Genomic DNA, 72,089 nt, shown 5'->3' on the forward strand with positions numbered 1-72,089 from the left:
CCTGATCAGTCTCCTGTATACAAAAACCTGGGCCAAAGTTCGTATCGGGAACGGCAGATCATTAACTGAGGAAATACCAACTCTTGGTGGCGTGAAGCAAGGCTGCGTATTGGCACCTTTATTGTTGTTTAATCTGTTTTTAACTGATCTATCTGAAACACTGAACAAGATAAATGCCCATCCACCGAAACTTGCAGATAAGCACATATCACATTTGCTATATGCAGATGATGTTATTCTTTTAAGTAGAACAAAGGTAGGCTTGCAAAGGTTAATTACAAATATACAGGAGTGCGCAATAAAAAATAAAATGGTAATAAATGAATCCAAATCTAAAGTTATGGTTGTCTCAAAAAAATTTAAGAAGGAAATACAATATGCAATGGTTCTTAGGTAAGGAAAAACTGGAGCAAACAAAAACCTATAGATACCTAGGACTGGTTTTTGATGACAATGGTAGCTTTAAACCCCAGATATTGGACATCGCCCGAAAGGCGAACTCCCTAACAGGTGCATTTGGTATGATAAAAAAATCCACCAGTAACTTAACCTACCAGCCGTTACTGAAGGTCATATCTGCAAAATTGTTACCTTCCCTAACCTATGGCAGTGAAGCATTGAACGGAAAGGACGCAATAACAATAAACAAAGAAATCTCGAAAACCTTTCGATCCCTTTTCTGTTTACTAAAAAATGCCTCACAGTCCCAAATTAGACTAGAATTTGGCTTGAACAACCAACTACATGCTCGGATGGGTAACACAATTAAAGTATGGTATAGGGTAAAAAATGACAAGGACAATTTAATCTCAGAGCTTTTATGGAAAGAAGTAGAGGGCAATAATAAACTATCTGTCTGGAAGTATCTCGAGAAGGCTTTGGATGAATGTGGGCTGAAGGAGATTTGGATGACCACTATTCCTCAGGAATCTTTTTAAAAAATTGTAAATAAGAAAATTGATATCCTATCTATAATAAGTGACAAAGAGTCACTGGTCAAAAGGAAACATGCTTGGTCTATAATAAATAGTTATAAAAAAAGAGTCCGCAACAATATTGGATTACAGCTTGGACCTGGAAATATAAAAATATATTCATGAAAGCCCGGTTCGGAATCCTGCCCAGAGAATCTCATGCACTGCCATGGAAAAAGCTTGAAAACAATATATCATGTCGGCTGTGTAATACAGGAGAAGAAAATATCATACATCTATTGTGCCTCTGCCCAGAACTAAAAAATGAAAGATTAACACTTTTAAAAAGACACTTTAACAAAAGATCAGTAAGGATATGTAGACAAGCACTAATCCAGTGTCTTTGCTTGGAAGATATACATATTAACTCTGTCCTCTCAGCATTCTTAACAAGTGCATGGAGAAAACTGGAATTTTTAAAACATTAATTATTATACTGTTTATATTTTTGAATTTTTAACATTATGAAATTATTGCTTATTTTTAAAATTATCACCCTTTTACTGTATTCTATAATTGAAATGTTATATTGTGCATTCTCTTTTGGTAAAGATTTTAAATAATCAATCAATAGACATTTATCATTATCATTATCAGGGGCAAAGTGAGCAAGGGATCCACATCTGGGCATACCCTGCCAACGTAGGGGGAACAAAGCAAACACAGGGAGATGATGGACGGAGTGCTGAAATTTTCAAACACTCACCTCCAGTCACAGATTTGGGTTGAATCAATCATCATTCTTTAGCTCACTTTCCCACATCAATTTAGTCACAGCTATACGCAAATCAGTCTTGACCCTGTGTCTTATGGGAAGAGTCCAGCCCGAACTGCCAAGCCATGTCTTCCCTGGACCGGAAACAAGCATCCTGGGAGCGTTTCGGGCTAACAGCCCTGATCAGCCAGGCTAGCTTGAATCCACTGGCGAAGGGATCAAAGGACCCAGGCCTAGCTTGAATCCAGTGGCAAAGTAAGCAAGGGACCCAGGTCTGGAGATGATGGACGGAGTGCTGAAACTTTTCAAACACTCACCTCCAGTCACAGATCTGGGTTGAATCATCATCATTCTTTAGCTCACTGTGCCACCACAGTTCAGACACAGCTATATGCAAATCAGTCTTGACCCTGTGCCTCATGGGAACAGGCTAGCCTGAACTGCCAAGCCATGTTTTCCTTGGACCGGAAACAAGCATTCACAAACTGTTTCAGACTAAGAGCCCTCATCAGCCAGGCTACCTTGAACCTAGTGGCAAAGTGAGCGAGGGACCCAGGTCTAGCTTGAATCCAGTGGCAAAGGGAGCAAGGGACCCAGGTCTGGCGATGATGGACGGAGTGCTGATACTTTTTTAAACACTCAACCCTAGTCACAGATCTGGGTTGGATCCATCATCATTCTTTAGCTCACTTTGCCACCCCAATTGAGACACAGCTATATGCAAATCAGTCTTGACCTTGTGCCTCATGGGAACAGTCCAGCCCGAACCACCAAGCTGCCATGTCTTCCCTGGACCGGAAACAAGAATCCTGCGACCGGTTTTAGGCTAACAGCCTCATCAGCCAGGCTAGGTTGAATCAAGTGGCAAAGTGAGCAAGGGACCCACGTCTGGGTATACCCTGCCAACTTAGGACGAATAAAACAAACACAAGGAGATGATTTATGGAGTGCTGAAACTTTGTAAACCCTCACCCCCAGTCACAGATCCGGGTTGAATCCATCATCATTCTTTAGATCACTTTGCAACCGCAGTTCAGACACAGCTATGTGCAAATCAGTCTTGACCCTGTGCCTCATTGGAACAGTCCAGCCCGAACTGCAAAGTCATGTCTGCATCTGGACCGGAAGCAAGCATCCTGGAACCTGTGACCCGTTTTGGGCTAACAGCCCTTATCAGCCAGGCTAGCTCGAATCTAGTGGCAACATGAGCAAGGGACCCACGTCTGAGCATACCCTGTCAACGTAGGGTGAACAAAGCAAACACAAGGAGCTGATGGACGGAGTGCTGAAACTTTTCAAACACTCATCAACAGTCACAGTTCTGGGTTCAATCTATCATCATTTTTTAGCTCACTTTGCCACTACAGTTCAGACACAGCTATATGCAAATCAGTCTTGGCCCTGTGCCTCATAGGAACAGTCTAGCCTGAAATGCCAAGCCACGTTTTCCTTGGACCGGAAACAAGCATTCACAAACTGTTTCAGACTAACAGCACTCATCAGCCAGGCTAGCTTGAATCCAGTGGCAAAGTGAGCAAGGGACCCAGATCTGGAGATGATGGACGGAGTGCTGATACTTTACAAACGCTCAACCCCAGTCACAGATCTGGTTTCAATCCATCATCATTCTTTAGCTCACTTTGCCACCCCAGTTCAGACACAGCTATATGCAAATCAGTCTTGACCTTGTGCCTCATGGGAACAGTCCAGTCCGAACTGCCAAGCCATGTCTTCCTTGGACCGGAAACAAGAATCCTGCGACCGGTTTCCGGCTAACAGCCCTCATCAGCCAGGCTAGGTTGAATCCAGTGGCAAAGTGAGCAAGGGGCCCACGTCTGTACATACCCTGCCAACGTAGGACAAATAAAACAAACACAAGGAGATAATGGGTGGAGTGCTGAAACTTTCTAAACACTCACCCCCCAGCCAGAGATCCGGGTTGAATCCATCATCATTCTTTAGCTCACTTTGCCACCTCAGTTCAGATACAGCTATATAGAAATCAGTCTTGACTCTGTGCCTCATGGGAACAGTCCAGCTCGAACTGCCAAGCCATGTCTTCCCTGGATCGGTAACAAGCATCCTGGGACCGGTTTTGGGCTAACAGCCCTGATCATCCAGGCTAGCTTGAATTCAGTGGCAAAGTGAGCAAGGGACCCACGTCTGGGGTCCCTTGCCAATTTAGGGCAAACAAGGCAAACACAAGGAGATGATGGACAGAGGGCTGAAACTTTTATAAACACTCACCCCAGTCACAGATCTGGGTTGAATCCATCATCCTTCTTTAGCTCACTTTGGCACCTCAGTTCAGACACAGCTATACGCAAATCAGTCTTGACCCTCTGCCTCATGGCAACAGGCCAGCCTGAACTGCCAAGCCATGTCTTCCCTGAAACTGAAACAAGCATCCTGGGTCTGGTTTTGGGCTAACAGCTCTCATCAGCCTGGCTAGGTTGAATCCAGTGGCAAAGTGAGCAAGGGACCCTCATCTGGGCATACTCTGCCAACGTAGGGTGAACAAAGCAAACACGGGGAGATGATGGACGGAGTGCTAAAAATTTCAAACACTCACCCCAGTCACAGATCTGGGTTGAAACAATCATCATTCTTTAGCTCACTTTTCCACCTCAGTTCAGACACAGCTATACGCAAATCAGTCTTGACCCTGTGCCTCATGGGAACAGTCCAGCCCGAACTGCCAAACCATGTCTTCCCTGGACCGGAAACAAGCATCCTTGGACCGTTTCGGGCTTATAGCCCTGATCAGCCAGGCTAGCTTGAATCCAGTGACGAAGTGATCAAGGGACCCAGGTTTAGCTTGAATCCAGTGGCAAAGTGAGCAAGGGACCCAGGTCTGGAGATGATGGACGGAGTGCTGAAACCTTTCAAACACTCACCCCTAGTCACAGATCTGGGTTGAATCTATCATCATTCTTTAGCTCACTTTGCCACCGCAGTTCAGGCACAGCTATCTGCAAATCAGTCTTGACCCTGTGCCTCATGGGAACAGTCCAGCCCGAACTGCCAAGACATGTCTTCCCTGGACCGGAAACAAGCATACTGGAACCTGTGACCGGTTTCGGGCTAACAGCCCTCATCAGCCAGGCTAGCTTGGATCTAGTGGCAAAGTGAGCAAGGGACCCACGTCTGGGCATACCTTGCCAACTTAGGGTGAACAAAGCAAACACAAGCGATGATGGACGGAGTTCTGAAACTTTTCAAACACTCACCCCCAGTCACAGTTCTAGGTTCAATCCATCATCATTCTTTAGCTCACTTTGCCACTCCAGTTCAGACACAGCTATATGCAAATCAGCCTAGACCCCGTGCCTCATGGGAACAGTCCAGCCCGATCTGTCAAGCCATGCTTTCCTTGGACCGGAAACAAGCATTCACAAACTGTTTCAGACTAACAGCCCTCATCAGCCAGGCTTGCTTGAAATCAGTGACAAAGTGAGCAAGGGACTCAGGTCTAGCTTGAATCGAGTGGCAAAGTCAGCAAGGGACCCTGGTCTGGAGATGAGGGACGGAGTGCTGATACTTTTCAAACACTCAACCCCAGTCACAGATCTGGTTTGAATCCATAATCATTCTTTATCTCACTTTGCCACTCCAGTTCAGACACAGCTATATGCAAATCATTCTTGACCCTGTGCCTCATTGGAAAAATCCAGCCCGAACTGCCAGGCCATGTCTTCCCTGGACCGTAAATAAACATCCTGGGACCAGTTTAGTTTCGGGCTAACAGTCCTCCAAGGCCAGGCTAGCTTGAATCCAATGGCAAAGTGAGCAAGGGACCCACTTCTGGGCATACCCTGCCAACTGTTCTAAACCAGCCTGTTCCACCCCATTTCCCACTTGATTCTCTAGTGAAAGTCACAAATCGAATACTATTAGGAAGACTCGAAAAACGAATAGAAAATACTATATTCTGTCAGATCTGCAGTATGGCTTTCGGAGTGGAATGGGGACAATTGTACAGGGCCTCAACTTAAACCCACTAATCGGGAATTACTTTCAAATTAAACAGGGCCAATTGGTTTTAGAATTTGTTGACCTATTGAGTGAGTTTGATTGTGTGGTGCATGACAAACTGTGGAAAGTATTTTCGGAGTTGGAGTTGACCCGCCGATAATTTGTTTCCTGAGAGACATGTATACAGAGACTGGGGCTAGGGCACGCTATGGATTTAGGAGTGAATGCACTCACAAATATGGCGGCAGAGAGAGGGCTTAGGCAGGGTTGAATTCTCACTCCGTTCCTGTTCACTCTGTACATTAACATCTTGGGTACAGTCTAAAATGAACGATGTACGGACCTCCCTCAGACAGGACATCGCCGTATTTCAGCCCTCCTCTATGGCAACAACTTTGTTACAGGATTAGTGCTTAAAAATAAATTTGTGTAAAACGTTTAGAATGAAACGCGAGCCTAAAGCTATGAAGTGCTGTGATTTTAAAGTTGGTGATGGTAAGATGTGTTTTACTTCCACTTTTTCTCACCTAGGAGTTTTATTGGAGGAACATAGCTCATGGAAACAGGCAAACCAGCACAATGCACTTTATAAACTCGGCAAAAGACCCCTGAAATGGTCACTATTTATGGGTCCGATTCACAGAATGAATCCTAAACTTACTACTATTGGGATTCACAGAATGCACTTACTACTTTTGGTATTCACAGAATGAACTTACTACCTTTGGTATTCACAGAAGTTAGGATTTTGTCTTAAATTTGTCTTAAGACAAACTTAAGACAGACTTGAGACAAATTTAAGACAGACTTAAGACAGACTTAAGTTAGGATTTTGTCTTAAGTCTGTCTTAAGTCTGTCTTAAGTTTGTCTTAAGTCTGTCTTAAGTCTGTCTTAAGTCTGTCTTAAGACAAACTCAAGACAAAATCCTAACTTTTGTGAATACCAAAAGTAGTAAGTTCATTCTGTGAATGCCTAAAGTAGTAAGTGCATTCTGTGAATACCTTAATAGTAGTAAATTAGGATTGAGTCTTAAATTCATTCTGTGAATTGGGCCGTAGTGTGTTTTTAAATATTGCTATTAAATATCCTTGGATGACTTTTAACTCATCTGCGCAATGTTGTTCTGCTTTACTTTTAAAGTTCTGACAATATAATTTATTTCATGCTTTTATGATTGTTTATCAAAATCGAATAAAGTACTTTGATAACGATGAATGAGAGAGCAGGTTCTCAGGAAGATAAGAGTATGATTGGCTCATAGAATATATGTGAAGCAATAGAAAGCAACTATAGTAAGTACATAACAAAGGGGATAAAGAAACCTACATTCCAAAGTAAAGCTAAATCTTCAGGTGTTTTAGGTAGGAAAGGGTTTTATGGGATGAAAACAATGTTATAATCCATGAGTTATTTTTAGTAATCAAACTAATGAGATGTCACTGTGCTTGTTTTTAAGCTCAGATATCAATAGAAGTAATCGAAGATCTTCCCTACAAGAGGAACAGAACTATTGAGACAATGATAAGTAGTCCTGAAACAGTCGCTTATCCTATGCCCTTTCCCTTCTCTGACACATCCGTAGAAACTGAGGAGTGCATCAGGAGGGAGAGACATTGGAGAAATTCAGGGGCATATTATCAAGAATGGCGTTAAAATTATCGCCGCTTTAGCGGCAGGAAACTGACGCTAAGGCTGCAATAATGGGCTTGATAATATGCTCCATTGAATTCCAATAGAAACCCATGTTCACACCAGAACATGGGCTTCTATGGGAATTCACAAGGGCATATTATCAAGCCCATTATCGCGGCTTTAGCGTCAGTTTCCTGCCGCTAAACCGTGATAATTTTAACGCCGTTTCTTGATAATATGCCCCTCACTTCGGCGGAAAATCTATGTCAAGTAAAACATTTTTTTAATATGCAAAAAAATATTGGGGACCATTCCTCCACCCCTCATTGGCTGATACATGATCTATATAGGGTTGGGCAGCCAGACCCTGCTAAAATTCCTTCTGTTATTTTGGTCTGTTTTTTATGATCAATATTGTTATTTGAGCTTTATGTGCGTGCTGCAGCACCTCCCTATTTAGTTAGATCCTTTGATCACTTTTATTTAGTTAGTTGTGTGTTATTTTCCCAGAAGTATAGGATCACAGAGGAGTCCACAGTTGTGCACAGGCATTGATGGGTTCCAGTGCACTTTGGTTACATATGTCCTGCAAAGTGATGGCAGAACTGGCAGCAGCCAATAGCGCTAGAGAATGCTGTAGCTTTTTCTTTGAGGTGGAATGAATGGCTTGAATTTTTCAAAATGGCGGAACTACTCCCTATAAAATGTCCTATTAAATGTGATGCCAGTTATTGTTTCAGCCATACATTGAAAGCAGAGCGTGGAATGTACTGATGCATTGCAAAGCATTTCGTTTGGTGATTTTTCCTTTCACTAAATCACTATTTGCTATTCATGTTTGTTCTTGATTTCTTCCTCTAGTCGATTCAATCATTTTCTTCATGGATCATTCTTTGGCTAGGTAGGATGTTCAGGGGAAATATGGTACCTTGATCTTTTCATCAACTGTATCTTAGGTCAAAATTTGCGAGGATCACCAAAGAAGGTTTTTCTTCTTTGTGAGTTTTTCCTCAAAGCTGTGTTCCGCTAAAGGAGACACTTATAACATCTCAGGTATAATATTCTGTATGGACTGGTACCCTGGCTACTGGGAGGAGTCACCATTTCAGGAACAATCTAAGAGCGCAGTCAACAGATCTACTTCTCAACATCCAATTCTTGAGCATAGCATTTGCTTGGTCAATGACAAATTAGAAACAAAATGAGCAGCCAATAAATCCAGGTGCTTTCTATTTCACTGCTTTTCAAATTGGCATTAGCTGCTCTGTTGCACATAACTGGTTTAGTAGGTGGTTCCATAGATTATAGACTTGAGCAGGACAACCCTCCCTCTGGAGCTTATGTGGTTTGTGTTTGTAGAATAAAAAATAGTTAAGCTTATGAAAAAGCATAAGTTCCAGTATGGCTGGTAAATATTGATGGAGTTCTTCAGATATCCAAGTGTATCTTCATACATTTCCTTGTTTATCAAAAATAACACTTTACATTTCACTCTGACATGGACTGACAACAAGTGTAGTTCCTAGAGCCGGTGTAAGATGGTCGTATTAAGCAAGAGCGGTAACTGCTTTTACCGCTGAGTTCTGTACCGCTGAGTGCTATGTAATGTTCTTGCTAGTGATACAAAACAACAATGAGTTACACAAATCCAAGTTGTGCCAACAGTGCACTTAACAACTCTTTTCACCTCATCCAAAAAAGGGTGTGTTGTTACAGTAGCTTTAGATGGAAAAATTGATGCAGCTACGATAATATTAATGTTACTGTCCATTGACTTATGGGAATCACCTACATGCTCAATGTTTCACCTTATGGTTGACTTAGAATTCATTTTTTTTTTAATTTAATTTTTTTATTTCTTCCATTTTTTCCGTAAGTTACATTGCAATAAATACAGTACAGAATTTTCTCACAATTATACAGTCATATATATTATCATACAGCTAGAGCCAAAAAAAAAAAAAAAACAGAGTAAATCATAGCCTAACGTAAACCTGGAAGAAGAATAATTTTTATGCCTTACTATTCTTCCACTCTTCTATAGGGCGCCATATCTTCCCCCCAATATTCTTGCCCTTCTGCCTTTCTTATCATAGATGGCTTTCTCCATATTATATATATGTAGCATCCTTGCCATCCATATTTGAAATGTTGGTGCAGATTTATCTTTCCAGGCTTTCGCAATAATTAGTCTGAAAACTGCTGTGGCCACAAATAAAAATTCAGGATAGTTATTATTCTCGCCTATACTGATGCCTAGTATTAACAGCTCATCTGTTAATTTCACTTTTAGTCCTAGAGATTTCTCAAGAAACCCCTCTATTGCCACTTTTAAGGTGCAAAGCTGTGGGCACTGCGAGAACATATGCGTAAGATTAGCATTTGATGAATCGCAGCGTGGACAGGTTATACCAGTGCTACCCCCCCATTGTGCAATTCTAGCTGGTGTGTGATATAGTGAGAAGATGGTCTTATAATGTTGTGTTTGTAATGTAGCAGAACAAAGTATGGTTCTTCCTAAATCTAATGAGGCTTGCAGAGATTCCGGGTGGGCCCCGACTTGCTCAACCCATTTATTACTAAATTTCTCCCTATCGTCAATTTTATACTCCTGTAATTCTATATACAATTGTCTGATTGATCCCCTTAAGCCACTCCCTAAGTATTCCATAATCCTACAACTTGTCATGCCTACTGCCCCCCCCTGTTTTAAGTGAAAGTAACTTCTTATTTGCAAATATTTGAAGAAGTTGTTTCCAGATATTTTAAATCTATGTTGGATATCTTGAAATAATAGAAACCCCCCTTCCCCATCCATCAAGTCTCCTAATTTCTTAACTCCTTTATCATTCCAAACTTTCATTGTAGTATCCCAAAAAATTTCTGTTGGCAAATCGACATTTAGGTATAGCCTCAGGTATCTATTATATCTTCCTAACCCTACTTTCTTCATGATAACCCTCCAAATTTTGTGTACTGCCTCCAAGGTCTTAAATCTAGTATGTTTGAAGTAGGTAAACTCTACTGTATTAACCAGGGCGTTCTCAGCCCTTTCCCCCAGTAGCGCTTTATAAACATTCTCTATACCTGACCCTTCCTCTTGATAAGAACTGCCACCTAATAGCGCTTTGGAGTATTGCAGTACTTCTGCCCAGTAATAAAATCGGAAGTCTGGTGCCCCCCAACCTCCTTTTTCCCTTGGTAGTGTCAGAAATCTGTAAGCTCTGCGTGTCTTCCCTTGTGCCCATATTAACCCATTCAGTGTTGCTTCTATTTTATTAAACCATGTCACATCAAACAGTAAAGGGATTGCCCTAAAAAAGTGTAAGAATTTGGGAAAAGTGACCATTTTAATGAAATTAATACGCCCCATTAACGTCAAGTGTAGATTATTGACCCTCTCCAAATTTCTCCTAACCTTCCCTAATAATGGTCCCATGTTTATCTCAACCAGTTTCCCAAAGTCAGCCGTCACCTTAACACCCAAGTATGTTGCTTCCTGAACTACTCTTGTATCTCTAAAGGTGGAGTAATTATTCTGCACTATCTGTGTTTTCCCTCTATTTATTGAATATCCTGAAAACATACAAAATTTCCTTGCCTCATGTTCAATTTCAGTCAGTGCTTGCGCTGGCTCTGGAGTAACAATCGCTACATCATCTGCGTTGGCAAATAATTTATAATCTTTCTCATGCAATGTAACAGGCCTAATCTTACAGTTCGCTGTTAGCCTTCTCAGATAAGGGTCCAAATAGATGGCAAACAACAACGGGGAAGCTGGGCACCCCTGTCTTGTCCCCCTCCCGATCTGTACCGTTTTTGAATAGGATTTGTTGATTCTTATCCTAGCTGTAGGTTGTCTGTATAATGCCTGAATTGCAGCCATAAATCCTTTACCTATTCCTGCCCATTCCATCGCTTTCCATAAGTAAGTCCAGGAAACCCTGTCGAAAGCCTTCTCGGTGTCTAAAAAGATTGCTGCGACAGGGTCTCCAAAGGCCTCTGCTGCATCTAGGACAGTGATCATTTGCCTGGTGTGTTGGGTAGTCCCTTTACCAGGTATAAACCCATGTTGTTCCGGGGACACCATTTTCTCAATGACCTTGCTCAGCCTATTAGCGAGGGCCTTGGCATAGATCTTCACATCGGCATTGAGTAGAGTAATTGGCCTATATGACCCCGGTTCTGTTGATGGTTTATCCTTTTTTAAGATCACAATGATGTCTGCACCAGACCATGACTTTGGGACAATCCTACCTCCCTGTGCCAAACAGCATATCGCCCACAAATCTTTGCCTATGACATCCCAGAAAGTTTTATAAAACTCTACCGGTATCTGATCCTGTCCTGCTGCTTTGCCTGATGGAAGATCAGAAACTGCATCCCCTATCTCCTGGAAAGTTAACACCTCATCTAATTTGTCCCTCTCTTCTACACTGAATTCTGTCTGTGGTCTTGGTGTTAAATAACCCATACTTTCTTCCTCAATCTCTCTCGTAGTTACATCTTTCTCGTATAAAACCTCATAATACCTCCTGAATACCTCCTGTACATCCTCTACCTTATTCACAATTGTCCCAGTGCTATCCCTAACCTCTTTTATCTCCCCTGCTGCCAACGTTTGTCTTGTTCTAATTGCCAGGAGATGCCCAACCCTTTCATTGAATTCGTAGCACTTCTCTTTTTTTGCTAAGTAATTCCTAGCTAGCTTCTGCGCTAACGAGACACCTGTTTCTGCTTTTTGAGTTTCCAACTCGAGTAAAATAGATTCAAATGGTTCCCTCTTGCTTATTGCCTCCACCAGAGCCTCTTCCACTGTCCATAGGATTCTAATCTCTTCTTCCGTTTTCTCCTTCTCCCTTCTGTTTCTTGCAATTGTATAGCTTAGTGTCTCCCCCCTTATACCTGCCTTGAAACAATCCCATACCACATCTGCCGAAGTAGAGTATCTATTAATGTCCCAGAATTGCATTATCCATGCTTTCATACTTATAATGTAATCCTCGTCCTTTAGCAGCCCTCTTTCAAACGTCCAGGTAGAACTTATTCTCTCTTTAACTTGAGCGGTTTGAATACTTAAAACCAGGGGGTTATGATCTGACACTATCCTGGGGAATCGCTCTATACTAGAGATACCTACAAGAGAGCTAGAAATGAGAAAATAATCCAGTCTTGCTATTGACTTGTGTGGTGCAGAGTAAAAGGTGCTGCCTGAACCCATTGGATTTTTTTCCGCCCACATATCGCTTAATGCATTATGACTAGCAAGATTTTGAACTGATCTGCATACCTTTTTCTTCCTTCCCATATATCTCCCCCCATACTCCTCGAGTAGACCATTTAAACCATTAATGTTAAAATCTCCGCAGCATATCACAGGTTCTGGCCATAATGCTAGTTCTCTGTCCACAAATTCAAAAACATCCGGATCATCATCGTTTGAGCCATACACTGAGACAATTGTAAATCGACATGCATTTGTTTCCAACTCAATCATCACCCATCTCCCCTCACTATCCTCCTTTTTCTTTTTGACTTTTGTGCAGCCTTTCCTTGCCAACACTGCAACACCCCTACATCTTTCTACCTGACCTGTATAGGCGAGAACGTCAAAACCCATTTGCTCCAACAGATACTTCTCATTAACGGCTACGTGCATTTCTTGTAAACAAACTACATCAATTTTCCAGAATCGTAGTAGTGCCCCCAGTTTTTGTCTTTTTTCTCTGTTATTTAGACCACATATATTCAACGTAATTAGCCTAGTTTCCATCTATCATTTTTTCCCTTTTTCCAGCTTTTCAAATGCTCATGCCCATGCCCATTGCTTCCAACTTTTCCTCCCATCATAGTGATCATAGTGACTTTTACCAATCTGTACTGTATTATTACGCCAACCACCAACCGTGCCCCCCCACCACCCTCCCCTTCTGTACCCCCCCTCCCCAGCTGCTGCCCCCCCCCCTATGACAGGCAAATAGGTCAGAGCTGACCTATGCGTGTCCACTGTGCATTGTAGCGTCGCCCCCCTCTCCTCCCCTACACAAACGAAAAACCCTACTCCTGAGAACTCCCATTCCCCCGGTCTTTATATGGTTTTTCCATTTTTCCCTTTTTACTGCTCATTACTGTTCTTTACAGTTTATCTCTTCTTTTTTTTTTTTTTTTTTTTTTAAATCTTCTTTGTCTTTTTACCCCCCTGCCCCACCCTATTCTAGTACCTCTCCTTGATACTATCTTCTAGCACCACCTTTTTCCTTCAGCTCTTTTAACTCTTCTAGATATTCTCCAGCTTTAATCTCTGAGAAGAACATTCTGAATCTACCCCCAACAATAACTTTTAGTTTTGCCGGGAACATCAAGTAAGCCTCAGCGCCTTGACTCTGAAATGCCGATATCAATTGCCTGAGTCTCCACCTCCTTTCCACTGTAACGTGGCAAAAGTCAGGTCTTGCAAAAAATGTTGTTCCATCCACCGTCTTTTTAGAGTCAGGTCTGGCTTTGTCCATCAGCTCTTGTCTCGCCAGAAAATTTCCAAAAAATACTAGCATCGCTCTTGGAAGTGTACCGTCACCTCTTTTTTTCCCCTTTGTCGTGAGCGGAAACCTGTGTGCTCTTTGCACCTCTTGCTCCCATTGCCACGGGGTCTCCGGAAAGGCACCTTTTAACAACTTAATGACGAAGCCTCTGGGGTCTTGCCCCTCTGCCCCTTCCTCTATTCCATGTAGTCGTGCATTATTTCGCCTCTGGCGATTCTCCAAATCCTCCACCTTCCATTGTAGATCCTCCATCAACTTCGAGTGCTCTTCTCTGCTTGCCTGCCAGTCCGTCACTTCCTCCTCAATCCTGCCAGTCCTTTCTTCCACTTCGGTAACTCTTTCATCCACTTCCTCACATTTTTTGTTTATTCTCCTGATAGAGGCTTGGATTTTTTTGGTGTCATGCCTGGCTCTTCTACTCTCCGTTCTAGCTTCCATTTGAATTTGTTTTAGAGTTGCAAATATTAAGTCTAGTTTCCCAGCCTCATTTTGGGGGTCTTGCCCATCTTCTTTGTAGAGATTCGAGGTAGCGGAGTAGTCCCAAATCAGCTTTTTATGAGTGCTCTTATGCAAGCTTGTAGGGGAGCCCGTTTTCCTGCCAGTCAGCTTGCGTTTTTTTTGTGTGCCTTTCCCTTTGGAGCCTCCTGTATCTCCAGAACTCGAGCACGAGTCTCCTGATTCCCTCTCATCTTCGCTGCTGGTTATGGTAGAATCTGATTCTTCAGGGACTGAAAAAAATTCCCTGTCCCCCTCAGCTCCCTCTGCACTCTCTGCGCCCTCTGTGTAGTCAATGACAAGCTGATCCTTTTGCCCTTGCTGTGTTCTGTTGCTAGTCTCAGAGTTCCTTTGTATATTATTCCAGCTTTTCACTTGATTTATTAATATCCCAGCCTCCACCTCCTGTAGCGCTTCTAGCAAAGGGTCTGTGCTCAAGGGTTCAGTTATTTTATCCCCATTTACAGCTCTCACCTCATTCTCCGCGACAGTGTGCTCAGCCTTCCCTCCGGCGGTAATTGACTCGATTGCTGCTTGCTCCGCGGAAAGCGTGAGCTCTGCACGTTCCGTTTGTGCTGGTTGCCTGGTAATGCTTTTGCTTGCGTCCACGAGGACGCTGCTTCCAGAGCCGATTGCCGAAGAGTTTTCTGTGCCCAGGACTGCCGCTGTGTCTTCTGTTGGAGCCGCCGGGGGTGCCTTGCTGTTGAATATCTCTATCACTGAGGGCTGACGGAAGGTGAGGTCGCCCTTCTTTTTCTCCGTGGTGGGTTTTCCCGCTTGGCTGGATTGACTTGCTTGATTGCTGTGACCACCGCTGCGAGTGTCATCGCTCGGATTAAGCACCTTATCTCTATCTTTCTCGGCGGCTCTTTCACTTTTCTCAATTTTGCGTTGTTGAGCCTTGGAGGCCGTCGAGATCGTGGGTGTAGAGCGTTTGTTGGGTGGGGGCATTTTAGTTTTCGGGATTGTACCAGTCCTTCCTGGATCATTTTGGCATGTCTCTTTAGCTGGTCCGAAGCTCGAGGCTGCTGTCTGCTTATCTTTTGCGCGGTTTGCCATCTCAATGTTTCACCTTATGGTTGACTTAGAATTCAATTGAATTGAAATAATATTTTAAAGTGCATCAAAGACCTGAAAGGTGTCCTGGCACTTGCCCACTAGAAAAGCAGGTGGAGATAGTAAGCCTTAGCATGCAATATACTGAAAACAGACATGTTTTCAAAGCCTTACAAAGAAGAGCAAATCTTGCCATGCTCTCATTGAAGGTGGCAGGCTTTTCCAGAGTTGTGCAGCTCTCAATGAAAAAGCCCTCACTTTGTGAAATTTAGTGATGCAAAAAAGATTTGCCTTCCAGGAGTACAGGGCTCTAAGAGGCACATAGCATTTACATTTCCTTTGCATGACAATAGCACCATTCTTCTGTTCTTCTTCAAAAGTAATACAAAGAGATTTAGATCTAGCTTGGCACCAGAGGATTTAACTTGCTGCAATCTCTTGAATAAAATTAGGAGAGCTTAAAATTAGAGCATTACAATAATCAAGCCTGCTCAAAACCATACCTTGCACGACAAGTACCTTAGTGGGCAAGGTAAGGCATGACAAAATCTTCAGGAGCATATAGATCAAGGAAAAACAGGTGGCATCAGTCTTGTTGACATGGACATCAAGAGCAACGTTGCTGTTAAAGTTGACACCTATATTACACCCTGCTAAAGTTTCTTCAGGACAGGTGCTGTCCGTCTATTGCCATAAAATAGAAGGTAGCCCGGACGATGGCTTCCCCATAGTGCAGCAGAGAATATCCATGTTATCGCCATAAAATTTTAGTAAATTATAAATCAGCCTAATTCAGACCTCTCTCAAGCAGTTATGAAACAACTCTAATGTACCCACTAAACACTATCCAGAGATAGAATCCGCTGAGTGTCATCAGCATGATTAGTTAAATTAATGCTATTTCACATAATAAGTGTCGCCAGGGGGCTCAAATAGACATTGAACAGTGCTGGACTTGGTGCTGACCCCGGCAGCTCTCCATGTTCACCAGTTTTATAAGCAGAATGAAAACAAGAAATTCGAATAGCTTGTACTATGTCTTCCAAGTAAGATTGGATCCATTCAAGCATGCATCTGCTTACTCCAATCTCCATTAATATGGAGGCTAAGATCAGGTGATTTACAGTGTTAGACCTGGCATCTTTTAGCGTGTTTCCCCAGTCTGTTTGCTTTATGAACTCCTGTTTTTGATGGTATGCTGGCCTTCATTTTTGCTGGTTTAGTGGCTCACATTCTGAAATTGTTCAGTGATAAAGTGCAAGTGCTCATACTGCAAATTGTGTTATGATTGGTTTTCCATGATTGGTATATTTGGAAAAGTGCACCGAATGTGCCAGGGTCTGTAAATCAAGTGCTACTAGTGGACCTACATCTTTGATTGCGCCACCCACAAAAGTGGTCTTTCAAAGGTGTCTCAGACCTGCTCTTGCACTGTCTGCGCGTGCGGTTTTAACTGCTCTGGCAACCTGTCAAGTGCACCCACTTGCCAGGCCCTAACCTTCCCTTTTCTTATATGTAAGTCACCCCCAAGGTAGGCCCAAAGTCTTGTTGGAAAAAAAATTATGCTTTTGCATTTTTTTTATATAAGTTAGCATTTGCGGCTTCATTTTGTGTATGGGCGCCATTTTGTATCATGATCGAAACCAATCATTTGCCATTCCGGGAAATGGCTTTCTGTAGGTTATGATTCTGCGTAGCTGAGTTCTTCTACACTAATGAATGCACTGTTCTTATTAGCGCATACCGTTCCGGATAGATATAGGTTTTCTCCCACTTGTCTAGTGGAGGGTACAGGCAGAGTGACCTTGAATAGTAGATAATGTGTGCCCACCTCAGAATCATAACGTACTTCTTTTTAATTTACTGTCCAGCTGCATCTCCCTGGAAAATTCCATGGTGGGCGTGCTTTTGTTGATTTCGAAGTACACATATTGTATCGTTATGCTTGCTGATGCCATTCCCTCTGCAGCACTCCTGTACCTTGAATAAACTGTTATTGAATTGTACTCTCTACTGTCTGACCAACTCTTTATTTGGTACGGAAGGCTGAGAGGTGGTTGTGAGTGACCCGGGTGACACTAATTGGGTCACTTCCTTCAGTAACCCAGTGAGAATATTTAAGGCATGCAGCAATTCAAAACAACAAGATGCTAGACTCCTTTATGCACTTATTTGTATAATTAAAAGGGCGTCAAGTTGATCTGTGGCCGACTGCATTTCAATCTCATAAAATTAGCAACTTGTTGTTTTGAACTGCTGCATGTTTCAACTATTCTGACTTAGCACTGCATGTTTGCTTTACTTATTTGTGAGCACTAGATCCGGATGCACACAGAAAAATGTCTCAATATTATGCAATGAATAAATCAATTGCATTATACCATTAAGTTTTGCCCTGCCTTTATACTTGCCTATTGTGTATTACTTTTAGAAAGTGGGCATGTTTGTGCTGTGTGCCTCTGCCTGTTTGTGGATTCACTGTCTGGGTTTAGACTGACAGGGGCTGGTTTATGCATTTACTACAGACAATCACATAAAGGAAGCTGAGGTATGCCATGCATGTACTAACCACATGGCTGCTGGGCGTTTCCCCCCCCTGTGCTGGAAAATGCCATTTTAGTGGCACCATGACGAGCTCAGCTCGTCATCAGCACACGACACCTTTTGGTGATGACGAGCTGAGCTCGTCATCAGCATCGAAAGGGCTAATGAGGCATCCTTGCCTAGAGTGGTGGGAGGAGTTGGCACTAACACATGATTAAGCTCTGGCTGCCTTCAACAATGCTGTCTCCAACTCCTGCAGTGAAGCTGGACCAGAGAGGACAGACCTGTTTTTTACTGAGCCAAGATACTTTCTGCCAAAGACTTCAAAGAGAAAAGGAGTTTAAATATTGGGGCCCTGACCCCAGAATTTTAAAACACATTTGGACTAAGGACCCTGTCAAGAAGAAGTGCTGGAAGAGCTGCCAGGAGAAGTACAGATCCTTTGCTGTTGTTTCTTTATTGGGCGGCCTGCAGTTGCTGCTTCTGTCTTGAACAGTGAAAGGACTGACTTGAATTTGCTGTTAAAGTATTTCCAAGGGCTTGAATCAGATCTTACCTCCTGTTGGAATCTCAGGCACATCAAAGACGTCCCCATCCTCTGCGTACCTACATCTGGAACTGTGTGTTTCAGCTGCCACAGAGGAAAAAGCAACCTGATGCCATCAACGATGCCTGCTCCGTGACCAATTGGCACCACAATGACTATTGCTGAACTCCAACCCTGGTCTCACTTACTACATTTGGCACAACACTGAGCTGCTGCTTGCACCGTGACATGTGGGCACTGCATGCTACACCAAACTACCACACTTCACAACACCTACTTTGATGTCACCGATGACGATGCTCTAAGCTGGCATCAACACCGCTGCCTGCACCGTGGCCTGGGGGCACAGCTCGTAAGGTATATGATGCACTGTCCAGTCCCACACTGCAGCCTGGCCAACTGCAGTCAGCACCATCGACTCAAGATCGTTAACTGATGCTGATGCCTGCACCATGACCTGTGGGTGCCACACATTGCATTGCACCACTTCGCACTGCAACTTTGTGTCAACCAATTACATCACTTCAGCAACAACGATGAAGCCGCTTGCACTGTGACCTTTCTGCCCAGGAAAGAGTACTGGCCCACTTCACACCACAGCCCTGCTCTAACTGGCATGACTGGATGCCGTCACCGAGCCTCTGCCTGCACTGCAACATGAGGGCACTGCACTGCTCTACTTCACACCGCAGCCCTCACGTTGGTGCACCTGACTTCAACCTCAAGGAGTTCAATCTGCAACGTGTATGACTTCAAGGTCCCAACGACTCCTGCACCGACCTCCAGATCCGACACCGGGTCATCAGAGCTCAATGCAAGACCGAAGATGCCCTGCATTTCCACAGGTACTGTTTGTGGGTCTTCCTGACACCTTAGCCGGCCCGCTACCTCGTGGGTGGCCTGAACTGTTGGATTTTTGGAGATTCACAACGTTGTGACAGCCCCGGACAAATCTATTGACTCCAAGGAACAGTATTTAAGGTCTATGTTTGCATTATTTGTATATTGATAACTGTATGTTGGATTTTTATTGTTTTGGACTTGTTTTACACAGATAAATATTGTTATCTTTCAAGCTGGTGTTGTCTCCTTTTGTAGTATTTTCACTGTATTACTGTTTGTTATGTGCAAATGCTCTACACGCTGCTTCTGAGATAAGCTTGACTTCTAATGCCAAGCTACCAAGGGGGTGAGCAGGGGTTATTTTAAAGTGTAATGCTCATTTCCCCGACTAGAAGGAAGGGTCCCTACTTGGAAAAGGTGCATACCTCGGCCAACTAGGGAACCCCATTTTTAACATACCGTTTTAAAGGCGGCTGATGAATTGAGTAATGCTAAGGCTGCCACATCACCACGGTCCGCGGCCTAGGCAGCTGAGAGATCAAACAGTACTTGCTGAGGACTAATAGGTCCACCATAACTTTTGTAAGAGTGGCGGAACCTGACCCTCCTCCAAGGACTGATTACTAATGGTTAGAAGCAGTGGGAACGGATGTTCAGCTAGCATCTTTCTTGCTTTAGGTGTAAAGCCTGCCAAATTATCAAACCTTAGATGGACATATCTCCTCTTTCTGCTTGCATTTATGCATGCACATCCCTTTGTTTTGTAGAACCCATCTTACTGGAAATGTCATTGTATTCCAGGAATATTAGACCAATATAACATGTTAATGCTTGTAGTAGGACACACCCTACATTGCATAGATATGAAAATGTGAAAGAAAGTGAATCATCTCTCTTGTGCTGCTTGGCCAAGTCTGTAGAACATGCAAAGCTGATCTTCACAGACTACATAGTGTAAAATGACATTGGACAAAAATAGAACCATTTAGTATCCCAGATCGAACAACAGCCTACTCTAGACAAAATAAATACAAATATGACAAAGTAAGTCCAATGGGATTCGTTACTTGCGGTAGTCTAAAGTACTAAAAGCAACGGCTCCTAGAAAGTTGTAGGCTTTGCAGTGAACGGAAATATTGGGATTGAAACAACAGTTCATAATGCTGGTGTAGGCAGGCTCGACATTGTGCAAAGATAAGATAGAGATAAAACAAACCCAGTCTGCTATCATATGCAAATGGAATTGTGTGCAAAGGGTATTCACCTACAAAAAATAAACAATTTCTAACACAGAAAACCAGGTGTTGTCCAGCATAATAATTATTATTTGACAAGCAGAAGGCCCACACTTCAGCTCATGCTGATATGCAACTGGAATGTGTCTTTAAAACCAACTGGTCTCATTCATCAACAGAGAACCGCTCAGGGTGCATGGAGTTCACTCACCCGGGATAACGAGTACTCCTAGAACATTTTCACACTTTAATGTAATTGATCTTTGTAGGCTAGGATTAACATTGTTGCGATGCATGGGTTTCTGTCAAGGTTTGAGTTGGTTCAATTCCTTCTCAACCTGTCACTCTCAGTTAGTAAAGAATGAACTACTCTAAAAAAAAGTCACCATGTTCTGTGCCCCAGGGCTCTGCAATATCCTCCCCACCCCCATCAATCTGTATCTAAACCACTGAACTTTACAGTATACAGTTGGATTTAACCACACAGGAATTCCTTTCTGGAAGCATCTAAATGTAAAACCCCTTCTACACCCCAAGGCCCAACCCTTGCCCCTTTAAACCCTGAGCAAAACTTTCTCTGGGGCCGCCTCTACCTTATGGAGCTCCTTTCAGCAGATTTAGGAAAATAACCCAATTGTCTGCCATTCAAGCAATAACTAAATATTCACCCTCCATATTTCACTGAATTGCCCTAATGTCAATCTATTCTCAATTCTAGTTCATACAGACGCTGGTCGAACTTTTAAACATTCACTATTGTTATCTCTGTATTTTCTTATTATAGTTCACTGAAAATCACAGTATCTTGTGATGCAGATGCACTCTCTAGCTAGCAGATCCTCGTGTCTGGTCCTCCGCAACAGTTCTTCTGTCCAGCTTGCTATCAGTCTGCTACCCTCTTCAGCCTGTCTACCTGCTTGTTTTTTTTGCCAATTTGTTTGCCCTCTCTATGCCTTTTCTGCTTGCTTTTCTGCCCTATGTTTTGCATTTTGCTGCTTGTTTCTTTCTTCTTCTCGTGATTTCCCTCCTCCCACTGGTTTCCTCCTCCTGCCAACGAATGACCCGCCCTCCCCCAGAACCTGCTTAATGGAGGCCACAGCACAAACCTATTGAGCAAGACCTCGTACCAGCTCCCCCTGCACCAATCTCCTATCCCGGTTCTGTAGTCAGCTACCCTATGCAAACTGTCAACCTGCTTCCCTCTGTTTGTGCCAGCTCTGCTCTTTTCTTACTCTGTTTTGTCTTTTATGCTTATTTTTCTACCCTACGTTTTGCCTTTTTTTGCATGTTTTTCACTCCTCTGTTTTGCCTATTCTGCTTGTTTTTCCGCCCCTTTGTTTTGTCTTTTTGACTCTGTTTTCTGCCCTCTATTTAGCCTTTTCTGCTTGTTTTTCTGGACTCTGTTTTGCTTATTTGCTCATTTTTCTGCCCTGTTTTGCCTTTTCTGCTCATTTTTCTGACCTCTGTTTTGCCGTCTTCTGCTGTTTTGCCTTTTCTGCTCATTTCTTCTGCCACTGTTTTGCCTTTTCTGCCCTCTGTTTTGCCTTTTCTGCATGTTTTTCAGCCCTCTGTCTTGCTTTTTCTACTCTCTTGTTCTTTTGCCCTTTTCTCCGGCCACCAAATGCCCCGGCCTCCCCCCAGGGCCTACTTAATGGTGGCCAAAGTGCAATCCCATTGAGCGGGTCCTTTTGCCGGCTCCCTTTGCGACAGTTCTCCTCTCCAGTTTGCCTGCAGTCTGCTAACCTCTGCTACCTGTTCACCTGCTGCTCCACGGTGATAAAGTGAGCTACAACTTCATGTTCATACTACCGCATAAAGCAGAAGAGGTTTCAATCAGGGTAAGCCTAGATAATAACCAAATATTCAAGTATATCCGGGGAGTTTTACTAGGACTTGGGTAGCCCATGGGGCTGACTCAAATGGTTTGGGATTGGATTCAGTTTGGTAGTTGGGCACAGACTGAGTTCTACTATTGCACTTACAGAAAACTGTAGAGCGAGAAAATGCAAACAGTACCAACCTGAAAGCTACACCTGGTTAAAGGAGGCATGTCTTCAGGGACACAAAAGTGAAAGCCCTCTGTGAATATCAGTAATTGGGGGAGAAAGTGAGTCTTGCAATGATAATAATAATAATAATAATAATAATAATAATAATAATAATAATAATAATAGGTATTCCTGATTATATCCACATTTGGACTTAGTCACTATCTTTTTAAATGAAAGCGGTCCTGCGGGACAAAATGCAGGCTTTGTCCACAGTGGGCTCCACAAGCTCAGCATAACTTGACGAGATTCTCAGGTAAATAATGGTTGTGGGAGACAAAGTACTGATGAGGGGTGAGAGCTTGTCATGACCAGATGAATGCTTTTCATTATGCTGGTGTTCTTGAAATAAAATTGCCTGCCAGATCCTGGCAGGCAAGTTTACATCACTTTTAATCCCTAGGCCCTAGCTTAAGGGCTCCTCTTACAAATTCGTTGAGCCCGCCCACTCACACTAGATGCATTGGGTGTGGATCCAATGATGAAGCAGGTCAGAGGAGGGGTCTGTGGGTGAGGACTCAGGAAGCATTTTCCAGAGAAGTGCTGACGAGATATACTATGGGCCACACAACTGTCTTACAGAATTTCATCTACTTTTTTCAGCTGGGTTCCCTGTGGTCGGCACATGCTCCAACACCGTCCACCTGAACTTGTGACTTTGTCCTGGTCTGGCATGACCAGATTTCCACAGCTTGTGCTTTGTGCTTTTTACACTATTTTTACTAAAATCTTTAAAATTGCATATCTCTCATTCTACTAATTAGATCTTTGTCATTTTGGTCTTGTTTTATTTATTAAAAAGTACTCTTTTTTTCCAAACTGGTGTGGGATCTTTTTGTGATGTGTTTTCATAGTGTTACTGATGAAAGAGTTGAACAAATACTTTGCACATTGCCTCTGTTTTAAACCTGACTACTCTGTGCCAAGCTATCCAATGGTTGAGCATGGGTTTATTTAGGGTTGTGTATAACTTCACTCTGAGAAGAATTGTGGTTGCTGCTTGAGAAGGGATGTCTTCCCTCAAACAGTAACCCAATTTCTTAAAAGTAATCTTTAATAAGACAAGACAAAAGTGATAACAATGATTCCAAAAGTAGCAATTAAGTATCTCAATTGTATAGCACAGAACGCTCAGAAACATGAGAAATGTATAATATATGTTTCCAAGATGACCGCAAACATTGCAAGTCTTTTGAGAATAGCATGACACTGTGGGAAATGTTGTCTGTTTTGACTCTGATGCGCCACTTTGCACTGCACAAATTATTTGGCAAACTCAAGTTGAGGCTGCATTCATCTATTTATTTATTTTGAAAGTTTTATAGAGCGCGAACCAGACCCTTGCGGATATCAGAGCCCTCTACAGAAAGGGATGAAAAATTATACAACAAAATAGAGACAAGTTGAAACAAACATACATGTACATAATGTGCAACATGCATCAAACAAAGGAGGTAGATCAAATATGAGTAACACGCTGTGAAAAATAAAAACAAAGAGAAGGGTGCGAACCGAGAGAGCACCTGTGCAACCAAGGTTGTCTGTTTGTACCCGTGTACTAAAAGAACTACCAGTAGAGGTAATAGAGAAGTCATGGTATCCTTAGGTAATGATCATGTGAATTTTTCCATGAGAATCGCCTTTACTTCCTTTTTGAACAATGCAGTAGTTGTGATAAGTCTAGTTTCTGGGGGTAGTGCGTTCCATGTCCTAGGAGCCATCCCTGCAAAGGAACGTTTATAAGTTTTCGTCTTATTGAATCTGTGTGGCTTCAGTAATAGGTTTTCTGCACTTCTTGTGGATCTATTACCCCCAAAGATAGTCAGTTTCTGAGAGAGATAGATGGGTGTCTTATGGTGAATGGCTTTGTGAGTCATGCAGGCTATTTTAGGTGAATTCTGGCTTTCCATGGTAGCCAATTCAAGGCTTTTAAGTCACAGGAGAGGTGGGACCTTTTTTTCGAGCCTGTGATGAGTCTGGCTGCAGCATTGATGGTGGCTCCTAGTGGTGCTGTTGTTGCTTTGGGGACGCCGCAAAGAGAGACACTTCCATAATCGACCCTAAGGATAACTAGAGCTTGAACTGCAGTCTTGAAGTCATTGATTGGTAGGAAGGGTTTCAGCTTCCTTAGAATATGAATCTGGAAATTTGTTCCCTTTGTTGCGTTGCCAATATGTTTATGCATGTTGAGGTTGCAGTCAAGGGTTATACCCAATGATTTTGCTGAGTCAATGATTGTTGGTTGAACGTACAATGCAGTGAGGTGAATGAGCCAGTCCTGCAGGAGGGGTATTTTGTAGGGTGGAGCTATAAGTAGAAATTCAGTTTTTAGTGCATTTAGCTTGAGATGGTTCTCAGCTAACCATGATTGGGTGTTCAGCAGCATTTTGTTAAGTAATTTGATGTCTTCTGGAGTATGAATCTTAAGGTAAAGTTGAGTATCATCTGTGTACATGTGAAATTGGATGTTAGATGCTTGCAACAGGACAGTAAGAGGTTCCATAAATAGATTGAACAGTGTCGGGGATAGTGCGGACCTTGTGTGACTCTCATTTACTGGCACGGTTTTGGACATGGAGTTATTGACCTTGAATTTTTGAGTCCGCTTTTGAAGAAAGGAGGTAAACCAATTGAGCACTGAGCCTGATAGGCCCATTCTGAGATTCAGCAGATCAATCAGGTTCTCATGATTGACCGTATCGAAGGCTGAGGAGAGGTCTAATAGGATTATAGGTATTTGTAAAGCGTCGTCGATAATGTGTGTCATGGCTGATTCTGTGCTGTGCCCTGCTCTGAAGCCAGATTGGAGATTGTCAAGCAGGTCAGAGTGGTCAATGTGTTTTGTCAGTTGTTGGAGTACACATTTTTCCAAGAGTTTGGCTCGGGTAGGGCTGTTAGAAATAGGGGGATAGTTGTTAAGGTCCATTGGGTCAGCTGTAGTTTTTTTTAGGATGGGTGACACTTGACCAATTTTGAGGATGTCAGGGATGCAGCCTTCATGCAGAGAACTATTGATGATCTTGGTCCAGAGCGGCAGAATCAGAGGGGTTAGATCTTTAACTGTGTTAGCAGGGAGAGGATCAGTGGTATCATTTGCCGGCTTGAGGGTGCTAAGAATCTTGCCTATTGCTTCTTCAGTGTAGGTATAGAAGGAAGACCAGGCTGCATCATTTTTTAGTTCACATTTTGGGGAGGCTTGTTGTGGCGACGTTGGAAGAGTGGGAGGAATTTTGATATGAGGGCATGACTGTAAAACTGTAAGGTCATTGAGAAGATCTTTCTTGATGTTTTTGGTCTTCAGATTAAAGAAAGCAGAAAATTCGTCACACGTGGGTTGAGTACGAGAGATGTCTTGTAGTTGTTGGGGTTCATCCTTAGATTGGGATTCGATTAATTCAAAAAGTTTTTGGGGACGATTTCTTGCTTGGTCTAATTGGTAGGTAAAAAATTCGGCTTTAGTGCGTTTGATCTTTCTATAATAATCATTTCTCTTAATCCATAGAATTTTAAGGTGCTTGGAAAATGGGACTGATCTCCAAATGCGTTCAGAAGTTCTAAGAGCGCGTCTGTCATCGTTCAGCAGGTCATTGTACCAAGGTTTAAAGTTTTGGGAGGAAACTCTTGAAACTCTTTAGTTGCAGTGGAGCAACCACATTGATAACCGCAGACATTGAGTTAAGGGAGTGGTTGGTGAGGTCATGTACGTTAGAAAGGCCGGCCGGAGGCTGGAATAGTTAATGGGTGTAGGTGAGCAAAGTGTTGGGGTTGAGTTTTTTCAAGTCTCTTTTCCATATCTTTGGTTCAGTGGATTGGGCTGCGTTGAGTTTCACGGTTTCCCTGATAAAGAAAGTGATGATGTGGTGGTCTGACCAATCACAGGGAAGGATTGAGTCAAGCTTAATAGATATATCTTTAGTTCCAGCTGATTCTGGCATGACATATAATACTGTTCTATAACATGAAGCATATTAGGCCCAACAGCAGCGGCCCGTGGAGGGAGTTACGGTGGGGCAGGGAGGTGGGGAGGGGGAGGGGCAGGGTGGAGGGTGCTAAAAACCGGCATATGGATAATTGCAGGTATGTACACAATTTAATAAATAAAACGAATTTTGTAGCTCACACTGCATCGCAAAATACCACCGTAACTCCCTCCACGGGCCGCTGCTGAGGCCCAACAAAGATGACAGAGAATATTGGATTTGCAAACTGTAAATCTTTATTAAAGGATTAGCAGGATTTCAAACTGAAATCCTCAAATGTGTTGTAATTCAATAGCCAATAAATGAATGCATTCGTCAATGCAATTCAAAGCAATTTAAAATCATAAATGCAAGGACAAATTGTTATATTGTTCTCTCAAAATAACACAAAGCAACTCAATTTCCCAAGAAGGGAAAACTCTACTACACTGCAAACCTAGGAGGAAGTCAGGGAACATTGACAAGAAGTCAATATAAAGGTGTCAACATAAAAACTTCTGAAAAGCAGGAAGTAAATGACATCTGTTAATAAACAACAGGAAAAGGAATTCTCTCTAAGAGTAGAGCAAGGCTGATTGGGCATAATGGAAAGGCATCTCTGAACTAACTCTGCCTTGTATAACTTTAAATAATATTTTTATATTTATTTTATTTATGCGCTTGTAACGCGCCGGCATCACACCCGAAGGTGTATCTCCACGCGGTGCTGTGAAGAAACAGGTAGGGCAGCGCTCCAACTAGAATAGGGTTGTCTTTAGGCGTTTCCTGAAAGCTAGATGGCTCGGGCAATCTCTGAGGGAAAGGGGAAGACTGTTCCACAGACGCGGGCCCATAATGGAAAGGGCGCGACCTCCCTGTCTGGTCTTGTTATGTCTAGGAACCTGGAGTAATAGCTGATTGCTGGACCTAAGATTGCGGGAAGGGCGGTGGTATACAAATTTCTCAGCCAGATAGTGTGGACCGAGGTTGTGAAGACTCTTGTGCACCACACAGCAAATCTTGAATTCCACCCGTTTCCGGATGGGAAGCCAGTGGAGGGCCTTGAGGAGGGGCAAGGAGTTCTAGGGGGGGCATTGGTCACCAGGCGGGCCGCAGTGTTCTGAACCACATGAAGTTTATTAAGCACTCAATTTCAATACTCCTACACATGGTTCCATGAAGGGTACTAATCAGGTTAAAGTACACGTTGGTAAGGCAGAATTATTTTCACAAATGATGGCACAATGAAATCTCTCTCAGCATCCTTCAAAATTCAGCTGCCTACAATATAAGAAGATACATTTCTTCCAATATGTTCTCACGCAGGTGATCTTTATTGTGTGCTGGGAGGATTGCATAAAGATAAACATTCAAATGTGAAATATTAATAAATTATACTTTGTCAAAAGTTGTTTGTACAGCATCTCTCCTACTAAATAAAATAAGATGCATGACAGGAGGAAAACATGGCAGACAAAAGTTGGCCATTCTAATATGTGGTCTATGTTATTTACAGTCAATTAAAACATGAAAAGCGTACAGTAAATATATTTGCGTGTTGTATGTTCATATCCTTATGTGTGCAAAACATATAATTATGAAGAATGTTTGTTAACTTCAATTGTGCAATTTGTGTGTTGCACACTTTGCAGACACAAAGTATCACTCCAAGCGGTACCCACACTCTACACACACTGCAGTAGAGGACCTCAGGAGTTGAGAGATGGCACTCCCCAGACCCATCTGGCATATTGAGAAGAGCATCGGCCTAGAATTATGGCAGTGTTTTTTCCAGTAGAGTAGGCATGAAAGTCTTGCTGCATGTTTTGTTCTCAGGGTAGTAGAGGCAGCAAGCCCAGATTAATTGATCACGTATATGCTTACAACTATATGTAGCTTCTTTGAATCTCTCAGCTGGTAGATAGTTTAGGAGGGTCATTAAGAGATGTTTTATTTATTTATTTTATTTTAATTTCTTATATCGCGCAGGAATCAATCCCGTAAGGGTATCTCTGCGCTTTGCTCACCAGAGACATTTAGCAGATACAGTGAAGGTGATTAGTGGAGTTGGAATGCTTCCCGGAAGAGGAGGGTTTTTAGTGACTTTCTAAAGGACAGATGGTTGGTCGTCATTCTCAAATCAGTGGGAAGCTTGTTCCACAGAGCGGGCCGACTGAAGAAAATGCTCGGTCTCCCTGTCTGGATTTTTTTGTAACAGGTGGTTTCAAAAGGGCTTGATTGCTTGAGCGAAGTGACCGGCTAGGTTGATACAGCTCCAGTGATTGAGAGAGATATTTAGGACTATCTCCATATAAGCACTTGTGGACCGTGCAACACATTTTAAAGCTGATTCACTGCCGTATAAGGAGCCAATACAGCTCCTCCAACAAGGGCTTAGAGGGAGTCCTAGCTGGTGCACTCATGACCAGTCTAGCCGCCGTATTCTGGACTACCTGCAAACGGCCCACTGCATCTGCGTTAGCAAGTGTCAGCAGGCCGTTGCGGTAGTCCAGGCGGCTAGTAACCAAGGCCTGTACGAGTGTCTTCCTGTAGCTATCAGGAAGATACGGGAAGACTCGTCTTAAGAGGCCGATGGTATGGAAGCACAGTCCTGCAATATGGTTGGTATGTTTCTTAAGGGTCAATTTTTGGTCAATTTTTACCCCTAAGTTTTTGACATGTGGCTTTGATGTTGGAACTGGACCCAGATCCAGCGGCCACCAATCAGGAGACCACAGAAGACTTGCTTTGCCCAAGAGCATGACCTCTGTTTTTGCAACGTTACATTGGAGGCAGTTTGTGGCCATCCAATGTGACACTGCCCTCATACCCTCAGCAAAGATTTCCTTGGCTTTAGGGCCAAGGGAGCTAAAAGGGTAGAGGAGCTGGGTGTCATCAGCGTAGGAGACCGGTGTGAACCCGTACTTCCGTACAATCTCAGCGAGGGGGGCCACATAAACATTGAACAATGTAGGGCTAAGGCATGAGCCCTGTGGGACCCCCTTCGTGAGCACCCTCGAGATGGAACAATAGGGGCCCAGGCTGATAGATTGCGACCTCCCGGAAAGGAAGCTCTCCAGCCAGGATAATGCTAAGCCTCCAATCCCCACTCCCTGCAAACGGCTGAGAAGGATGTTATGGGACACGGTATCAAAGGCCGCAGACAGGTCCAACAGCACTAGAATCATGGAACCCCCTCTATCTTGTGACATTTTGATCTTATCAGTCACCGAGAGGAGGGCTGATTCAGTGCTGTGGTTGGGCCTGAACCCAGATTGTGATTGGTCCAGGCCCCCTGTCGCCTCGATAAAGCTGGAAATGATGGTATTAACGTGTTTCTCAGCCAGTTTGCTAATGAAAGGGAGGAGGGAAATAGGGCGGAGGTTGGAGAGCTCTGACCAGGGTAAGGTGGTATTTTTGCGTATGGGGTTCACAACCGCTTCTTTCCAATGTTGTGGGAGTTGTCCTTCGGCAAAGGAAAGATTTATTAGTTTTTGAATAAAGGGGCCTAGAGATTCTGTCAGGAAAGAAATCATTTTAGCAGGAATCAAGTCGTTGGGGGAACCGGTCTTCATTTTGTTAATAAGAGTGGTCAGTTGCTGTAAAGTTATTTCTGGAATTACATGCAGGGTATTCCCAAGGGTCATCGTAGAGGAAATTCCAGAGGCCACAGTCATTAAAGGACCTGAGACTTTCATGATTTTCTTATATATCCCCTCAATTTTGTCTTCAAAGAACTGGGAGATTTTGTTACATAGGTCTTGGGAAAAAGTGTCCGGGCTCTCACACACTACTGGGTTGGTGAAGGCCTTTATAACCCTAAATAACTCTCGAGTAGAGTTGCCTGCCTCTGTTATTTGGGAGGTGAGGCTAATTTTCCTCGCTTTTTTGATATTTTTGTAGTAGGTATTCATAGCTACCAAATATCGTTCCTTATCTTACCCCTTGCGTGTCCGTCTCCAGTGTTCTCTAGTTTCCTACATCCCTGCTTTTCTGTTTTGAGGGCCTCAGTGTACCATATTTCCCTCTTAGCCATGATTGGCTGTTTAACAGTTTTCTGAGGAGCCAGTGTATTAATAGCTATTTACAAAAGGGGGTGGTGATGAACAGAGTGTCTGAATTGAGCAGACCACTCTTACCCAGTCCAAAGATCAGGGCTTGATCCATCACCGTTATTTATCTCACTGCCCCATCCCAGCTCAGAACCTGGCTATATGCAAATCAGTCTGTCCCTGGCCCAGTGCATCATGGGAACAGGGCAGACTAAACTACCAAGCCAATTCTTTACCAGAAAGGAGACAAGCTACCGGGGACCGGTTTCTGGCATTTCAGCCTCTTCGGCCCGGCTTGCTTGAATCCTGATGGAGCAGTGAGAAAGGGACTCATGTCTGAGTATACCCTGCCACACCTATAGTGGCCAAAATCGATTTACAAAAGGGGGTGGTGATGAACAGAGTGTCTGAATTGAGCAGACCACTCTTACCCAGTCCAAAGATCAGGGCTTGATCCATCACCGTTATTTATCTCACTGCCCCATCCCAGCTCAGAACCTGGCTATATGCAAATCAGTCTGTCCCTGGCCCAGTGCATCATGGGAACAGGGCAGACTAAACTACCAAGCCAATTCTTTACCAGAAAGGAGACAAGCTACCGGGGACCGGTTTCTGGCATTTCAGCCTCTTCGGCCCGGCTTGCTTGAATCCTGATGGAGCAGTGAGAAAGGGACTCATGTCTGAGTATACCCTGCCACACCTATAGTGGCCAAAATCGATTTACAAAAGGGGGTGGTGATGAACAGAGTGTCTGAATTGAGCAGACCACTCTTACCCAGTCCAAAGATCAGGGCTTGATCCATCACCGTTATTTATCTCACTGCCCCATCCCAGCTCAGAACCTGGCTATATGCAAATCAGTCTGTCCCTGGCCCAGTGCATCATGGGAACAGGGCAGACTAAACTACCAAGCTAATTCTTTACCAGAAAGGAGACAAGCTACCGGGGACCGGTTTCTGGCATTTCAGCCTCTTCGGCCCGGCTTGCTTGAATCCTGATGGAGCAGTGAGAAAGGGACTCATGTCTGAGTATACCCTGCCACACCTATAGTGGCCAAAATCGATTTACAAAAGGGGGTGGTGATGAACAGAGTGTCTGAATTGAGCAGACCACTCTTACCCAGTCCAAAGATCAGGGCTTGATCCATCACCGTTATTTATCTCACTGCCCCATCCCAGCTCAGAACCTGGCTATATGCAAATCAGTCTGTCCCTGGCCCAGTGCATCATGGGAACAGGGCAGACTAAACTACCAAGCCAATTCTTTACCAGAAAGGAGACAAGCTACCGGGGACCGGTTTCTGGCATTTCAGCCTCTTCGGCCCGGCTTGCTTGAATCCTGATGGAGCAGTGAGAAAGGGACTCATGTCTGAGTATACCCTGCCACACCTATAGTGGCCAAAATCGATTTACAAAAGGGGGTGGTGATGAACAGAGTGTCTGAATTGAGCAGACCACTCTTACCCAGTCCAAAGATCAGGGCTTGATCCATCACCGTTATTTATCTCACTGCCCCATCCCAGCTCAGAACCTGGCTATATGCAAATCAGTCTGTCCCTGGCCCAGTGCATCATGGGAACAGGGCAGACTAAACTACCAAGCCAATTCTTTACCAGAAAGGAGACAAGCTACCGGGGACCGGTTTCTGGCATTTCAGCCTCTTCGGCCCGGCTTGCTTGAATCCTGATGGAGCAGTGAGAAAGGGACTCATGTCTGAGTATACCCTGCCACACCTATAGTGGCCAAAATCGATTTACAAAAGGGGGTGGTGATGAACAGAGTGTCTGAATTGAGCAGACCACTCTTACCCAGTCCAAAGATCAGGGCTTGATCCATCACCGTTATTTATCTCACTGCCCCATCCCAGCTCAGAACCTGGCTATATGCAAATCAGTCTGTCCCTGGCCCAGTGCATCATGGGAACAGGGCAGACTAAACTACCAAGCCTATTCTTTACCAGAAAGGAGACAAGCTACCGGGGACCGGTTTCTGGCATTTCAGCCTCTTCGGCCCGGCTTGCTTGAATCCTGATGGAGCAGTGAGAAAGGGACTCATGTCTGAGTATACCCTGCCACACCTATAGTGGCCAAAATCGATTTACAAAAGGGGGTGGTGATGAACAGAGTGTCTGAATTGAGCAGACCACTCTTACCCAGTCCAAAGATCAGGGCTTGATCCATCACCGTTATTTATCTCACTGCCCCATCCCAGCTCAGAACCTGGCTATATGCAAATCAGTCTGTCCCTGGCCCAGTGCATCATGGGAACAGGGCAGACTAAACTACCAAGCCAATTCTTTACCAGAAAGGAGACAAGCTACCGGGGACCGGTTTCTGGCATTTCAGCCTGGGACAGGAACAGACTAATTTGCATACAGCCAGGTTCTGAAACTGGGATGGTGCAGTGAGCTAAAAAACGGTGTTGGATCTAGCCCTGATCTTTTGACTGGGTGAGAGTATTCTGTTTAATTCAGAGACTCTGTCCCTCACCAACCCTTGTTGTAAATATTTTTGTCCACCCTAAGCGTGGAAGGGTATACTCAGATGTGAGTCCCTTGCTCATTGCACCATCAGGATTCAAGCAAGCCGGGCCGAAGAGGCTGAAATGCCAGAAACCGGTCCCCGGTAGCTTGTTTCCTTCCCAGTGTAAGAATTGGCTTTTGTAGTTTGGTTTGCCCTGTTCCCATCATGCACTGGGACAGGAACAGACTAATTTGCATACAGCCAGGTTCCGAAACTGGGATGGTGCAGTGAGCTAAAAAACGGTGTTGGATCTAGCCCTGATCTTTTGACTGGGTGAGAGTATTCTGTTTAATTCAGAGACTCTGTCCCTCACCAACCCTTGTTGTAAATATTTTTGTCCACCCTAAGCGTGGAAGGGTATACTCAGATGTGAGTCCCTTGCTCATTGCACCATCAGGATTCAAGCAAGCCGGGCCGAAGAGGCTGAAATGCCAGAAACCGGTCCCCGGTAGCTTGTTTCCTTCCCAGTGTAAGAATTGGCTTTTGTAGTTTGGTTTGCCCTGTTCCCATCATGCACTGGGACAGGAACAGACTAATTTGCATACAGCCAGGTTCTGAAACTGGGATGGTGCAGTGAGCTAAAAAACGGTGTTGGATCTAGCCCTGATCTTTTGACTGGGTGAGAGTATTCTGTTTAATTCAGAGACTCTGTCCCTCACCAACCCTTGTTGTAAATATTTTTGTCCACCCTAAGCGTGGAAGGGTATACTCAGATGTGAGTCCCTTGCTCATTGCACCATCAGGATTCAAGCAAGCCGGGCCGAAGAGGCTGAAATGCCAGAAACCGGTCCCCGGTAGCTTGTTTCCTTCCCAGTGTAAGAATTGGCTTTTGTAGTTTGGTTTGCCCTGTTCCCATCATGCACTGGGACAGGAACAGACTAATTTGCATACAGCCAGGTTCTGAAACTGGGATGGTGCAGTGAGCTAAAAAACGGTGTTGGATCTAGCCCTGATCTTTTGACTGGGTGAGAGTATTCTGTTTAATTCAGAGACTCTGTCCCTCACCAACCCTTGTTGTAAATAGTGTATTAATAGCTGACACCAGGGTGGAGTTAAATTTGGAGAGGGATGTCTCAATGTCATCCGAGTTTAAAAGTACTGGCTGCTTCCAGACTTGAGTAAATCTGGCAGGAGTGACTTTATGCCATGGTCTGCGTTTAGTGGACTGAATGGTAGGGTGATTAATGGGTTCAGGGGGATGCAGAAAAGAAAAATCTCCTCTACAACACATACAATTAAGGGGGACCCTAGGGCAATTTAATGACCAGCTCTGAGTACATGCCCTATAAATACTCATCACAAAAAGTGTATCAGAGGGTCAGGATTCCTACAGGTAATTATTGGGGACAGTAGTAGTGGAACGTGGTCGACATGTTTCAGCAATTGATGGCCATGTGGCCTTGCTTTCTTCAGGACCTTAGAATGACGCTACTGCAAACAAAAAAACCCCAACGTGTGAAGAAGTGTTTTTTTAAAAAATAGAGGAGATAATTGGAACAACTTAGATATTGATATAAGTGTCACCTGGACCTCCTAGGTGTACTTGTTCCGAGTCTTCTCACAAATTCAGTGGTGCACTGATTTGTAAGAAGTAGAGACCTCACCCCACCTGGCTGCGGCTCAGGACATAGGTGAAGCACCCCTCTTTCCGTCGGTACTCCAACGCGGCATCTGCTCTATTTTTAAAAAAAACACATGTCGACCACGTTCCACCACTAGACAGTTTATAAATTTTCCCCTGTCTTGGCTATTTTTAATATTGGTATTGGGAGCTATATTCAATTAAAAATTTCTTTGCTTCCTAAACCAATTTTATTCATCTTTTCTGTATTCTTTGATATCACTTTGTTCTTTGCACTGCACTTTTTTTCACCCCGTCAGTTACATTACCAATATATATCTTTCCAACCTAAAACGATTATGCCCTGACCAACAGGAAGGTCAGTCCTTTCCTGTTAGAGAAAAGATCAGGTGCAGTGTTGGTCCTCGGAGCCCCAAATGATGAAGGGCGGTTCCGAGTGGTGACTGATGGGTGCCAGAGACCAGAAACCGACCTGACCTGGCTCTTGTAACTTTCACTAGAAATCAGTTGTATGGCTATTGGTAATAACTCACTACTACTGTCCCCAATAATTACCTGTAGGAATCCTGACCCTCTGATACCCTTTTTGTGATGAAAAGAAAAATCAAACATTTTATGATCAGACCAATGGATATACTTAGGGGGATGACAATAAACTTTAGGGAGGGAAGTGAAAATTAAGTCCAAGGTGTGTCCACCAGTGTGGGTGGAACCATTATTACGAAGATGAAGGCCCAGTAAAGCGAGATCAGTCACAAGTGCTATTGTATTAGGGCGGTCTGCAATGTCGATGTGAAAATTGAAGTCACCGAGTAAGATAAAATTTTCATTGGCTTTAATGTAAGGAGCTAAAAGTTCAGTCAGGGCTAAGGAGAACCCAGCATTAGGTCCAGGTGGGCGGTATACTAGTGCCCCTTTCCAGTGTACTGTAGGGCTAACTTTTAGATGGAAGATTACTACTTCCATAGTAGGTAGCAGTACTTGTTCTAGGACTATGATATTCAGAGTGTCTTTGTATATAATAGCGATCCCGCCTCCTACTTTTTCAATTCGATCCTGGCGAAGAATTTTGTATCCCATGGGTATCCCTAAGGTGATGGTAGGGATAGTGTGGGGTTTAAGCCATGTTTCGGTGATAAAACAAATCTCAGGTTTAGTGCTGTGTATGGTGTCCCAAAGTTGTACGTGATGTTTAGGGAGGGACCTTACATTTAGTAGAAAACTGTTCCAACCTTTTGGAATATCGGGATTATCACAGGGGCGCCCCATTATAATATGGGAATGAGTAGCTTGAAAGCCACATGAAATGCAGGAAAAAGGCCCTTCAGGACATATGGATAATCTGTTAGTACATATATATTTGTCCTGGGGTTGTAGGGCAAGTAGAGCATGTGCAGAATACCTTATATAAGGGGCGGTTGTAGGCATGGCCATAATATCCAAAAAGCGGCAGAGTGAGTGGCCCCTGGCCCCGTCCTGCCGCGGATGGGCGCAGACGGGCTACTCTTTGGCTACTCTTCGGCATAGCTTCGGCTCCACTGCGCGCGATCGCTGCGCGCCCACGAGGAGGCGAGGGCTAAGTAGCCCCGTGAGACCTAGCTGCTAGAGCGCTAACCGCCAAGCAGTTGGAAACAGGAAGTGGTGTCCTCCCCCTTGCAATCAGAGGGAAGACGAATCAGAGGTCGAAAATGCGTCTCCTATGGCAGCGTTACACCAATCAAGATAAGTGTGGTGATAGTGAGTGTGAGCAATGCGAGTAACAAATTTTAAAAGTTTAAAAGTCCATTTTAAATCACACAGTTTAAAATACAATAAGGCAATCACAGTCACAAAATAATTGGAGCGCAAGCTCAGTGCTACAGCCTGTGGCGAGCTAGCGGATCATAAGGTACTGCCACTACCCCTTACTGCAGCGCGAGGAAGTCAGGCTCAGCCTAAGTAGCCCCGAGAGACCCAGCTGCTAGAGCGCTAACAGCCAAGCAGTTGGAAACAGGAAGTGGTGTCCTTCCCCTTGCAATCAGAGGGAAGACGAATCAGAGGTCGAAAATCCGTCTCCTATGGCAGCGTTACACCAATCAAGATAAGTGTGGTGATAGTGAGTGTGAGCAATGCGAGTAACAAATTTTAAAAGTTTAAAAGTCCATTTTAAATCACAGAGTTTAAAATACAATAAGGCAATCACAGTCACAAAATAATTGGAGCGCAAGCTCAGTGCTACAGCCTGTGGCGAGCTAGCGGATCATAAGGTACTGCCACTACCCCTTACCGCAGTGCGAGGAAGTCAGGCTCAGCCTAAGTAGCCCCGAGAGACCCAGCTGCTAGAGCGCTAACCGCCAAGCAGTTGGAAACAGGAAGTGGTGTCCTCCCCCTTGCAATCAGAGGGAAGACGAATCAGAGGTCGAAAATGCGTCTCCTATGGCAGCGTTACACCAATCAAGATAAGTGTGGTGATAGTGAGTGTGAGCAATGCGAGTAAAAATTTTAAAAGTTTAAAAGTCCGTTTTAAATCACAGAGTTTAAAATACAATAAGGCAATCACAGTCACAAAATAATTGGAGCGCAAGCTCAGTGCTACAGCCTGTGGCGAGCTAGCGGATCATAAGGTACTGCCACTACTCCTTACCGATGTGAAGAAATGTGTGCTTGTCTAGACACAGGTGTCACTATTATAGTAATGCACTTAAACTTTGCTAGCTTAAGACAATCACAATAAATGATGGGCCCAATTCACAAAGGTAAAATGAAACAAATTAATGTGCTCAAAGATTAACTTATTATTTTGCCATAAATATCATTTTGGCTTTCATCGCCCTCATTAAGCAGCATTGGCTCATCTTCACCAATACTTTACGACTTTCTGTATTCACATAGGACATTTATGAGTAGTAAAGGTAGACTTTCGTCTCAGTTTTGGTCTCAGTTATACTTAAGACCAAAACTTAAGTTTAACTGAGTCAAAAGTCTACCTTTACTACTCGTGAATTCCCTTGGTGACTACTGAAAGTTGTAAAATTAGACTTTCATCTCAATTTACTTTGTGAATCAGGCCCGATAATTTCTTCAAGCTTCCTTGGTAAGAATGACTTCCTGCTGCAAACAATTCAGTAAATAGGAGGAAATATGATAGGAGGCAATTACTTGATCCAATTGGGTATGTGCTCCAAATATTGGGCCTGATTCACAAAGGTAAACTGATACAAAAGTCTAACTTTATGACTTTTGGTATTTACAAAGGGCATTTACAAGTAATAAAGTTAGACTTTTGTCTCAGCTAAACTTACGTTTTGGTCTAAAGTTTAACTGAGACCAAAAGTCCTTAGGGCTCAATTAACAAAGGTAAACTGAGACGAATGTTCTAACTTTACAACTTTTGGTATTTCACAAAGGGCATTTACGAGTAGTAAAGTTGGACTTTTGTCTCTGTTAAACCTACGTGTTGGTCTTAAGTATAACTGAGACCAAAAGTCCTTACTTTTGGTCTCAGTTAAACTTAAGACGAAAAACTTAAGTTTAACTGAAACAAAAGTCTAAGGAGCATATTCACAAGGAGCTATCGCTGAATTAACAGCACTTTATCGCAGCCAAAGTCGTGATAAATTTACCCCATTCACAAGCTGATGCTAACAGCACACAGCACCAGTTTTCCTGTGATAGAAGCTGCAGAAAATAACGCCACAGAGTACCCCTGAAACTATCGCTAATGAGATGCAGAGTAGACGTTCCCTGTGCAAAAAGCAGCGACAACACGACATCTCAACATTCACAATGACCAGCCAGATCGGTGATAAGAACACAACAAGCGATAAGGTGCGTTAGCAGCAGGAAATTAACACCTGCTTTGACTTGGTGTAAAGTCAGACCACAGCCTGCACCACAAAAGGGAGCCCAGCCCACAGCCACACCTGAAGACAATCAGATGCCATGGAGCAACCGAACATGCAGCATGGACACCCAAGAGGGTCACAACACCCACCTACACCCACCGACCACCCAGGACCACCCCTCCCTGGCACCCCCGACAAAAGACATGCCACATCAGCTACACTTAAACATAATCCACCTGATGTCGCACAGTCACAACTTGTGACATGCATGTGTCGTCACAGGAATGAGCATCACATATTCACTTTCGAAGCAACCAAAGAAACTTTATTGAAATGAACACAGAAATGCAATGAAGACAATCCCTAGGTTACAGCCTGCAAGACAAAAAACATGATGAGAAGGTGTGTCCTGAACACATCAAAGGACAGAGAGAGAGAGCGAAGGAGAGAGAGAGAAGAAGAGAGGGGGAGAGATAGAGAAGAAGATTGCGGTAGAGAGAGAGAGCGAAGTAGAGAGAGAGAGAGAAGAAGAGAGGAGGAGAGAGAGAGAGTGCCACCCCGGCGCACCCAGGCCACACTGCTCACCTGCAGCCACTGGTGTGTCTCCAGCCACTTGCTGGTATGTAGCAGTACACCAGGTCACACATCAGAGTCAGAGCCGTCATCTAAAACAGAATCCAGATACATGACTGGAACAGTACACACACTTGCACAAGACAACGTCACCCACCCGCGCATTCACACACAGGCAGAGGCATCCCAGCCCCTCCCACCACCCATCGGAGCATTCCTGCCCATGCACACCCGGGCCTCACTGCTCACCTTCCACCACCGGTGTGTAGACAGCAGGTCCCACCAAGTGCTGCCGCAAGCCACAAGCCCGGCCTGCGGATATGGCACCCTCCACATCATGAAGCCACGATGCGCAGGCCACCAGGTCGCACTGCTGGTGCTGGGTCTTGATTACACCATGGCATAGGACATACCAGGGCACCTGGCAATATCGCAGCATGCACAGCCGCTTAGCCCAATGGGTGCCACTAACTCTGTGATTCCGAAAGCGAGGCTATGTGGTTTGAAAAAGAACATCCGGCACGTTCTGATCACATCCTGGATTGATGGACAAAAGTTGTTTGTAAACTTAATTAGGAATTCATGTATCAGTAATTCTGTGTAGCGGGCCACAACCCGGAACTCAGTGATCGGCCGTGAGGAGTCCTGGCCTACACGCTGAAGATCTCATATGTTTTTGGAATTATCCGTTTTATAACTAAGTCTCCCTCATGACGCCCGTAACACAGTATTTACCTACATACTGTTTATCTACTATTATGTGTACCTAGGTTGTGGTTTGATTTGTTATTGTGAGGGAATTACTCACACAAAATTGAGGGGTTACAGGGCTTATCCCCTCACCTGGTTGCACAGACAGATTGGTTTTTCATTTAGGCATTTGCATTAATGGAAAGGGGCGACCGAATCGGTCCCCCCGAACTTATGGCCGAGTGCCTCGATCCCCCCGGGAAGCCATTTTGGGCGGGAGGCGCGTCTCAGCTGGTATGCCCGAAGCGGCGTAGCTGGGGCGCGCCCGTTCCCGCCCTAGAGTGGGCTGGCCTAGACACCGACGCAGCCAGCCACGCCCTCAGGGGCAGGCAGGGGCGGGTATACGCCCGCCCTGAAGACGGATAAAAAGGGACGCAAGACCAGAAGACATCCTCTTGTTCTTGTGCTCTGAAGCTGCACCTCCTCGCTGCACGTGAGCTCGGGACAGAACGAAGAGCCAATTTTGAGCGTTTTAATCTTTTTCTTTGTCTTTTAGATACTTCGTCGAAAGGATGCCCAAGAAAGGAACAAAGAGAATGTCGACTGACCAGTTGGTTCGGGCACTCATGAAGGATATGTCCGAAATTAAGAAGCGGTTGGCGGAGCGAGACGGCGAGGAGGGATCGGGGCGTCCACCGGCCGGAGGGAAGCCAAAGAGGCCGAGAAGGGGGCCGGTCGGGGGAGACGTCCCGGTTCCCTGTTCTCCGCTCGAGGCGCCAGCCCCGGTACCGGCCCCGGTACCGGATGAGGGGAATCCGATTCCCGTGATAGTTACCCCAACGTCTGCCGGAGATATGCCTCCTGAGTTGGCGGCACAGTTAGCAGCATGGTTGGGGGACAGCAATGGGGGCGCCATGGCTACCGAAGCGCAAGCTCTCATAAAGCAGTTGCGCGAGAAACGTGATACAGCCAAGGTGCCCGCGCCGGATGCGGCGATAGACAAGCCACGAGGGACGGAAGCAGCGTCCGGTGCAGGTAAGCGGCCATTGCCGATTGCAAGGGATGAGTCAACACCCTCTCGTAGAGAAAGACTGGGGCAACATGTTCCTTTGCCAATAAAGGAAAAGATTTGGGCGGGGGAATACGTTAACATTTTCTCCCTGCTCGTTGATCACTATGAGGTCGAAACTGTTAAAGGTCAAAAGGATCTGATGCATCCGAGTGTTTGGCGCGCAAAAATGGCCGCCTTTAAAGTGAATGAAAATATTGGTAACTGGGGTAATGCTTGGGGAATTTTCACGGCAATTTTGGGGGAACGTAGGCCTGATTTACTCCCTGAATTTCCAGTATATCAGTCACGAATTATGGGGTACTCAACATCACATCAAGGTAACCAATGGTTCTGTTATGACAACCTTTTCAGGAAAGCGATGGAGCATAACAAAAGTTTAACCTGGGACTGTTACGATTCTTTAACGTGGAATAAGATGAAAGAGTCCGGAATGTTGAAAGTGCCATTGGTGGGGAGTGCTGTTAGTGAGTCCTCCCGCCAAAATGGGGGGACGCCCTTTCGGTCGGGTACGGGTACAGACGATTACCCGAGACCCGCCGGCAATACAGGGAAGAGGGGGTTCTGTTTCAATTTCAACAGAAGCAAATGTACTAGGCCCCCGGGGTCTTGTAAGTTCAAACACGAATGTAGTGGTTGTGGGGCACCCCATCCTGAGTCCTCGTGCAGAGCCAAATCGGGTGAAAATGGGGGTAGAGGAGGCGCTAAACAGGTCTAATATAGTCCGAGGGGCGCCTTTACCAACCCCGATTGATACCCTGGCGATGATTCCCTGGCTCAGCGACTACCCTGATCGTACTTCTGCTGGGGTGCTACGAAACGGTTTTTCATATGGTTTCCGCATCCCGGTGGGTAGCTTTCAGGGTGTCGGGTCGTGCAAAAATCAACTTTCCGTCTTGCAGCATACAACTGTAGTGCAGGATAAGATCCGGAAAGAGGTTACCCGAGGTCGGGTTGCCGGCCCGTTTCCTGTCCCCCCGGTACCGAACTTTGTTTGTTCTCCTTTAGGGGTGGTCCCCAAGAAGGACCCGGGTGAGTTTCGATTGATTCACAATTTATCAGCCCCTCATGGCCTTTCTGTAAACGATGCAATTAATCCAGAAATGTGTTCGGTGCGGTACGCATCATTCGATGAGGCCGTCGCCATTTTGAATCGCCTGGGGCCCGGGACGCTGATGGCGAAATCAGATATCGAGTCAGCGTTCCGTTTGCTCCCGGTATACCCGGATGATCAACGTTTGTTGGGATTCATGTTTCAAGGTTTGTATTACATGGACAGGTGTATGCCAATGGGGTGCTCGATATCTTGTGCTTATTTCGAGAAATTCAGTAGTTTTCTGCAATGGGTTTACACGAAGAAAACAGGTTTTCGGAACGTGATGCATTACCTCGATGATTTTCTGTTCCTTGGGGCCGCTGGGGATGATGAATGTGCCCGGGCCTTGACTGAATTTTGTGTTTTAATGAATCAATTTGGCGTGCCGTTGGCACCAGGTAAAACTGTGGGTCCCACGACTTGCCTCGAGTTCCTCGGGATCGAGTTGGACTCTAGTGAGGGTTGTTTTCGTTTACCAGCTTCCAAAGTATCGAAATTCAAGACAGCCCTGCAAATGAGTATCACTGCACCTAAAGTTACGCTGCATCAATTGCAGCAATTGGTGGGGAAGTTGAATTTTGCCTTAAGGGTGATCCCGATGGCACGCCCCTTCTCCCGTTCGATTGCACAGGCGATGGTCGGCCTAAAAGAGGGCCACCATCGCACGAGGTTATCGGCCGAGGTCCGCCAAGACATGCGTATTTGGTTAGCATTCTTGGCGGATTTCAATGGTCGAGTCGTCTGGAACAAACCGGCCTTGTCCTCTGAAGAGCTGGGTCTGTGGACGGATTCAGCGGGAAGCATGGGTTTCGGCGCCATCTTCGGCACAAAATGGTCGGCACAAAAGTGGCCAACATGGTGGCACGATGAGGGGCTGACGAGTAATATTGCTTTCCTTGAGCTGTTTCCTATTTTGGTGGCCCTCAGATCCTGGCCCGATGGTTTCAAAAATCATTCTGTCATATTTTGGTCTGACAATATGACCGTTGTAGAATGCATTAATAGTCAGGCAGCACGTTGTAAAATGATTTTGAGGCTGCTTAAAGAGATTGTTTTACTGTGTATGCAACTGAACGTGGTATTCAGAGCAAAGCATGTCCCGGGGGTGATGAATCAGGCTGCTGATGCACTGTCTCGTTTTCAAATGCAGGCTTTCTCGGGTTTCCTTCCCTCAGCGGACCCCGAGCCAGCACCCTTTCCCGAAGCTCTCTGGTCTCTCGGTGCCCCGAACTTCGTTACCTCGTGGGAGAGAGTCTAGCACCAAGGACGAGGAAGGCATACGAAGGGGCGTTTCGGGCTTATTTGGCCTTTTTGGGGACTGAGAGAGGGGGACTTTGGGGGCATGAGGATTGGGTAGTACATTTTCTGATGTCCTTGCGTAAGGCTGGGAAGTCGGTGGCTACAGCCCAGAGGCATCGTGCTGCCATCTCCTTTGTTGCCAGGGCTCATAATATCCAGGACCCGACAGCGTCTTTTGCTGTACAGAAAGCGCTGCGTGGGTGGCAACGCCTTGAGGGTCGCAGAGTAGATGAGAGGCGCCCGATAGGTCTGGATAGGTTGTCCCAGTTGCTGGCCACACTCCCCGACATATGCTCCTCTCAGTTCGAGGCCTGTTTGTTCCGAGCCGCTTTTACGCTTGCATTTCACGGGGCTATGAGGATAAGTGAGCTGGTGGCAAGGAGCAAGCGGGATGTGGCGGGGGGTTTGTGCCGGGAACACGTTCAGATCAGGGGTGAGACTATGACGGTATCCTTTGTCAAGTCAAAAACTGATCAAAGTGGGGTGGGAGACTGCATAGTCATTCGCAGGATTCCAGGGTCCTCCATGTGTCCGGTGAGGTGTTTAGAGGACTACCTAGCACAAAGGGTGGCATCATGGGGGGGGACAATGTTGAGACACGCGGACGCCACCCCACTGACAAAGTTTCAGTTTCAGCGGGTGCTCGCGATGTCAATTACCGCAGCAGGCTTGGACCCGGGTGAGTTTGGGACCCATTCCTTTCGGATAGGGGCTGCCACTGAAGCTGCAGCCAGGGGTCTTAATGGGGAACAAGTAAAACGAGTGGGGCGTTGGTCCTCCAATTGTTATAAGAGGTATGTGCGGTTGCACATGTTGTGAAGCCGTAACAATGTACTCACGCTTCTTGTCTTTTGTTTGGTTTTCAGTTACGCAAGCCTTCGAGGCGGGGCGGACTATGCAGTCGACCCAACACCGGGCCAGCGGTCAGACATCACCGGCTGTGAGAAAGGAGGTGTGGGTCGTGGGCCACTCATACGTGAGGCGTGCCGCAGACGTATTCAAAGCAGGTGACATGATTCACGTAGCTGGGGAATACGGGTACAGGATGTCCTTCTACGGAAGGGGCGGTCTCTGTATTGACCAGTTTCAAGCTTACTTTGAGGGTTTGTTAGGGCGGATGAGGTCACCGCCGTCTATAGTCATAGTACATTTAGGGGGCAATGATTTGGTCACCACCGGTAGACGACTTCTCCTGGAGGCGATGCTTTCCACCGTAAGTTGGTTGGCGAGGAAAGTTCCGGGGTGCATAATTGCGTGGTCTCATATCATCCCACGAAAAGAGTGGCGGGGGGCTATTTCGATCCCTGCTTTGAACCATTCTGTTAGGAAACTTAATAACAAAATGAGTAGGTTGTTCCGTTCCAGGACATTGCATTCTATCTCGCACGGTTGTATTAATGATGACAGCATGTATATGGGGGATGGTGTGCATTTGTCTCGGGTGGGAAATGAGTTACTCATAGGAGACTTCTTAGCATGGTTAAAAACGTTGGAACATGACCTTTAGCTAGGAGTTTTGGTGGGGGGCCCGGATAGCCGGTCAACTATCCGGGCCTGTGGCGGTAAGGTCATGATCGGTGAGCACTAATTAGTAGATCCCTATGAGTGGGCGTCACCCAACACGGATGGGAGCGCTCGGGAGAGGTGGCCATTGGCCCCTCAATGGGGAGGCGGTCCCTTCTAAGGATGGGTCGCCGGAAGTAAAGGAAAGGCGGTCAAGGCCCCTTCCTTTGTAGGAGGGGTTACAGCCCCCTCCTGGGGAATTTCCCGGGGCCAGTGACATCTGCGACGGCAGATGCGGTAAGTTGTGTGGGGTTGGGATAAGGGCCACGATACCTTCTAGATACCTCACACGAGTATTCGAACGACCTTTAACTGGCGTCGAGTTTTAGGTGCCCCCGTCAAGTCAAGGGAAATTGGTAGTAGTTGCACTTGAGGTACGCCTCCGTGCTGTCGCCCATCCCAAGTGGGAGGGGTAAGTCCGGTTAGGGATCTTGACACCGGTTATGACCTTGCTGTTGGCCCTTAAACGTTAGGTTGTACAATTTCAATATGTCAAGAAATGTTTTGTAGGTTGCTAGTTCGGCTAGGAGAACCTCTGTATTAGAGAATCTGTTAAGGTTAGCCAAACATCGCAATATGGTAATGAAATTGTACATAACATGAAACGTTTAATGTTTTAATTTTGTTTTAATAAATACGGCCGGGATGGTCACTCCATCCCACTTCCAAAAACTTCAAGAACTGTTTCCGGTTTTCACTCCTTTGGGGATTGTGTTGAGAGGGGGTGGCGGGTATCTCGGCTATATGGAAAGGGGCGACCGAATCGGTCCCCCCGAACTTATGGCCGAGTGCCTCGATCCCCCCGGGAAGCCATTTTGGGCGGGAGGCGCGTCTCAGCTGGTATGCCCGAAGCGGCGTAGCTGGGGCGCGCCCGTTCCCGCCCTAGAGTGGGCTGGCCTAGACACCGACGCAGCCAGCCACGCCCTCAGGGGCAGGCAGGGGCGGGTATACGCCCGCCCTGAAGACGGATAAAAAGGGACGCAAGACCAGAAGACATCCTCTTGTTCTTGTGCTCTGAAGCTGCACCTCCTCGCTGCACGTGAGCTCGGGACAGAACGAAGAGCCAATTTTGACCCACCCACCAGCCCCTGAAGACAGCCAGTTGTGTATAATAAAGTTGATTAATTTTGTTTTTGTTTTCGTTTCCAGGTTGTAGTGCCATGTTGATTTTGAGTTAATAAAGAATGTTCGTTTTGAGTATGTTTGCCATTAAAGATATTCAGTTAGTGTCGAATTTTGATGTATGCTCTTTCGGTCATAGTGGCCAAGGTATTCGTAGGTTAATTTGCACTGTCGTATTTATTTTGGTAGGCGGTAAGGTCATGATCGGTGAGCACTAATTAGTAGATCCCTATGAGTGGGCGTCACCCAACACGGATGGGAGCGCTCGGGAGAGGTGGCCATTGGCCCCTCAATGGGGAGGCGGTCCCTTCTAAGGATGGGTCGCCGGAAGTAAAGGAAAGGCGGTCAAGGCCCCTTCCTTTGTAGGAGGGGTTACAGCCCCCTCCTGGGGAATTTCCCGGGGCCAGTGACATCTGCGACGGCAGATGCGGTAAGTTGTGTGGGGTTGGGATAAGGGCCACGATACCTTCTAGATACCTCACACGAGTATTCGAACGACCTTTAACTGGCGTCGAGTTTTAGGTGCCCCCGTCAAGTCAAGGGAAATTGGTAGTAGTTGCACTTGAGGTACGCCTCCGTGCTGTCGCCCATCCCAAGTGGGAGGGGTAAGTCCGGTTAGGGATCTTGACACCGGTTATGACCTTGCTGTTGGCCCTTAAACGTTAGGTTGTACAATTTCAATATGTCAAGAAATGTTTTGTAGGTTGCTAGTTCGGCTAGGAGAACCTCTGTATTAGAGAATCTGTTAAGGTTAGCCAAACATCGCAATATGGTAATGAAATTGTACATAACATGAAACGTTTAATGTTTTAATTTTGTTTTAATAAATACGGCCGGGATGGTCACTCCATCCCACTTCCAAAAACTTCAAGAACTGTTTCCGGTTTTCACTCCTTTGGGGATTGTGTTGAGAGGGGGTGGCGGGTATCTCGGCTATATTAGCAGAGCGCCAAGAAATTTCCCTGACCACTAAAAACCCTTCTTTAGAGTGTTTCCTGGTGAAGTATCCAAACCTCCTTGAGTACATCTTATTAGAGCTTCTATTCTAATAGTAATGTGTTTTGCTTTTGCTTTCCCCGATAATATGTACTCTATGATGTTTGTAATCACACTACTGTTTAAAAATATGCTAATTTCATTACATCAGAAGTGCTTTTATTTTTGCCCTTTTTATTTTCTTTTCCCCTCCCTCTTATCCTGTTTTCTGCAAATATTTGCAAACATATTCCTGATCTGCCTTATTACTATTTAAATGTTTTCAGCATTTTATTATAATTATATTATATTATGAACCGGCTGTTTATTTCCTATTTTTTCCTACTTAATAAACTTTAATTATAAAACTTAAAAAAGAAAAGGAGAGAGTTTTGCTCCCTCTCTTGACTGACACACTTTTGGCTGCCATACACCAACACAGATATTTTGCATGTCTAGTGTTCAATTGAGCACATATGCAAAGTGGAAAAAACAAGATAAAATTAAAACATTTCACCTTATTATGCCTTCCTCAAGGAATCACAGGATGTTGACTCAAATTGCTGTCTACAAAACCCATGTGTAGTTGCATGGGAACGCTTATGCACCACCCATGGAATGCCCCCTTGATGCAAATTAACACAAGGTAGTGCACTGCACAGCTTTGTGTTACTTTGGGTTACAATTTCACACACATCACAATTTGCTTTGGATTGTAAATCCCACTACAACAATTTGCTTTAGGTTTACAGTACAAAAAGTAACGCAAACCAGACACAATGTGTATGCAAATGTTGGCCAATAAAATCTCTTGAGTAACTGCTTAGCTACTGTAAGTAAATCTGAAATATAGACAGTGGATACACTGTGATGTAGTGTTCTTTAAAGAAGTGAGTTTTTTTTTCAAAATTGGAGCAGCATTGGGCAGTGATAGGGGAGGTTCTTCATAGTCCTGTGTCCATAAATGAAAAAGGCCTGTTGTCTTGTTTTATTTTTTTTAACTTCTTAGTGTGCAGTCTGATGTTGTCCTGGTCCAAGTGTGCCGTGAACCACCAGAGATGGTGAGCTTGTTTGCAAGATAAGCAGGGGTGCTGGTTGGGATGGCTTTGCAAATTAATCTCACCAAACGCATCCTTTGAGTCTGTGTACACAGTAGCAGACTTTTACTTAGCTAGGATGCAAGCTTGAGTGAAAGAAACAAGCTCTGTAACTTGAGCTAATTCCACAGTTGGTAAATGCCTACTCTCCACAACTTGTTACATAGTATATACGGCATAGTCAGCACCTAGGAAACCCTCATTGTTTCTGAGGGTTGATCCATCCACAACATATTAATTACAACAGCAAAGGTGCACCACCACATTTAGTATTCAATGTTAATAATTCATGAAGGATAACTTTCTTCGATTTGATATTCTTTATTTAAAAAAACAATTGAGCACCATACAGCTGACGCGTTTCGTCCCAACAGGGGGACTTCTTCAGGGCTGTCAAACAAATATACAGAGAAATAGACAAATTGTAAAAACTTTGTATAAACACACACAAATGCACACTTACACATTTAGGAACTTATACATATAAACACATAGACATACTAAAAAGTTTAAAAGCAACACTTAGTGAGAGGTTTTCTATAAATTTCCTTGTGAATTCCAAAATGTTTGTCTTACAAAAAAAGATTGCTTGAGTGTGAGCAAAAAGAGATGCTTAACAAACAGCTTGGGGCAGTATTTAGCAAGAACATAGTATACGTATAATTATAATCTATTTGCATTTTGGGCAATTTTTCGGACAGTTTTATGTGTTTGAATACTCAAGAGGTAAGTTACCCCGTATCTGAGGACATGATGTCCATCTATAATTGGGAGCCAAAGGCCACGGAGAAAAAGAAGAAAAATAAGAAGAAAAATAAATATAAAGGAAGAATGAAGAAAGGAAGACAAGGGAATGAACAGGGCGGACAAGAGTCTAGTAAGATACGTCATGTAAGAAGAGGAGATCACTAAAGATAAATGTTCATATGAGTATATATACCTGATCGCAGATGATGGTTTTGGATGTTTTTGATGATTTTATGATGTTTATAGATCAGCCAAGATGGACATTATGGCCCATTTGACATCCTTATGTATCCTAGTATGTAACATATAAGCGATGAAAATACAGTATTAATAGTAAGTTAGATGACCCTAACGGTCTAACATATAGAATCTGCCAACCAAAGAGAGAAAATGGCAATACCTCTCCAAGAATCTCCAATACTAGTCAGATCTAGAGCAACTAACCATGGAATGTGACTCTATTTGTGTGCAGGTTTATATCCAATTATATAAAAAGATGTATATCACTGTGAAGGTTCGGATCAAACTGGGAAGGTTTCCCTATTGAGGGATAATGGTATGCATTATCCCTCAATAGATAAATGTCAATGTTATGAATCCTATAGAATAATTAGATAGAATATATGCATATAAACATATAGAACTGGGAGGTAAGATACAGCCCCCATAGCTCCTATTGCCCGATGACAATGATGAACAGGAAATGCACCCTAATATAATGTTCTATCATCATATTTCCAGTGAATATAAGCCTTATATTTACATAATTATTTGGGAAAGGAGTAAAATCTTCAAAAGTGGCAACAAATAACTACCCACCTTATATCAATTATAGATGGGCAATCCAAAGTCATGAAGAAATTTTGTCTCACGATGCTGAGGAGTTGGTGACAGATGAATCGCTAACCTTAAGGGATTAAACAATCGGACGGCTATGAGTTAAGTGTAAATAAAAGTTAGACAGTATACTTAATTGTCCATCTATATAAACAGGCCAAATGAGAGAGAGCCTTAATCTAATGACATAGTATTGTCTTGGTCATAAATAAACAAAATGTATTTAATAGGGTAAAAACATATATCTTATAGTGCAAAGACGAACAGTAATACACAAGCAAAAACCTGTAGGCGATGGACCTATAGACCTCTACACATGTCAGAGAGGAGATGCCATTCTAATGTACTGTCCCCAATCAAAGATAATGGGCAAACAAATATATATACACAAGCCATAACTTCCTAAGCTCACATCTAATGAAAAGGAGGAGCGAGTCTCACCTAAGCTCCCAAGAGTTCCATACAAACAATATGGAGAGCAGCTCAGCACGCCACTTACTGGTCTATGATAGGACCGTAGATAAGATCTCCCGAACCTCCGACCGCAATGTGTTCTTCAGCAGCATGATTAGATCCGCTGATGGAGCTGCTTATATACCTGGTTAAACAAGTATAATTGGCAACACATGTATGGCACAAACACAGCGTTGCAAAGATCCCGCTCAGATTGCGCGAAGGTATCGCGGCCATCTTGTAATGATCAATACGTACCGTTCATTTAAAAGAGATAAATTATATTTCATACTCTGATGCTGTAGTCGAACTAGTTATATTTAGAATTCAGCATAGTTCCTTATGTCGTTAGCGGAACTGTGCCAAGGCCAATGTGGTCCGTATTAAATAAAACATAAATATAGTACCTTAAGTTTAACGGATACTCGTAAAAGAACGCTCCTTTTATAAAACAGTAATAATAATAAAGGGGCCAAAATGAATAACATTAAAGCGTGTAGAAAAAAGGTTATATATTGTTAAATAAGCCTAAAGGGCAAAGCCTGTATGTCACGAGAAAAACTTTGCAAGTGTCCTGGTCATAATGCGCGATAATGTCGCGGCCATCTTGTAATGGTCAGTATGTACCGTTCTTATGAGAGAGGTGAGTTAGATTTCAGGTCTCGGAAACACAGTGAACCCTAAAGCTATAACCGAGATAAGTGTGTTTAAAAGATTCATGTAATTCCTCGTATCGTTGGAGAAAAGGTGCCAAAGTCAATAACGTCCATATTTAACGGAACATAGATATTATAACCACAAGAAGGCCTAGGAGGTTTAACATGAAAGCGTGTTTAAGTAACGGAAAGCCGTAATACTCCTAATGCAGCGCAAAAACGCGAAAATGGCTGCCATATTGGAACAGTCTCAAGGACTATGAACGCCCAGGTGTTTTAGATCTAAGTGGGTTTCTCAAAAGGGATTCCAGAGGGAAACATGGTCATTTGATAATGGCCAGTTTATAGCGCAACTCATTATGTAATGGAACTGCTATAATGAAACTGACAACCAATATGCCATCGTGAAACGTAAGTACTCGATGGATATAGCTATCTATAATAATGTGATTTATATGTCACTATCGGCGCCAGGAGCCAAGCGTCCTCCATATTTCAATGGAAAAGGAAATTAATAAAGCATGGAAGTCAAGAGCAAGAAACAATTAGCATAGAAACATATACAAAGAGAGAGAATTGAAATAATACCTTTTGTTTCCCATATTCGCATGATGCAAAATTGGCGGCCACTTTCGAAAGGTCAGTATCTCAACAGGTGCTTACATGAAGATAACTTACAAACTATAAAGTCCGCTTATACGAAGATATTAAACAGCAGACAGAGAGAATGTTAAAATCAAACACATATAGTGATGAGAATGAAGAAAACAAAAATTGTTATAGTACAGACAAAACATTTCTTTTCCCAGGGAAGCACAATTTTGCTCTCTAGTGGATCCCTGGTACATTATTTTAAATATTTGATCATATAAGCAAGACATCTATACTAGATCAAGTTACAACCAGAGAATTGCATTTCATAAGAATATACTTTTTCCCTGATAGGTACTTTTAGGTGTACATGAACCATATCTATTCAAAGGTGGATTGAGGGCATGTATATGGGGGTTTACTGTGTCTTAATTGCCTCCCCTTAATATTCTAATAATCCATGGCAAACCTAAATAGACATATCTAAAGTCTGGTAGGTGGTGATTCCAATTATTCAAGGAAATAATGTAATTTGTCCTCTGTGTTGTGCCCCTGTTCTACACAACGTAATCTACAAATCCAGCCTGCCTCCCTCTGTCTAAGGGCCAATTCTCTGTTGCCACCTCGTGGGTGCACAGGTTCATGATCAATGCCTAGAAACCAAAAATGATCTTCGATCGTATGGTTTTCTTGCATGTGATATGTCAATGGATATCTAAGATCTCCATTGCGTCTTGCTCGAACATGCTCCTGTATTCAGATTTTTAAGGATCTTTTTGTGCTACCCACGTATATTTTGTTACAGGGGCAAACCAAGATATACGTGACATATTTAGAATTGCAATTAATTAGATGTTCTATTGTGTATGTCTTTTTTGTATTGAAACAGAAATCTTTTGTCTTGTTTTTTTCAAATTTACACATGATACATCCGTTACATGTGTAAAAGCCTTTTATTGATGGTGTGAGCCTACCTAATGGCTTGGGGTTACAACGTAGCTGGGACATAAGATCTTTCGAAGGTTTTTACCCCTTCTGTAAAAGACTTTTGGTTTTGGTGCCACAAAACCTTGTAAACTTAGTATGTCTGCCAGCAAATGCCAATGCTTTCTGTGGTACTGCAGATTTGGACCCCGCTGTTTTACAGATATCGAGGTCCAACACTCGCGTCATAAAATATCGTCGTACCATGACGATTTTGGTATCTACGAACCGGTAATGGTCAGGACATTATTCCTATGTATTTGCGTCACGATTGAGTGATGCTAACACCCCTAAATCTTGGTTTCCGTCCCGAACCCTCGAACTCCATTTTGTAAACGGCATCCATCTTAGGGCTTGCCCTCATATAAGTCAATCGATTAAAGCCGATCTAAAGGACACGTCCTCTGTAGCTGACTTCCCCATGACCTGGCCGAAGCTGCCCCCACTGCCTCCAGCCAGCCTGCTCGGGCAGCTCCTCGCCCAGTGGCCGAGCAAGATATCATCAAGGCACAACATGTCATAAACCATTCACCACATACAGACCCTGTTTTCCATACACACACACCTGTCCATGATTCTTGTTTATGACCCGTTTTATGATGGGAGGGTGCTCGACCTTATTGGCATTTCATCGATATCTGATGGGAGTTCTGGATCTGGCAGGGTAATCCATCACCTACCGGACATCTGAAATATGTGCTGACCATCATGACTTCGCTCTTTGTATTGTTACGAAAATATGTCTATAGCCATATCATAAACTCAAGAATTCTTGCCTACAGCTATTATTTATGTATATAAGGAGAAGGCTGGTTCTGTAAAAACGAACAGTCTCCTGAGAACTTCCGCCCGTGTTGTCGTACTTCTAGGACGCATGTTACTTGGTTGCAGCCAATAAAACTCGATCATTGACTTCACCTAGAAGACTCTGTGTTTCTGTAAGTCCAGAACAGGGAGAACCTAGAGGTCTTCGGGTGTGATCCCCTGGCACCACCGGGTCTCTAAAAACCCGGCACCTCAGTTGGCACCCAACTCGAGGCGATATCAAGCGGTGACGGTCCAAGCCAGATGTTCATGAGGAGCTTCGTGTGAAAATTCCGGAGGACGGCCAGCCACTTCAGCGACCCCTGCATGTCGACGTGGTTCCGAAGGTCTTTGCTGCGAGGTTCCCCGCGTCCCGACGGCTACGAAGGACTGCTGCCCTGACTATCGCCCTGTTTTGGACCCAGTGATCCTTGGTAGAGCGAAACGATAGACGAGTCTTCTAGTGATGTCACCGATCTTCAATATTCAGTTAAGTATAAGTGGAGCGTCTCCCAGTTCTTAGTCTAGTCCTTAGTTTGGTTCTTAGCTTTGGTATCCTAGAGATACGATTTGTATTGGTTCTTGGTTCTTAGTTTGGTATCCCAGCGATAGGGTTTTTGTATTGGTACTTGCAAGCACCAAAACCGAGGGGTTCGTGTATTCACAACAATATCGTAATTAAATAATCCCTTGAAGTTTGAAGCTAGACTAGTGAGCAAAGATGCCTGGTCTCAGCAGACTTGGAAACTTGTTTTGTCTTGGTTGTAGTAAGGACTCCAGATTAGAGGATTCGTGTCCGATTCCTCCGATCGGGACTCCAACATATGAGTTATATATAAAACATGGAGTAGGTCCTATCACGTATAACGAGGTATGGATAAAATACACCCGCAAAGATGGTGTTTTAAAATGGCCCCAACATGGTGGTTTTGACTCGGAAATATTAGACAACCTCGAGGCCAAATTGTTCAAGAAGAAAGCCCGGCCGGCGATGTTTGACTCTTTTCGCTTATGGCGCAAAGAAGCCAAACAGAAAGAAATAAAATTAGCAAAGAAAAATAAAAGAGGTATGTCGATGGTACAAGCTGCCATCGCATACAGGGATAATGAGGAAGAGCAGGAAAGTGAACAAATTCTCAGAAGCAAGAAACTAGCAATAGATAAATGCTACCCGGTGTTACCACATGGGGGACAAGACTCAAAGGGAACAACTGAGAAAGATCCATTAATGTCTCATTTATTGAACTCACCACCCCCATACACATCGAGTATTGTTGGACCCCCGAGACGTATTGTTATACCACGCCCTAGCGCACGAAAAGCAGCTCTTGCACAAGCACCAGCTCCTCTTCAGCTGGTTCCTACTTCTCCGGCGCAGCCCTCTCAAGGGCCGCCGCCTTTGCTACATACTCCTTCTACTTCCATGACTTTGCCTACTGCTCCAACTATCCACTATGATACTACGTCTGCTACTGCCTCGACTTCCTCTGCTGTTGCCTCGACTTCCTCTTTACATCAGCCTGTCTTTTCTGGCGCATCTGCCTCGCCGCAAGCTTCTCCTTCTGTCAGACAGAGAGTGGCAAGTACTGTCACTGGTCTGTTCTCGCCCTTCTTTGGGTCGCCTAAAACGACCCCTAAACCAGAACGTAGACAGTTGCGTAGTCAACTACCCGACTACGAGGAAAGAGAAGTACTGAATGAGTTAGCACGCAAATGGGTTACTGATACTGTAAGGTATGATCTTCAGTCAGTTATGGAAGTTTTCCGTCAGTGGGATCCAGCCACTCAAAGATACGTATTTGAGGAAATGTGTGTATACCTCTGGGAAGACGTACGAGGCAATGACCCAAAACGCAGAATGCAGGAACTAGCCCGCATGCGATTCAAATTTTATGAAGGCATGATTATAGGCGCAGATGTTGAGAAAGCAATGGATTTACTGTTATCTTGTAGGAGCACAGGAAACAGCTCTAGATCGTTCGATGAGGACGATGTGTCTGGTAGGAAAAGGGCACGACAGTACCCCATGAGAGAGGTTCCCCCGGTATGAAGGGAAGGTGATGCGAACGCGCAACCGCCTGTTCCACCGCATTTCCAGCGTGTATGGGTACATGTCCCCTGGAAAAGATCCGAAGTGTTAGCACTCAAACAGACACTACCTGATCCCCGTAAAAACCCAGCTGGATATTACAAGGAGTTGTCACAGACTGCCAGCTCATGTATAATGAATTTAGCAGATATTGACATGTTGTTTGGGAATGTTGTTCCGCATCCTTTATGGAGTAAAATCCGTCATGCGGACCATGATCAAGAACTAGGTGACTCATGGGCTAATATCACAGCTACTGATGCCAGACAAATCGGTGGCTCTAAACCCGAGCCTTTGATAGCAGACCTTCCCGGTAGGATTATCGCGTACATGAAAACGTTGATGCCTGAGTTACGTGTAAATTGGGACAAGGTATCCGCATGCAAACAGAAGAAAGATGAGAATGTGTCCGACTTTTTCACAAGATTTGAGGAGGCTTTCACTGATCATAGTGGTCAGGACATGGCTACCGAGGGTGGTCAAAGATTGTTTGTAGACAAATTTGTACATAATCTGCTCCCTGAGCTATGCAATAAATTGAAAGATTCAGAGAGTGCTTGGGCTGTCTCCACGTCAGCACAGATTTTAGCCACAGCCCAGTACTATGAAAATAGACGCAAAGACAAGCTAGATAAGTCTGAGAAAAAAAGACTAAAGAACTAAAGACTAAAGTTCTTCTCCAATAAGCGTATCCACCTCGCTCTCCTAGTCAGCCCAATTATCAGCAACCGCAGCAGTATTCGAGAAACGCACAAGGAAACGAGTTTTCCCACCAGCGTTCTCCGTATGGTCCGAATCAATGTGCATATTGCAAGGAAGAGGGTCATTTCAAAAGTAATTGCCAAGCTCTTGCACGATGTTTAAACAGTGCTTCTGGCGCAAGAGGTAGAGGTGTTCAACAGGCTCCTAGAGGTAGGGGCCGTGGAAACTTCCCCCAGAACACCAATTCCTTCCCGCCTCAGAATTCTATGAATAGCTTTGACCAACAGAATAATGCGTCCTCCAGGTCAGCTCAGTACTATGCAGATGACTATTACGCAGAAAACGAGAATGAGGGTAATAATTGCTAGGACAGCCATGGACAAAGAGAGGGAGTTGTTTTAGTTCCAGTAGATCAGAATGGACCTTACGTCGAGGTGATCACATCCGGAGTATCGGAGCCATTTCTGCTGGATACTGGTGCTACAAAAAGTTCGATTATGCACTCAAAACTTCCTGGCGCACCTTTGTCCAGCGAAATGAACGTTTCAGTAGGTTTTTCTGGCGCCCCTGTTAGAAACCCGATCTCCAGTCCCATGCCCCTTTCTGTTGGCCCATGCGAATTAGAAGCACCCCTCATTCTTACCACAGGTTGTGGCGAAAATTTGTTAGGTTTGGATTTACTGAAGAGTCTATATGCGACCTTGTACTGTTCTCCTTCGGGAGTACAACTTACGCTTGGTAAGAAAGTGATTTCTTCGATGTATTTGTCAAGAGAAAGCATTCCGACTGAATTGTCATCTCTTCCAGATGTACTTTGGGCGAAGGGTTCAAATGATGTAGGTCGTTTGGAGATAGCACCGTATGTCATAACATTGAAAAGTAACGTCAGGTTACCACGCATTCCCCATTATAGAATGTCAAAAGAATGTGAAAAGGCTTTGCTAGAAATAATCCACGATCTAATTGCGAAAGATGTCATTGAAGAAACTACCGGCAACATTTGTAACAGTCCAGTTTTGCTTGTCTTAAAGCGTGCCGATCCTTCACAGCCCCCTGTGTACCGATTTGTGATTGATCTCAGGGAAGTGAATAAGATCGTTGTACCGCAGTTTCCAGTCGTCCCCGACATCACTGCCTTATTGACAATGGTTCCAGCCTCAGCCAATTGGTTTTCAGTGATCGACTGAAGAATGCCTTCTTCAGCATCCCGATCGCCGAAGAGAGCCGAGACATTTTCGGCTTCAATTTAGGAGGTCGAAGTTTCCGTTTTAGACGCGCTCCCCAGGGCTACTGTGAGAGCCCATCAATATTCAGTCAAGCCCTGAAAACACAACTAGACACGATTGTTCTACCTGGTGGCGCGACTCTGATTCAGTATGTAGACGATCTACTGATCGCTGCAGACACTGAAGCAATTTGCAAGAAAGCCACGCTGGCCTTGATGCGTCATTTATGTGACATGAAGCACAAAGTCTCGCTTTCCAAACTTCAATTTTGCCGACAAGAAGTAACCTACTTAGGTCACATCTTATCGAAGGAGGGAAGGAGACTGACCCCAGAAAGGATACAGGCAATTTCAGAATTGAGTATCCCAAGGACACAAAGAGAAGTGCGTGCTTTCTTGGGCATTACATCGTATTGTAGACAATGGATACCGAACTTCTCACTGTTGGCCAAACCTTTGCTGGCATTAATGCGTAAAGACACACCCAATCCTTTGCCTTGGTCTGAAGATTGTCAGGCGAGTTACCATGAGTTGCGTGATGCATTATGTTCGGCTCCTGTGTTGGGCAACCCCGACTACAGCAAACCGCAACCCCGACTACAGCAAGCCGTTTACATTATACGTCCACGAGAAGGAAGGTTGCGCATTATCAGTCTTGACGCAGCACTTTGGGGACAAACAACGCCCATGTGCATACTTCTCCGCGACTCTAGATCCCATAGCTAAAGCATTACCGAGTTGCTTGAGGGCCACGGCCGCAGCGGCTGTCTGTATTCGACAGTCGGCTGGGTTAGTCATGAATAATACTCTGACCGTTATGGTCCCGCATGCAGTAGATATCCTACTGAACAGGACAAAAACACAGCACCTAACTAGTGCTCGACTATCCAGCTATGAATTGACCCTGTTAGCTAGTCATATTCACATAAAAAGGTGTGATACACTCAACCCTGCTACATTATTACCCATTCCAGCAGAAACAGATGAGGTCGACAAACATGATTGCTGCTTTAGGACAGAGGAAGAGACCAAAGGGAGAGTAGATTTGAAAGACACTCCCCTTCCCGAATGTAATGATAACTTATGGGTTGATGGTTCATGTTTCAAGTTGCCGAATGGTGATACGACTGCAGCATATGCCGTGACAACATTACACACGATTGTAGAGACAGCTCGCATCCCCCAGAATTCTGCACAAGCAGCGGAGTTAGTCGCACTCACAAGAGCATGTGTGTTGGCGAAAGAAAAACGAGTAAATGTGTACACTGATAGTCAGTACGCCTTTGGCGTCGCCCACAGTTTTGGAAGATTGTGGCGTGAACGTGGGTTCCTGACGTCGCATGGTGCAAAAATACAACATGGCCAGCTAGTACACGACCTTCTCGAGTCACTGACCTTGCCCCTACAGGTTGCAATTGTGAAATGTAGCGCGCTTAGAAAGATCCGAGATGATGTTGGTCGAGGGAATGCATTTGCCGATGAAGTCGCGAAAGAGACTGCAAGGAACACAATGAGTCGGATGTATGTAGTAGGCCCTGCTAGATGGACCCCTGATGTAGGTATGTGTGAAGACACCATTGAAAGTGTAAAGACTATACAAGCTGACGCTACCGAGAGAGAAGTGAATGAATGGAGAGAAAGCAAAGGTAGGTTAGACGCGAATGGTTGTTGGGTCGAACTGTCAGAACATCAGCGATGGTTGTTACCCGACGCTTATGTGCTCGCAGTGGTAACGATGGCCCATGGAATGGCACACATCAGCGTAAAAGGAATATGTAAGCAGTTGGCCCCAGTATGACAGAATAGTGGTATCCCAAAATGTGCAGAGAATCTGGTCAGAAACTGTATGGTGTGTTTGAAACACAATCCCGGTAGGGGAACCCCAACCCCAGCTGGTCATTTCGCCCCTCCAACATACCTGTTTGAGGTCTTGCAACTCGATTTCATTCACATGGAAAGGTGCAACAACCTGAAATATGTCCTTGTCGTTGTTTGCGCTTTCTCCAGGTGGGTAGAAGCATACCCCCTTAAGAACAACACTGCCTTGTCAACTGCTAAAGTCCTTGTCAAGGAATTCTTCCCTAGATTCGGCATGCCTAGGATTGTCTGGAGTGATAATGGAAGTGAATTTGTGGGACGAGTCATGAAGAGAGTGTGTGAGTGTCTAGGCATCCACCAAAAGTTCCATGCTGCAAACCACCCCCAGTCGGCAGGATTGGTAGTGTGCTATAATGGCACTTTAAAATTGAAACTGGCCAAGATCCTAGCCAGCACAGGCCTCAAGTGGCCAGATGCCCTGCCTTTAGCACTCCTATCTACCAGAATGATTGTCCATTCTAGACTGGGACTTAGCCCACACGAGATCGTGTTTGGGCGCCCAGCTAATATATGGGGAGTACCGAGGCCAAGAAAGCTCAATGAGATCGAGTACCCTGTACTATTTGACTATTTGCATGAATTGACAACTAAACTGCATACTTTGCATCAACAGGTCCACAGCTCCTCTTCACCGGCGTCCGACGATCCAGGCCACGCCATCGAGCCCGGCTCCTGGATCCTGATTCAGAATTTCAGACGTACCAAGAACGAGGAGCCTCGCTGGACCGGACCTTTCCAGGTTTTACTGTCTACCCGCTCTGCAGTACGTGTCCACGGCAAGAAACATTGGGTGCACGGCGCCCACTGCAAAAGGGTCCCGTTGCCCCTTCCATACGACCGATGGGTCGAGCAAGGAGTCGCTGACTCCGAGACTGAAGTCGTACCACGTTTTGTCCCCTTCAGCGGTGCACGATTAAAAGGAACTGGTACTGACAAGGAGAGTGATTGTATTTTACAAGGATCTGTGCCCCCGTCGATGCCGTTGGACATTACGGAACCAGAAACATTGTTCGAAGATCACACCGTGCCTGGAAAAAAACGATATAATCTAAGGTCAAGACCAAAGAACTGACATACTCGAACTAGTGCGATCTTCCCTTTTCTCATGAACTATTTTTGATTCCACAGCTCTCTCACCCAGGGAACTAGCTCATTTTTGATTTTCGAACCGCCATCCGGTTCTGCTGCTAAGGCCGCGGTTGAAGTCTGAGGAGTGCAGCCGGGGACGCCTAGGTCAACGGTTCTGGTCAGTCTGAGGGAGTCACCCCGGACTGGACAGAGCGCACATCTTGGCAGAAGCAACCACCCACCGCGGGCAGCAACCAGAGAATGGAGTTTCCAGGGGTTGAGAGACCTGCAAGACACATGACCTTTGAAAAGAAAATATGTACTATAATGGCAAGGAGATGAACTCTAGTGTTAAGCATCTTAATGTTGTGTAGTATAATAATGTTTTTAACTGGTTTTGCTCTGTTCATCTTTCGAGTTCCATTCATACACAACACACAACCCGCACCTTCTCCCATTGACCCTACACACTCCTTTCACCCCCTACCTGAACACGAGTCTGCCAGAAGACTGGAATTCGCAAATAACTCCTTTGTCCAGCTCCTACACCAGCACCAGTCTATTATGAATACATCGAACTGTTGGATATGCGGACTCATGCCACACACTGCAGATAAGGGCATCCCTTATTTTGTCCTGCCATTTAGTTATTTTGGTTCCCTGTGGGCTTTCCAGACTATGTTCCTGTATTCCCTTGAACCCTACATTCGAGGGGAGAACTCAAACAATAAGGCTCTAGTGGCAGGGATCCGAAATATGAGTAGAGATATTGACACGATTAGAGCAACTCCCAAGGATGAGTTTACCCCATACAGCAGGTGGAACATCACCAAGTATGGGATTTCCTTAAGTGAAATCCAGAAATCAACGAAATCCTCCCCAGTCTGGATAGTACCCCACCGAGGTCACTTATGTCTGCAAGGTATTGGCAGGGATCCCAAAGCGCAGTTGGGGAAGAGCCTATGTACGGAGACCTATGTGTTCGCCTCTCGAACTTCCCCTCCATTCTTGGCGGCTAAAGGCACCTATTTCGTCTGCCATGACAAAGCCTACACATGGTTGCCCCCTGACTTCTCGGGCACATGCTTTATCTCGTTTCTGCTGCCACCCACCTACACGGCCGGGGCAGATTACCATCGGACAAGGATAGTTAGGGGTGTCGTGAGTCAAGACGACACCGCGGGTCAGGAGTTTGGAGACTTCGCAAAGGGTTTTCTGCCATTTTGGGGGCCCATGGTGAACGGCAGGAACATTAGACAACTGACGAGAATAGTTGAATCCGCCGTGACTGAAACGGCCGGTGCCCTTAACAACCTGACAGCTGAGCTTCAGTTGGATCGACTTATGACCCTTCAGAACCGGGTTGCCCTAGATGTCATACTTGCAGACCGTGGTGGTGAATGTAAAGTGATCCAATCTAGTTGCTGCATTTTCATCCCCGATAATGCTCCGACAGTGTACCAGGCCATCTCCAAATTACACAAAATATCTGATTCCCTTCACACCGAAAAAGGGGATTGGTCTCTGCTAGGGTGGTTCTGGGAACTGATCTCTGCCTGCGGTTGGAAAACCCTGATCTTCATTGGGATGATCTTAGCCGTTCTGTTTATGTTCTGCCTGCTTGTGCAGTGCGCTCCTGCAATATGTGGCCTCTGCGCCACCTCATGTGTAAGGAAGCCTGTGTCAAGGGACGAATTGAGCAACAGAATGATGCTACAGCAGCATCTCCGTGAATTCATCAATACAGACTTGGACTCAGATTAGTGTGGGTTATTGCCTAATATGAGGGCAAAAGGAGGGTCTGTGGTACTGCAGATTTGGACCCCGCTGTTTTACAGATATCGAGGTCCAACACTCGCGTCATAAAATATCGTCGTACCATGACGATTTTGGTATCTACGAACCGGTAATGATCAGGACATTATTCCTATGTATTTGCGTCACGATTGAGTGATGCTAACACCCCTAAATCTTGGTTTTTGTCCCGAACCCTCAAACTCCATTTTGTAAACGGCATCCATCTTAGGGCTTGCCCTCATATAAGTCAATCGATTAAAGCCGATCTAAAGGACACGTCCTCTGTAGCTGACTTCCCCATGACCTGGCCGAAGCTGCCCCCACTGCCTCCAGCCAAGCCTGCTCGGGCAGCTCCTCGCCCAGTGGCCGAGCAAGATATCATCAAGGCACAACATGTCATAAACCATTCACCACATACAGACCCTGTTTTCCATACACACACACCTGTCCATGATTCTTGTTTATGACCCGTTTTATGATGGGAGGGTGCTCGACCTTATTGGCATTTCATCGATATCTGATGGGAGTTCTGGATCTGGCAGGGTAATCCATCACCTACCGGACATCTGAAATATGTGCTGACCAGCATGACTTCGCTCTTTGTATTGTTACGAAAATATGTGTATAGCCATATCATAAACTTAAGAATTCTTGCCTACAGCTATTATTTATGTATATAAGGAGAAGGCTGGTTCTGTAAAAACGAACAGTCTCCTGAGAACTTACGGCCCGTGTTGTCGTACTTCTAGGACGCATGTTACTTGGTTGCAGCCAATAAAACTCGATCATTGACTTCACCTAGAAGACTCTGTGTTTCTGTAAGTCCAGAACAGGGAGAACCTAGAGGTTCTCGGGTGTGATCCCCTGGCATTGTACACTTTGCTACTACGATCAGTAAACTGTGTACCAAAGGCAACAGTCCTATCTTTGTTGTTTTTTCTTGTCGCAGATGCAAGGGTAGTTTTTCTCATAACCTTCATCACTTTATTGTTTGCCTTATCGAGGGTAATTTTTGGATATCCTCTATCCAAAAAGCGTTTCTCTGTTTCCTTTATGTTGGTATGGAAATTTTCATCCGTACTACAATTGCGACGCATTTGAATCATTTCCCCAGAGGGGATGTTATCAATAACATGTTGGGGGTGGGCGCTTTCATGATGCAAAATACTGTTGCATGATGTAGGTTTACGATGTGTACAGCTGTGTATGTAATTCTCCTGTATGAAGAATCTCATATCCAGGAAGTTGATGGATTTCCTATTGTGTTCCATCATAAAACGAACATTGAATGGATTTTCATTCAAATATGTAAAGTATGACATAAGCTCAGGGGCAGGCACATCCCAGATCATTATCAAGTCATCGATGTACCTGCCCCAGAATATGACATGTTCCATCCATTTTCCAGCATGACGCCCGCAGGCATGCTCCTGCTCAAACCAGCTCATAAACAGGCCGGCATAAGCGGGAGCAAACCTGGAGCCCATCGCTGTTCCTTGTATCTGATGGTACCATTTTGAGTTGTGAAGGAAAAAGTTCTTGGACTATATTATTTCCGTCATTTCCAGTAGGACTCCATTATGTAACAGATGGTCTGCTGTCCTTTTGTCCAAGAAGTATTCCAATGCTCTCATTCCAAAATCTTTCTTAATACAGGTGTATAGACCAATAACATCCAATGTTACAAAGGATAGGGTTTCTGACCAGGCAAAGCCCTCAAATTTACCCAGAATGTCCTTGGTATCTTTTATATATGCAGGGAGATTCTGTACCATGGGCTGTATAAAAGTGTCTACATGTTCAGAGAGTTTTTCAGTGGGTGAATTAACCCATGAGATAATGGGGCGGCCAGGTGAGAATAGGCCGCCCTTATGTATTTTTGGTAGGATGTAGATACACGGGAAGGAGGGGCCCACCACTGAGAGATATCTACACTCCTCTTCGCTCAAAAGACCGACTTACCGCCATTCTACCAGTCTCATATTGATATGTGCACTTAAGGCTTCCATCGGGTTACTTCCTGCTCTAGTATAACAGGAACTGTCCGATAGTTGTCAGTTTATTTCTCCCATGTAATCCTCCCTGTTCATAATTACAACATTCCCACCCTGCCTCACGTATGACAATGGTGGGATCAGTTCTTAAATTCTTCAATGCTGTCTCTTCCTTAATGGTAAGATTATAATTACGAGAGTTCTTAAATTTGTAAGTGTGCATTTGTATGTGTTTATACAAAGTTTTTACAATTTGTCTATTTCTCTGTATATTTGTTTGATAGCCCTGAAGAAGTCCCCCTGTTGGGACGAAACGCGTCGGCTGTATGGTGCCTCAATTGTTTTTTGAAATAAAGAATATCAAATCGAAGAAAGTTATTCTTCATGAATTATTAACATTGAATACTAAACGCGGTGGTGCACCTTTGCTGTTGTAATTAATGATCTTGGGTTCCTGAGGGAACAAGCACTGTTGCAGTGGGTGCTATTCAGAGTGCACACAACGACCCTTCTACCCATTAAGGGTCCTTTTGATATCTAAGTGGGAGTATTAGATGTTAGGTGCTGTTTAGAAAGAAGGTTCCACTGATATGCCTCTGATTCTAAAAAACCATCCACAACATATGTTAACTTCTAATTAATAATGGGCCCAATAGTCAAGTCAAAGCAAGGTTTAGTAACATAGGCAGTGGCCAGGAAACATTTATAGTTATCTCCATCCAAACTTTTGGGCATTAGAGAGGCAGAGTTCAAAGTGGGAAAACAATGCAGGCCGTAACCCCGCCTGCTGCCGGGCCGCTCCGAAACGCATTCACGGACCCTTCACCTGCAGAACCTGCAAGTTCACCTGCCTCTGAACCTGCACTGCACCCGCCAAGCCAAGCACCAGCAGCAACCTCAAGTGCATCCTGCTCAACACCCGCTCCGTCCACAGACATGCCGTGGAACTCTGGAACCTCCTCGACAAAACATCACCAGACATCGCCTTCCTCACGGAAACCTGGATGAACGCCTTCTCTGCGCCCGACATCGCCATCGCCATCCCGGACGGGTACAAGATCATCAGGAGGGACCGCGTCAACCAGACCGGAGGAGGCATCGCCATCGTCCACAAGAACAACATCCGCATCACGACGGACTCCAACGACACCTTCGCCGCCGCCGAGCACCTCCACGTCCAGATTCACACCGACCCAAAGATGACCCTCAGAGGCACCCTCATCTACAGACCCCCGGGACCACGCACACAATTCAGCGAAGACATCACAGACTTCATCAGCCCACAAGCCCTCCCCTCCGCCGACTACATCCTCCTAGGGGACCTCAACTTCCACCTGGAGAACAACAAAGACCGCAACACCGCTACCCTGCTGGACAACCTCGCCAACCTCGGACTCAAGCAACTGATCAACACCCCCACCCACTACGCTGGCCACACGCTTGATCCCGTCTTCTCATCCAGCAAGCACATCACCTTCAGCCACTCCACCGGACTCCACTGGACCGACCACAGCTGCGTCCACTTCAGCTTCAGACGAACCACAACCCACCACCACCCGCAACAGGTTCCTCACAGAAGCTGGAGCAAGATCACCGCCGACCACCTCACCACCTCCCTCAGCCAGAACCCACCCACCAGCACAACGGACCCCAACGAAGCAGCCCGCAACTTCATGCAGTGGCTGACCGCCTGCGCCGATGACCTCGCACCACTGAAGAACCCTCCCAGCTGACCCAGAAGCAAGAAGGCCTCCTGGTTCACCGACAAACTCAAGGACTCCAAGAAGACCTGCCGCACCCTCGAGAAAGCCTGGCTCCTCGACCAAACCACTGACAACATGACCGCCCTCAAACACGCCACCTGCAAGCACCACCAGCTCATCCGCACCACCAAGAAGAAATCACTGAAGAAACGACTGGACAACAACGCCCTCGACAGCAAGGAACTCTTTACCATCGTCAAGGAGTTCTCCAATCCCAGCACCGGCAACAACGACATCACTCCCTCACAAGATCTCTGCCACTCTCTCGCCTCGTTCTTCCACCGCAAGATTGCCGACATCCACAACAGTTTCGGCACACCATCCACGCAACCAACCGTCGAACCAACGCCCCCCACCGCCACCCTCCGCACCTGGTCCACGGTGACCACCGAAGACACAGCCCGCACGATGAACACCATCCACTCCGGATCTCTGACCGACCCCTGCCCCCACCACGTCTTCAACAAGGCCCACTCCATCATTGCACCCCAACTCCGGGACGTCATCAACACCTCCCTCAACACCGCCACCTTCCCAGAGAGTTGGAAGCATGCCGAGCTCAGCGCCCTACTGAAGAAACCAACAGCGGACCCCACCGACCTCAAAAACTTCCGCCCCATCTCGCTCCTCCCTTTTCCTGCCAAAGTCATCGAGAAGATCGTCAACAGACAGCTTGCCACCTTCCTCGAGACGAACGGATCCCTCGACCCCTCGCAGTCCGGTTTCAGAGCCAACCACAGCACCGAGACCGCCTCATCGCAGCCACCAACGACATCCGAGCCCTGCTCGACAACGGGGAAACAGCGGCACTCATCCTCCTGGACCTCTCTGCAGCGTTCAACACGGTCTGCCACTGCACCCTAGTCCAAGGCCTCAGCAAAATCGGCATCCAAGAGAAGGCACTGGAGTGGATCATCTAGTTCCTCGCAGGTAGAACACAGAGAGTCCGCCTCCCCCCATTTCGATCCGAGGCCACCAAAGTCATCTGTGGTTTTCCGCAAGGATCATCTCTCAGCCCCACCCTCTTCAATGTCTACATGAGACTTCTTGCTGCCATCACACACCAACACAACCTCAACATCATCTCCTACGCTGACGACACCCAGCTTATCCTCTCCCTCACCAGAGACCCCGACACCGCCAGAACCAGCCTGCACGAAGGAATGAAAGACGTCGCCGAGTGGATGAAGAACAGTCGCCTGAAACTGAACTCAGACAAGACGGAAGTCCTCATCCTGGGACCATCTCCCTCCACATGGGACGACTCCTGGTGGCCCCCACCCCTGGGCACCGCTCCCAAGCCAACAGACCACGCACGCAACCTAGGCTTCGTCCTGGACTCCTCCCTCTCGATGACCAGACAAGTCAACGCCGTCTCCTCATCATGCTTTCACACCCTATGCATGCTTCGCAAGATCTTCCGATGGATCCCGACCGAAACCAGGAAGACGGTCACCCAGGCCCTCGTCACCAGCCGAGTGGACTACGGAAACACCCTCTACGCCGGAACCACAGCCAAGCTACAGAAAAGACTCCAACGCATCCAGAACACCTCCGCCCGACTCATCCTGGACATCCCCCGACGCAGCCACATCTCCGGCCACCAGAGGAACCTGCACTGGCTCCCTGTCAACAAGAGGATCATGTTCAATCTCCTCACCCACGCACACAAGTCTCTCCATGACCTGGGCCCCAAGTACCTCAACGACCGCCTGACCTTCTACACGCCCACCCGCCAGCTACGGTCTACTAGCCTCACCTTCGCCGCCGTACCACGCATTCAAAGAGCCACCGCCGGTGGTAGATCCTTCTCCTACCTGGCGGCCAAGACATGGAACTTCCTCCCCATCCACCTTCGGCTGACCCAGGACCACCTCGCCTTCAGGAGACAACTCAAGACCTGGCTGTTCGAGCAGTAGCAGACCCCTTCCCCCAAGCGCCTTGAGACCCTTCCGGGTGAGTAGTGCACTATACAAGTGTTATGATTGATTGATTGATCCAAGTTAATATGGGAAGCTGACAACAACGATATTTTGAATGGAGACTGTAGGAAGAGGAGAGGTGGTGGGTTTATGTAGTAAGATGGAGCACCCCCACCGAATGGGCTACAGACAGAATTAAAGGGGCACTCAACACAATATTCTCAGTAGTGTCAACAAGATTTGCACCTTCACCACAAACCATAAACACGGTTGGAACCCAGCAGCGAGAGGGTCCAGAACTGAAGATTAATAAGTTATAGGCTTTTCCAGATCCACATGTCTCTGTACCAACACTACAAATGCAAATCAATTTTGTTCATAACAATACAAAGTAAAAGGTTTGGCATAATCAGGAGTTCCTAGGGGAGAGCACAGAGGTCAGTGATTATTTAAATTTTACTAATGCATTTTTGGTTTCACTAGACCACTGCAAGGTTTCAGGGGTTTATTTTTGCAAAGGCTTGGCTATTTCAGCATATCCCAGAATCAACTGTACACAGCACCCAGGCATTCCCACAAATGTATATACTTGGGACACATTTAAGGGCTAGGGCAACTTACGTATCGTTTCAACTTTTTCAGAAAAGAGTTGGCGCTTGCCAGCAGATATTTTATGGCCATAGTATCACACTCAGTGGAAGCAGAATTGCAATATTTTCCTTTAGGACCTCATTAGCCAATTTGTTGAGAAGGTAGACTGAGTCCTCCTTGCCCTAATTTAGAGTAAGAGTTGCCAACAAAAAAATAATCCACATGTTGGATTAGAGTTCAGCCAGGAGGGAAGCAACATCTCAAAATCCTGTTTTAAGGTTTAGGATAAGATATATTTTTTTTACAGAGTTTTAGATAGCGCGAACTTAACCTGAAGGTATCAGGTATAAGAGCTCTTTGCAGAAGCACCAGTTGCGTTACATGACGACACATTGATTTTTTGGTAGGCACAGTGGGGCAGATTTACAAGAAAGTGACGCATCTATAGAGATGCGTCACTTTCTTTGCGGCACTCTGAAAAATGCTTGAGCCACCATGGACGCACCGTATTTACAATACGGCGCACCATGGCGGAAGGATTGATGCATCTGTTGGGGCAAAAGTCACACATTGCTGGAGTTGTGTTGCAAGCACGACGCAACTCCAGCAATGCATTTTGTGGCCTATTCCCACTACACTGGGTCCCTCCTTACGCCTGCTTCAAGCAGGCGTAAGGTTTTGACGCAGTGGAGTCCTAAGAGTGACGCATTGAAATCTTGTCGATTTCACTGCGTCACTCTTAGGACTCCACTGCGTCAAAACCTTACCCCTGCTTGAAGCAGGCGTAAGGAGTGACCCAGTGTTGAAACCATACGTAAGTTGCCCTAGCCCAAGGCTTTCCTGCGTAGGAACGCCCCCTGCATACATTATACCCGACACAGGTATAATGTGACGCAGGGCTTTACAAAGTGACGCATCTCCCTAGATACGTCACGTTGTAAATATGGCGCATTGTTTGCACCACCGTTGCGTCACAAAAAGTGGCGCAATGGCGGCGCAAAGAACCACCAGGGGCTTGTAAATCTGCCCCAGTGAGATTAAGTGATTTGCCCAGAATCACAAGACGTTCGCTTCCTTGCTGAGACTCAAACCCGGTTCCCCAAATTTGAAGGTCGACCGCCCTAACCGTTAGGCCAACTGATCTCCCCAGATTGAAGGAGAGTATGTCCCAGAATGTTGAGACCCTTGGAATAAAAAAAAAGAAAGCACAACAGAGATCAACCACAGTGAACCATTAAACATTAGCAGGGTACAAGAAAGAATGGTGGGGGTGGAGGATGACAGAGAAGCATTAAATAACCACCTTATTCACAGCCCTATGATCTTGAGTGAAGAAGTATATGCTGACTTTCCCCTCCTAGTGTATTAGGATAATTAGGGTATTACATTTACAGTTACAGGTACTAAAACCCCTTGCTCAAATACATCTGCTATTACAGAACAGACCCCTTCCTCTCCCTCAGGTTTAATGGGTACTGAGGTTTTCTGAGTATGTTCTTCTGAGGGTAAACCTTCATGGGTTCCATTAAGGAGATGAATCCCACATCTATGGCCCCTGTGAGCTGCAATATGGATGATACCTGTGAAAACTAATTCAGGAGGCATGGCAACCATGTTGGCTTCTTGTGGACAACTTAAGCTCTCACATAATAGTGCAAGTCCCATAATCTCCTGTTGTTGAAGTACATTTAAGAACACCCTGTACAGGGTACAAAACACCATGGGCCTCATTTATGAGGCCCCTTGCGCCATCGGACTTCACTTTTCATGAAGTTCCGTGGCGTAGAAGCCAGCGTGGTATTTATCAGGCAGCAGTACGCCAGTTTTTTTGTTGTACTGCTGCCTGATAAATATCAGTCCCTTTAACGCAGTGTACTGCGTTAAAGGGGCGTGCAATGGGTGTTGCTGGGGGCGTTCCCAGCAACATCCATGGCCTTTTGACACTGCCCCAGATTTACGAGAAATCGTAACTCTGAAGCAGTGCCAAAAGCTTACGCCTCCCCAGGGGAGGCGTAAGGGAGGCGCAACAGGGAGAAATGTCTTTATTTCTCCTCGTATTTCCTTTTTCTATGTGTGCTGCATTCTATAGCACACATAGAAAGAGGAAAAGCCTCTTGTGATTATTTTTGTACAGAAAGGTTTCCCTTCCTGTGTAAAAATAATCTTCCCCGCAATGCAGGCACCCTTGCACCGTTGTGCAAGGGTGCCTGCGCTGGTGCAGGCAGCCCATTGTGCGCCGGCGCAGGGGAAAAGGACAGGAATGCGCCGTATCTTATAGATACGGCGCCTTGAGTAATTTAAGGCCTGTGGTAAGCGTGCCGATCTGTGTAAAAGTGCAGCCCTGGAATGGCGGATTTCTTTAAGAATTAAATCCAGCTTGTTGGGTGTACTCTCTGTAAGCTCTGAGGAGGCAGCCCCTGACAAAGAAGGGCAACAAGAGAGCTCTGTCGTGGCGGAGGGGGCCCCCGCCCCTTGGTGGTCATCTAGTATGTTCGCTCTGACTCTGCCCATGGTGCAAGTCAGCCGTGGCGGCGCGGAACAGACTCCTGTCGTTCAGGGTAGGTGAACAGAATGATGGGGGGGAGAAGGAGGCCCACTCCGTCCCGCACGAGCTAGACCACGCAGCACGTCCCTGTTTTGACAAATATCCATGAGTGTTGGCGGGACTCAATGTAAAAGGTACCTTTAGGAACATGCCTGGTCCTCACCCTGGTATAGGGTGACCAACCGTCCGTAAATTTCACGGACAGTCCGTAATTTTGGCTGTCTGTCCGTTGTCCGTGAAGGATTCTTTAACGGACGCCATTTGTCCGTAATTTTAACCGGGCACAGCTTGCCCCCACCTCCCTTCTTGACTGCGATGCTGTATGAAAGCTCAGACCCCCAGCAGCACTGTAGAGGCACAGCGGGATGGCAACCCTCACACCTCCAGCCCTTGATGAGCTGTTAAGAGGTGCTTGAAGGTGACAGAGGGAGGGGTTGCAGGTTCAGGAGCAGGGGGCCTCCATTCACATGCAAACAGCCCTGAATGCGTCTTGTATCGCTATTTAGAGGGGGGCTCACACATTCCATTTCTACTCAGGGCCCAAACATCCTAGACTCGGCCAGATTACACCCCTGATTACACAGAGGCAGCACCTGCTTCTCTTCACCGAGCTTAATTACTGTCACTAATTTGTAAGCAAACCTTGGTTCTTCAAACATGCAGTCTATAATGTAAGAAAATAAAGAAATGGCACAATTGCACCCACACTGATTAACAAAGTATGGAGGACAATCAGTTCAATCAGTTCTCTTAGAGTATCTCCTGTAAGTACTGTATATCACAGTGGGGGATGGCATTTGGGACAGAGAGCCTGTCTTCTCGATGTCTTGTGCAGGAGGGGGCGAGAAGCCCAAGATGATACTAGAATACTGCATGCCCACCCCTGTGCCCACCCTGGTGGATCACGTTCCCTCTCCTGTGATGACTCCTGCTCCTGTCCCCCCATGTGGTGGCTCCAGTCCACCCCCCGCCTGTGATGACTCCTGTCCCCCATGTTGTGGCTCCAGTCCACCCCCGCCTGTGATGGCTCTTGTCCCCCCCTGTGGTGGATCCTGTCTCCACCCTGGGTGGCTTCTGTCCCAGCCCTGCAGCGAGGGTGAAGTTCTTGATGGGCCTCTTCTCAAAAGGGCTCAGCTCAAAATTAATATGGAAAGGTGGGCGAGTAAGTAAGTGAAGGGATGCGTGAATGGCGGGATGAATTAGTGAAAGGGTGAATGGATGAATGAAAGATTGAATAAATGGATAATGAGAGAGGATAGATGGATTGATGAGTGAGGGGAAGGATGGAGAGAAAATGTAAATAGCTGGATGTATGGGTGGAAGGGTAGCTGGATGATTGATGAGGGGAAAGATGGATGAGGGGAAGGATGATGGATGGAGGGGAAGGATGGATGGATGAGGGAAAGGATAAATGGAT

This window comes from Lissotriton vulgaris, chromosome 8 (assembly GCF_964263255.1).
Source record: "Lissotriton vulgaris chromosome 8, aLisVul1.2, whole genome shotgun sequence".
Taxonomy (NCBI): Eukaryota; Metazoa; Chordata; class Amphibia; order Caudata; family Salamandridae; genus Lissotriton; species Lissotriton vulgaris.